This window comes from Netta rufina (assembly GCF_964035555.1).
Source record: "Netta rufina genome assembly, chromosome: 27".
Classification (NCBI taxonomy): domain Eukaryota; kingdom Metazoa; phylum Chordata; class Aves; order Anseriformes; family Anatidae; genus Netta; species Netta rufina.
The window spans coordinates 48451-116192 of NC_140151.1; the positions used below are offsets into that span (position 1 = coordinate 48451).

At 52.0% G+C, this 67742-nt stretch overlaps 5 protein-coding genes and 1 pseudogene across 17 annotated transcripts in view; all 6 read left to right on the top strand.

Annotated features, from left to right (window-relative positions):
- The first annotated feature begins 711 nt into the window (after nt 1–711).
- On the top strand, nt 712–8855 carry LOC311219251 (major vault protein-like; annotated as a pseudogene). Its single transcript has 8 exons — nt 712–870; nt 1844–2094; nt 3129–3174; nt 5791–5942; nt 6501–6639; nt 7103–7314; nt 8024–8140; nt 8435–8855. The product of its transcript is annotated as a major vault protein-like (transcript).
- Nucleotides 8856–28145: 19290 nt separating this feature from the next.
- Nucleotides 28146–32519, top strand: DUSP11 (dual specificity phosphatase 11). 2 transcript variants are annotated; one of them, XM_084302297.1, is made up of 10 exons: nt 28146–28206; nt 28300–28375; nt 28796–28810; nt 28898–29029; nt 29635–29758; nt 30325–30385; nt 30704–30750; nt 30865–30940; nt 31250–31378; nt 32251–32519. In XM_084302297.1, exons 1-10 carry the CDS (start codon nt 28172–28174, stop codon nt 32507–32509), a joined length of 954 nt encoding a protein of 317 aa, XP_084158423.1. In that variant the 5' UTR covers nt 28146–28171; the 3' UTR covers nt 32510–32519. The 2 variants fall into 2 exon arrangements, with proteins under 2 accessions (XP_084158423.1, XP_084158424.1); XM_084302298.1 differs by lacking the exon at nt 28796–28810.
- Nucleotides 32520–32795: 276 nt separating this feature from the next.
- Nucleotides 32796–50898, top strand: STAMBP (STAM binding protein). 5 transcript variants are annotated; one of them, XM_084302295.1, is made up of 10 exons: nt 32796–32917; nt 34732–34972; nt 43436–43511; nt 44185–44280; nt 45007–45379; nt 46012–46136; nt 47094–47231; nt 48381–48493; nt 48899–48998; nt 49461–50898. In XM_084302295.1, exons 2-10 carry the CDS (start codon nt 34758–34760, stop codon nt 49515–49517), a joined length of 1293 nt encoding a protein of 430 aa, XP_084158421.1. In that variant the 5' UTR covers nt 32796–32917; nt 34732–34757; the 3' UTR covers nt 49518–50898. The 5 variants fall into 5 exon arrangements, with proteins under 5 accessions (XP_084158421.1, XP_084158420.1, XP_084158417.1 ...); XM_084302294.1 differs by lacking the exon at nt 32796–32917 and adding an exon at nt 33256–33299; XM_084302291.1 differs by lacking the exon at nt 32796–32917 and adding an exon at nt 33267–33793.
- Nucleotides 50899–51460: 562 nt separating this feature from the next.
- ACTG2 (actin gamma 2, smooth muscle) lies at nt 51461–57255 on the top strand. The gene is made up of 9 exons (XM_084302296.1): nt 51461–54310; nt 55048–55219; nt 55307–55435; nt 55521–55631; nt 55937–56021; nt 56105–56266; nt 56349–56540; nt 56748–56929; nt 57031–57255. Exons 2-9 carry the CDS (start codon nt 55094–55096, stop codon nt 57172–57174), a joined length of 1131 nt encoding a protein of 376 aa, XP_084158422.1. The 5' UTR covers nt 51461–54310; nt 55048–55093; the 3' UTR covers nt 57175–57255.
- A 528-nt stretch (nt 57256–57783) lies between these two features.
- Nucleotides 57784–60251, top strand: DGUOK (deoxyguanosine kinase). Of its 5 annotated transcripts, none has more exons than XR_014619161.1 (7): nt 57784–57863; nt 57974–58083; nt 58197–58530; nt 58696–58843; nt 58936–59051; nt 59218–59317; nt 59491–60251. XR_014619161.1 is itself a non-coding variant. In XM_084302379.1 (7 exons), the coding sequence occupies exons 1-7, from the start codon at nt 57815–57817 to the stop codon at nt 59551–59553; spliced, it is 753 nt and encodes a 250-aa protein (XP_084158505.1). In that variant the 5' UTR covers nt 57784–57814; the 3' UTR covers nt 59554–60251. The 5 variants fall into 5 exon arrangements, 4 of the variants coding, with proteins under 4 accessions (XP_084158505.1, XP_084158506.1, XP_084158508.1 ...); XM_084302379.1 differs by having other exon boundaries at nt 58197–58363; XM_084302380.1 differs by having other exon boundaries at nt 58197–58345.
- A 4497-nt stretch (nt 60252–64748) lies between these two features.
- The window catches only part of TET3 (tet methylcytosine dioxygenase 3), a 22896-nt gene continuing 19902 nt past the window's right edge, over nt 64749–67742 (top strand). Inside the window, exons 1-3 of one of the 3 annotated variants that reach the window (XM_084302397.1) lie at nt 64749–64795; nt 65764–65827; nt 67077–67307. In XM_084302397.1, coding sequence (XP_084158523.1) covers nt 67152–67307 — 156 coding nt within the window. In that variant the 5' untranslated portion in view covers nt 64749–64795; nt 65764–65827; nt 67077–67151. Of the gene's footprint in view, nt 64796–65763; nt 65828–67076; nt 67308–67742 lie in introns of those variants that run through there. The other 2 variants (XM_084302398.1, XM_084302399.1) reach the window with 2 other exon arrangements.

Here is a 67742-nt window from a genome sequence, read left to right on the forward strand (position 1 = left end):
TTCTTCTTCTTCTTCTTCTTCTTCTTCTTCCTCTTCTTCTTTGAGTGAGAAACAGCCCTGCAGACACCGAGGTCATTGCAGCAGAAGGGCAGGATGTGCTGCAGGCTCACATCAGCAGTTCCAATGCGGCCTGTGCAGGGAGAGGCCCCTGGTGGAGCAGGCTGTCCCCCTGCAGCCCATGGTGTATCCCAGCGGCGCAGAGCTCCATGATGCAGCCAGGGAAGGAGCCCACAGTGGATCTGACCTGAAGCACGCTGTGGCCTGTGGAGAACCCCTGCCGGAGCAGACTCCAGGCCAGACTTGCATCCCGTGGAGAGGAGCCTCTACAGGAACAGGGGACCTGGGGGGAGCTACCTGGGGATGAGCCATTGGTGGCTGGATGCCATGGGGGGACGGTCGAGTACCTGGGGGTAGATGGGTATGTGGGGGATGTCTGGGGGGTTATGGGGGCCTCAGGGGACACTTGAGGGGACATCTGTCTTTATCATTGGGTCTCCAAGCCAGGTGGGTAGCAGAGGACAATGGGAGGGGGTGCTGTCCCCAAGCTGGCAGGCCGTGGGGGTGCTCCCTGTCTCCATGCCTTCAGATTGGCTGGTAGCAGAGGGCCATGAGGTGTGCGTCTGTCCCCATGTCCCCAGCCAGGGGTTGGGTAGGGGTCCGTGCATCCCTGCGTCCCCAGGCTGGTTGCTGATGGTATCCCCACATCCCCAGGAGGGGACAGAGGTGACACGGCACGCAGGTGACCGCTGGCTGGCCCGGGGCCCCCTCGAGTATGTGCCGCCCACCGAGGTGGCTGTGCTGGAACGTTGCCAGGCTGTGGCCCTAGCTGACAACGAGGGCATTTATGTGTGCGACATCCGCACAGGCAAGGTGCCTGCCCTGCTGCTATAGCTCCCCTGGAGCTCATAGCTCCCTGTAGCTGAGTTTCCTGTGGCCTCCTATAGCCCTTAATGTCTCCTATAGCTGCTTTATAGCCTCTTTTAGCTCTCTGTGGCTCCCCATAATCCCATTACTGCTCCCTGTAGCTCCCTGTAGACTTCTAGGGCTCCCCTACAGCACTCTGTAGTTCTCCATAGATCCCTGCAGCTCCTTATAGTCCCCAATAATCCTCTGTAGAACCACATAAATGTTTCCCACTCATCCACAGCCCTCTATAGCACCCTGCAGCCCCCACAGATGCCTGTAGGTTCTCCCCATTGCCCTCAATCGCTTCCTATAATTCACATAGCTCCCCATAGTTCCCCAAAACAGCCAGGACTCCCTATAGCCCAAGTAATCTCACGAGCTCACTATATCCCTCCACTCCCACGCCCAGTGCCCCCAGTTCTCCTGCCAGTGTTCCACATTCCTCCAGTGCCCCCATATCCCAATCCAGTATCCCCAGACCCTCTCCCAGTGCTCCCAAAATCCATCTTAGTGCCTCCAGCTCCCTTCCCAGTGCTTCCTATAACCTACCCCAGTATCCCACACACTGCTTTCCAGTGCTCCCAGTATCCCATGTGGCCCCAGACATGCTCCCAGAGCTCCCTGGGCCCCCTCTCAGAACCCCCCATCACCTCCCACAGTCCATCTCAGGGCTCCCAGTATCCCATATATCTGCTTCCAGTGTGTTCAAACCCCTGTTCTGTTCCCCCAGACCTTCCCAATGTCCCCAGACACACCATCCTAGTGCTCCCAGTGTCCCTTATACCCATTCCAGTGCCCCCAAACTCCCAATGCTCCCAGTGCCCCTCCTAATGCCTTCATACACCCTCCAAGTGCTTCCAGTGCCCTCCAAATCCCTTCCCAGTGCCCCCAGCGGCCATCCCAGCCCAGCAGCACCATGAGGTGGGTGTGAATGCAGGTGCAGGTGGTGACGGGCCAGACCTACATGTTGACAGAGTCCGAGGAGCTGTGGGAGAAGGAGCTGCCCCCTGGGGTGGAGGCACTGCTGGCCGAAGCCTGTGGAGACCGCACTGGCCTGGATGCTGGGGTCCCCTCCTCCTCGAGCCTGGATGCTGAGGTCCAGCACCATGACCGCACCCACGCCGTCACCTACCAGGTGCCCCACAACGCTGCTGTGCAGGTCTATGACTACCAGGAGCGGCGGGCACGGTGAGCACCTGTGGTTGTCGGCATGGTGGGGCAGGGATGTGGTGGATATGGTGGGGGGGACGCAGGATTTTGGCACAGAGGTGACACAGAGGGTGGTGCTGGGTTTAGATGACATTACTGGGACCTGCACATCTTTGGTGTGTCCTGGGCATGTGGCTGATGTCCTTGGTACAACTGTGATAGGTGGCCCCACTGACCGATGCAGGGCCCAGTGGTGGTGGTGCCAAGCCCCAAGGAGCAGGTGATGGTGTGGGGACTTGTGTGTCCTTGGCATGTCCTTCTGTTGTGGGTTTAACCCTGGTAGGCTGCTTGGCACTTGGCACCACGCAACTGCTTGCTCACTCCCCCCAGTGGGACTGGGGAGAGAATTGGAAGGGTAAAGGTGAGAAAAGTCTCAGGTTGAGATAACGTTTGGTTGGTAAAGTAGAAGCTCTGTGTGCAAGCAAGAGAAATCTAACGAGTTCATTCACTGCTTGCCATCAGCAGGTGATGTTCAGCCATTCCCAGGGCTCATCATGTGTAATGGTTGCTTGGGAAGACAGGTGCCAGCATCCCAGATGTCTCTCTTCTTCCTTCTTTTTCCCAGCTTTTATAAAATACAAACTTTTATGACGTCATACGGTTTGGAATAGCCTTTTGGCCAATTGGGGTCAGCTGTCCTGGCTGTGTCCCCTCCCAGCTTCTTGCCCACCCTGAGCCTCCTTGCTTGCAGGGCAGCCAGGGGAGCAGAGAAGGCCTTGGTGCTGTGCAGTTCGGCAGTAGCTGAAACCTTGGTGTGTTATAAACACTATTTTGGTCCCAAATCCAAACCACAGCACCATACGAACTGCTTTGAAGAAAATTAACTCCATCCCCACCAGACCCAATGTACATGTGCATGTGACCCTTTGCTTGTCCTTGACAGGGTGTGAAGTCGTGCTGCGTTTCGAGTTGGCCATGCAGGGCCCTGGGGACCAGGTGACAGTGTAGGGACTTGTAACACATCCTTGGCAGTCTCTGTCACGCAACTCCTAACTTGGTGTGTGTAGGTACAGGGTAGTAATAGGCTCCAAACTGGTGGTACTGGGGCCTAGGGAGCAAGTGATAACACTGGGACACTTGGCATAGCATGTCCTTCATGTGTCTAGACCACTCACCCCTGTCTCTGTCATGTCGCTGGGTGGTTCTAGGCCCTGAGATGGTGGTCTGGGCCCTGAGGACTGGGTGACAGCGTGGGGACCCATGTATCCTAGCATGTGTCTGCAGCATGTCCTTGGGTATGATCCATATCCTTGGCATATCTGTAGCATGTGACCCTGCAGGCTTTTGCTGGGCTGAGTTGGTGGTGCTGGGCCCTGGGGAGCAGGGGCAGGGACCTCTATGTCATGGCATGTCCTTGGCATGTGAGCTAGACAGAGCCTGTTCCTAGCAGATAGGTATGTGCAAACTCAAAGACAAAGGCTGGAAGCTGGAGATTTCTGATGCCAAGAGGAGTTGTCCTGCTCCCTATCTTGCAGCTGCACAATACGTTTGCTGCCCTCAAAGCTGAGGAGTCAGGAGCTGGATGTGTTTTCAAATGAAACAGACTGACCCTGAGCCATGCAGGAGCACTGGGAGGAACTGGTGAGTGATACTGGTGGGCATGCTTCAGGGGATGGAGGCACCCATTGGTCAACCTGCTCTCTTTTGCTGCCTGCTAGGCGCCTGGATCCAGAGTGCTGTGGAAGGACTGCCAAAGCTAGTCCAACCCTCTGGACATCATTATGGGGAGACAAAACATACACTTTCTGGGAAATGAGCACATTTGGGGAACCTCTTCTGAAGGGTCTGTTTCCTAGTGCATGCAGCATGGGGTATCAACAAAAGGAGTTAGAGAACTGTGTTCAGTTGCAGGATATGTGGACATGAACGTCCAAGGCAGCCATGGTTGCAGTAACCATGAGATGGTGGAGTTCAGGCTCCTGAGGGGAAGAAGCAGGGCAAAAAGCAAGATCACAAGTCTGGACTTTAGGAGGGCAGACTGTGGCTTCTCCAAAGACCTGCTTAGAAGAGTCCTATGGGATTCTGAAAGCTTACCTCCTCCAAGCTCAGGAGCAGTCCAAGCCAAGAGCAGGAAGTAGGTCAATAATGTCAGGAGATCTTCGTGGATAAACAAGCCTGGCCAAACACACACAAAAAGGAAACATACAGAAAATGGAAGCAGGGACAGGTAACCTAAGAGGAAAATGGAGACACCATTCAAGCATGTAGGGTTGCAGATTGGAAAGCCAATGCTCAATCTGGCAATGGATGTCAAAGGTAACAGAAAGGGCTTCTACAAGTACAGAAAGGGCAAAAGGAAGACTAAAGAAAATATGGGCCTAGTGCTGCATGAAGCAGGGGACCTAGTGACACAGGATGTAGAAAAGGCTGTGGGAATGAATGCCGCCTTCGCCTCGGTCTATATCAGACACACCAGTCTTCAGGTATCCTAGGCTCTGGAGACCAGGGAGAAAGCCTGGAGTAAGGCATGCCCTTGGTGGCAGAGGATCAGATTTGAGGATACTTAGGCAAATTGGGTGTATATATAGTTCCATAGGCCCTGATGGGGTGCAACTACAAGTGCTGAAGTAGCTGGCTGATGTCATTGCAACACCTTGCTTGGTGATCTTTGAACGGTCATGACAACTGGGAGAGATGACTGAAGAATGGAGGAAAGCAAGTGCTACACTTTTCTTCAAGGGCAAAAAGGAGGAGCCAGGGAACTACAGGCCCATCAGCTTCACCTCGATCCCTTGGAAAGTGATGAAGCTGCCTGGGCTTCAGGAAGGCCTTTGACACATTCCCCCATAAGATCCTCACAGGCAAGCTGCTTCAGCCTGGACTGGATGAGCACAGAACAAGATGAACTGAAGAGTGGCTCAGCAGCTGAGCCCAGAGGGTGGTGACCACTGGCATGGAGTCTGTTTGGAGGCCGGTAACTGGTGGTGTACCCCAGGGATCAGTACTCACTCCAGTCATATTTGACACCTCCAGTAAAGATCTGGACAGTGGGGGGGCAGAGTGGATCTTCAGCCAGTCTGTGATTTATACAAAGCTGGGGGGAGAGGCTGAGATGCCAGAGGGTCCCGCTGCTGTAACACAGGAGGGCATGGACCTGGATAGGCTGGAGAACTGGACAGGCAGAAACCTCATGGAGTTCAACACAGACAAGTACAAAGTCCTGAACCTGGGGAGGGACAGCCCCACACACTATTTATGCTGGGGCTGCCCAGCTGCAAAGCAACTTTGCAGAAAATGTTCTGCAAAATGTGGTCCTGGTGGACACAAAGTCCAACAAAAGCCAGAAATGTGCCCTTGCCGCAGTGACAGCTAGTGGTTGCATTAGGCAAAGTGTTGCCAGCAGGTTGAGGTAATGCACCTCTCTGCTCAGCATTGGTGAAGCCACACCTGGAGCACTGCATCCAGTTCTGGGCTCCTTATTACAATAGAGACCTGCCCATCCTGCAGAGAGAGTCCAATGAAGGGCCACAGAAATGATGAAGGGCCTGGAGCATGTCTCCTGGAGGAAAGGCTGGGGGAGCTGGACTTTTGAGCTTTGAGAAGAGAAGGCTTGGGTCTTACTGATGTATAATGTAGATAAATACCTGAGTGCAGGGGTGATCAAAGAAAAGGGAGCCAGGCTATTTTCAGTGGTCCCCAGTGCCACTGAAAATAGTCAGCTGCTCTATGGAGCAGCTGACGGTCCTGTCCCTCTCAGCAGGCCGCCCCAAGTGGCCCCATGCCCGCCGCAGCCTCTGCCTACGCCTTGGCCCCGACTTCTGTGCCGACATCGTGACCATCGAGACTGCTGACCATGCCCGCCTCCAGCTCCAGCTGGCCTACAACTGGTGGGTGAGGCTTATGTTGGTGGGCCATGGGGGTGGGTGTTGAGGGTGGGGGCCTGGAACCATCTCAGGTAAATGGTGTGGGATGGGATTGAGCGTGAGCCTTGGGGACATGGCTAGGGTCTGGGGGCGGGGTTAGATTTGGGATAGTCTTGGACGCTGGGGATAGGGCCTTGAGCCCTGTGGGGTCAGCACTTGGGCTGTGGGGCCATGGTTAGGCCGTGGGTGACATCAGGGTTATCGGGCAGTGATGCTGCTTGGGCAGGACTGGGCTAGGAGGACAAGGAGGAGGTGGGGCGGGATCTGGTGGAGGCACTGACAACAATATGGGGACAGACCAGATCCTGGGTCATCACTGGGGACAGAGCCTTTAGTTAGGGAGCACATGCTAGAGCCAGGAGGTGCAGCTTGGCAGCTGGGTGGAGCCTGATGCTTTGACCTTTGGTTGGTGGTTCTGGGACAGAGGTGGGTTATGGCAGTAGGAGTGGGATCAGGCCAGGATCAAGGACCAGGGTGGGAGCACTCTGGGGTGGGAGAGACCTGAGGACACTTTCCTTGCAGGCACCTCGAGGTACCAGAAGAACCGAAAGATCTGGTGTGCCTCTTCAGTGTCCCTGACTTTGTGGGTGATGCCTGCAAGGCCCTGGCCTCCTGTGTGTGTGGCACTGTTGCTGCCGTCACCTTTGATGACTTCCACAAGGTCTTGTTGGTCATACATATTTTCCCTTGGTCAAGCCCAAGTACCCCCACTTTCACCTGCATCACCAGTGCCTCCACCCCCTCCTCCTGCCATGGTACTCTGGGTCATTGGTGCACCATCCTGTGTCACCTATGCCCCCACATGTCTTCCTATGTTGCATGTGTGACCATGGTCCACTCAGATTCAACATCCCCCCCCACCACTACGTGTGCCCCTTCTGTGTCACTCAGCATAACCTTGTGGCTCCTGCATATTACTCTGGGTCTGCGTTGTCCCCCTGAGCCTCTGATGTGCCCAAGAGTCACTGGGGACATCAGGAATTTCCCAATGCCCCAAGAACTCAAACAGGCTGTTCTGCTCGGCTCTGCTTGGCACTAATGAAGCCCTGTATGTTCCCCAGTGTCCCCACTGCCCCAATGGCCTCAACATCCCCAAGTGATGCTGATGCCCCCAGTGTCCCCAGAACTCAAATCGTCTCATCTGCTCAGCTGTGTTTGGCTTCGATGAGAGCGGGCGTTTGCAGGAGCAGCTCCGCTTTGCCCCCAGTGGGCTGGTGGTGACAAGCATCGACATCCAGAGTGTGGAGCCTGTGGACCAGCGCATCCGTGATGCCCTGCAGCACAGTGTCCAGCTGGCTATCGAGATTGCCACCAACTCCCAGGAGGCTGCTGCTAGGTCCCCATGTTTCCCCATGTCACCTCATGTCCCACCAAGTCTTCCCCATGTCCCCTGTCTTTCTCCAGTGCACCTCCCAGTTTGCTGTTAGGATCACCACTAACTCCCAGGTCTCCCTTGATTCTCCAAAAGTCTCTCCATGTTCCCAAATATGTACTTTCGGCTCTCCATATGCCCTGTGTTGCCATAAATTGCCAGTTGCCATAAGTTGCCCATAAGTTGCCCTAAGTTGCCAGAAATTCTGTGATTCTGTGATATCCCCATCTCCCCCACATCCCTCATGTCCTCAAATATCCTCCATCTCCCTCGTGTCCCAAAACTTCCTTCCATGTCTTTCCACATCCCCTACATGCCACATACCCTCAGCATGCCCTGTTTCCCCATGTTCCCAACATCCCCCATATCCTCATTACCTCCCCACACCCCCAGTTTCCCCCATATCTCCAGCATAGCCTGCGTCCCACCTTGTCCCCAGTGTCCCAGGCATCACAGAATCACAGAATTGTCTAGCTTGGAAGAGACCTCAAGATCATTGAGTCCAACCTCTGACCTAACACTAACCAGTCCTCCACTAAACCATATCGCTAAGCTCTACATCGAAACATGTTTTAAAGACCTCCAGGGATGGTGACTCCACCGCTCCCCTGGGCAGCCTATTCCAATGCCTAACAAAGGGATGCATCTCGCATCCCTTGGTCTCTGTCAACAGGCACAAGGCAGAGCACCTAGCGCAGGAGGCCTGAGGACGCCTGGAATGACAGTGTCTCCTTGACCAGGCTGAGGCTGAGCGGGCACGCAGAGAACTGCTGGAGCTCGAGGCTCTCAGGTCAGCCATCTCCTCGTTATGCGCTGCCCTGGGGGCTCTGAGGGCTTCTGCTTGCCCACAGGCACTGGGGTCTTCCACCTTCCCAGCATGCAGTGGTCTTCCTCAGTGGGTTTAGGTGTACCGGGGTCCTCCATCCCCCCACAGTGTGCTGGGGCTCTGCAGCTTTCCCAGGGTGAACCATGGTCCTCAATATTCCTGAGGGCACTTGGGGAAGAGGTGCGGGGCTCGGGGCGGAAGGCGTGGTGGGAGGGGGTGAGGCCCGTGGTGGGCGCGGTGTGTGATGCAGCCCCACAGTGCAGTGGTGGAGAGCGCGGGGGTGGCACGTGCAGAGGCTCAGGCCTGGGTGGAGGCTACCCGCATCGAGGGCGAAACGGCCATCCTCCAAGCCAAGCTCAAGGCTAAGGCTATCGCCATAGGGTGGGGTCTCCATGGGGCAGGTCTGAGTGGGGAAGCGGCTCAAGGAGGACAGGGCTTCCAGGAGGCAGTGCCTGCTTGGACTCGCTGGAGGGGTTATGGTCTGCCAGGGTTGTGGTGTGCTGGGAGAGATGACCAGCACTGTGCCCATCTCCAGATGAAGCTGCTGCAAGGCCTGGGACTCCAGTCGACCCTCATCACCAATGGTGCTGCACCCCTCAACCTCTTTACCACTGCCCGGGGGCTGCTGGGCCTGGCAGCTCCTCCAGAAAACTCCAATTCCCCAGCCTTTGCCCTCTGAGGACCCAGGCATCTGGACTTTCCCCTGAGAGCTGGGTGTCCTGAGCAGCTGGAACCTCCTGTCCCTCTTCATGTGTTTCCTTTTGTCAGAATAAAGCAAACAGATTGCAGCTGTAAAGTCAAAGTGATGGTGGGGGTTGGGGGCAGTGACATCAGAGTGTGTTTTGCAGGGGATGACCACCTGTCATGCTTCTGTGTTCCTTTGTGGCTGGGCAGATGAGCTTTTATCACATAATCTGACATTCTCCCACTTAAAGAACCAGAAAGAATTGTATCATCTTCTCTTCTTGCACAACAATTCTCAGCCATTTGTTTCATCTCCTGGGAAGGATGCACTCATGGAGCAGACTTAGTACTGCTGCTAAGTACCTTTAAAGGGTCTTATAGGTCTATAAGACAGGTCTATATTGCCCTAGCATTCTGTGTTTTACAGTCTCACTTCTCTGGAAGGGAGTTGCAGGATCAGAGTTGCTGCAGTTGTCAGTGTAACCGTGTGTAGTCTTGGCTGGACCTGCAAGGATTACCCTTCTGTTGCCTTGCTTCAGTATCTCTGGTGTCTGGTCACACTAATCGGTAAGGGCATGTGAGAACATGGAAGGTTTATTCCAGCAGGTTTATCTTGATCAAGGACTTCTAAGTTAGTAGACAATGACCAGAAACAAACCTGGACAGTTGTAATAAATAAGAGAAGAGACAGGATGTGGGACTATTGATTCAAGCAATGGTTTCTGAGTGAGGATTTCTGGATCAGGCTGATAAGAAAAGAAAGGGGAACAATATGCAAAATGATAAGGCACAGACCTGACAAAACAAACATGGAGACAATGACAAGAAAAAAAAAAATCACTCCCAGTCACACTAGTTGATGAGCTATCAAAATACTTCTAGGTGGATCAACATGGACTTTGCAACAGATAAGACAGTAAACCAGGCAGACCTTGGACTGTGAGGGATACAGGAAACTGCAGAGCACTGCAAACCCATGTAGGAAGTGCAAGTTGAAAAGGAAGCAGGAGGAACAAATAGGGGGGGCAGGCAGAAAAATTGTAAAATGGTGGCTCACAGGCAAAATGGGATGTACACTTGTCTGGTTTGCATCTGATCACCGCAGTCTGTCCTATCTACTTCTTTCTCTCATTATTTTGCTTTTAACTCAGGGGTGTTTGCGTGTGTGTTTGTTTGAATGGACTGGGTGCCAGTCAGACTGGAGGAGTGGGCACCTGGCCTGTGGTGCCACCTACTGGGTCCAGTGGGGTCCTGGCATCAGCTACTGGAGTGAGTGGGGGGGTCTTCTCCTCCAAGCCATGTGGAGTGAGCATTGTGTCCTCCCAAAGAGCTGCTGGAGCCAACTGGTCTGAGGTGAGTGCAGGCTCTGCACCAGCAGCTGGATCAGGGCCACGGGTCACAGCCTGGTGCTGGCTGCTGGGTGGTCTGAGTGTCTGCATCTTCACCAAGCTGGCCTGCATGGGGTGTACATGTGCATTCACCTGCAAACTTTAAGCTGGACAAGCCAGTGAGTAATGGGGGCCTTGGGTCCGGGCTGAGGCGTCAGGCCAGGGAATCAGGTGGGTCCATGCTGCTATGTCCAGGGACACTTGTGACTGTGGCATGCATGAGGGATGAGTGATGTGCATTTGCAGTGAGCTTCAAGCTGGGTCAGCTAGTCAATGGGCGACCCTTGAAGTGGGTAAGGGGCCTGGAGTCTGGGGAGGGGTTCCGGGTGGACAGAGGAGCCATGCCAGGTACTTGAGGGAACATAGAATGCCTTGGGTTGGAAGGAACCTTAAAGATCATCTAGTTCCAATCCATCTGCCATGGGCAGGGATGCCACCCATTAGATCAGGTTGTCCAAGGCCTTGTTCAACCTGGTCTTGAACACCTCCAGGGATGGGGCATCCACTTCTCTGCGCAACCTGTCCCAGTACCTCACCACTCTCTGAATGAAGAATTTCCTCCTAACATCTAATCTAAATGTCCTCTCTTTTACTTTAAAACCATCCCCCAGTGTACTATCATTATCTGCTCATGTACAAAGTTGCTCTCCATTAGTTCGTAAGTCCCCTTTCAGTATTGAAAGGCTGCAATGAAGTCTCCCTAGAGCCTTCTCTTCAGGCTGAACAACCCCTACTCTCTCAGCCTGTCTTCATAGGAGAAGAAGCCCCTTGAACGTCTTCGTGGCCCTCTTCTGGACCTACTCTAACAGACCAACATCCTTCTTGTGCTGGTGTTGCCAGATATGGATGCAGTATTTCAAGTGTGTACTTTTCCAACCTTAATGATTCTATGTGGCCTCCCAAGGGTGGAACAGAGGGGGACAATCCCCCTCCACCTGCTGCCCATTCTTCTGTTGATGCAGCCCAGGATGCAGTTGGCCTTCTGGGCTGCAAGCACAAACTGCTGGCTCATGTCGGACTTTCCATTCACCAGAACCCTCAAGTCTTTCTCTGCAGGGCTGCTCTCAATGAGTTCTTCTCCCAGTCTGTCCTCATGTCTGGGACTGCTCTGACTTAAGTGTAGCACTTTGCACTTAGATTTGTTGAACCTCATTATGTTTATGAGGGGCCACTTCCCAAACTTTTTCCCAGGTCCCTTTGGATGGTTTCCCTTACTTCTGTTGTATGAGCTGTGAGGTGCAGAAATCAAACTTTACAACTCAAGGAGAGTTATAAAGCAGGCATGTTTATTGCAGCGCTGGGTGCAAGGGGGATTGCTCCTCCTAGCTTGCACACCAAGGGTTACTGCTAGGGTACTTATATTAATGGGATACATACAAGTACATATTAATCTCACTTCACCCCCTCTGGGACACTGTCACTGGGATATGTGCTCAGATTTGCTACTGGCTGAATCTGTGAAGGGGAAAGCAGCAGCAGCATCCCCCAGTCTGGGCAGACTCCAGGACCCCGGGCACTGGGCAGGGCCCCAGCAGCCTGGCGTGGGCTGCGGTGGCTGCAGGAGGCACACTCTGCACCTCGTTTAACACCCTGCAGGCTCTGCAGTGCCTGTGACACAAAAACTCCAGGCTGGCTTCTAAGTGAAAATTTCAGAATTGAAATGTGTCCTAAAAATGGAGTCCCTGTGTGGTGGGAAAACAAAATAAAACAAAAACAACAACAAAGCACCAATATTTAAGATATAAGAGGTCTGACGAAGAAGTTTACCTAGCAAAAAGAACATTGCTTTCAACCAAAACCTAGCAGCTTGATTATTCCTGTTTTCTGAGCTAATAATACTGGGTGTGACACTCCTACATGTCTAACCAGGGTGTCAATTGTGGCAGTTAACAAGATGCTTAAAGAGTCCACCCCTTCCAGAATGGGTTCTTCCTTCTTAAGATCTAAATGATATTCTGGAGTCCATCCTTCCCAGGAAAGCACACTTGACTTTGTTAATGTTATAATGTTTTTTCCTTACCTCTTTCCTGTCTTTGAAACAGTGTGTAAATCGGGTCTCTGCAATCAGGTAGAGAACACGAGGACGGAGAGAGATGCTGCCATTCTTTCCCTCTGATTACAGTTAATAAAGCTTCTTATTAAATTAATAAAGCTCTGAAATCCTACGTGTGTTATTATGAGCTTGGAGTCCTGATATTCTCCAACACTTTATACGTTTAAAAATGACTCTATGCAGGAATGAAAACCAGTGAAGAATCAGTACATTATGCCTAAGGAGGTGTGAAAATCCAAAAAATATATTACTGTTTTGCAGGATGATGGCCAAATAGTGGGCTGGGGAGCACCGCTTTGCTAAAAGGTTCTTTCCAAAATGGAAAGATTGCTTTCTGTTCTGTTGTCAATTTCTTTCTACTGCATGAAATAACTCCTTTCTTGACGCTCTCCACTTCCTTGACTGTTTTCAACTCATCCACTCCCTTATTACATCATCTGTCTTCTATGACCCTGTCTTTACAGGTTCCAGCTCTGCCCTTTCTTCCTGCACTTGAGTTTGACAGACAGTTCTGCCTGTTTGTGCATCCTCTCCTCTTGCTGCTGCTGCCACCACATCAGTTGGGGTATTTGCTTTTTAATGACAGGTGGTAACATTCACATCCTCTCCTGTAGTTCTTGGAGTTGACTTACTGTCTCAGGATCCTATAGTTTCTCAAGACTTAGGACCAAATCCTTACCACAAGATTTCTGGAAAGTATTAAGATTCCCAACTTCAACGTGGTATTCTCTTCATGAAGAAAATGCTTTTTTTTTTTTTTTTTTTTTCCACAGACTTGTATTTTATTGGAGTAAGTACCCTCAGCTACTTAAAACCTAATCATCCGGCTTCTGGATCCCCAGTTTCTTAAAAGGTAATTGAAGTTCCAGCACATGAATGACTCTTTGTTTTGGGATACATGCAATAAAGGCATATCCCACAAAGTTTTGTGCATATTTTTTTTTCATTTCCCCTTCACCTATGAAAGTACTCCTAATTCTCCTTAGTGTCAAAAGGCAACTTGAGCAAAATTAGTAGCTGCTTCTTACAATGCAAATTATACACAATTAGAGCTTTGGCAACTATGAGACTAGTTGCTGCCAAGGGTAAGAGCTCTTTGCAACTGGAGCAAAGTATTCTAAGTAGCAGAAAAGAGTATTTTGGAAATGTGATGGTCTCATATTATGAAGGAAGCAGCAAGAGAGCTGTCTGAGAATACCAGACTGAAGTCTATGACTTGTAGAATAGTGACCATCTCTTGTGTATTTTTTCTGTGAAAACTTGTTTCTTAGCTTTCCAAATTTGAAAATGACTGTGTAATATACAATAAATGTTTGTTCATTGTCTTTTGTATTATAAGGACAAGGAGTCCTGCTTGAAGAAGTGGGGGTAGTAAAGGTCTCCTGCTGAGATAAGAAACTGTAAAATGCCTGAAATTCCTTTACTTAATGTAACGAGAGAGGGCCCTTAAACCGGCAAGGGGGAGGGAGTTTCCTCCCCTTCTCCCCCCCTTGTATCCTAGTTCCATCTTTTGTTTAAAGTCACTGTTGCAAAGCTGCTGTAACCATTCCTGATAAGCTGCTGAACCAGCATTGTAATAAATATTGTATAATAAGTTTGTTAATCAAACTGGTGGGAAAGCTTGTGGGGGCTGTGACAATCCTGTATAGCTGGAAAGTTCCAGCTGCCTATCCTGATAAGAACCTGTAATAAATTTTGGGGAAGCTTGTAGGGGCTGTGACAACCCTGTATAGCTGGAGAGTTTCCAGCTGACCATCCTGATAAGAACATGTATAGCACTTGCTCAGCAAGAGCGCAACCCGCAACACAGTGGAAGACTACGGCCTTCATCCTCACGACCACCAGGAGGTCTGAGACGACCCCCTAGCAACAGTACGAGCATCCGCAGGACATACCAGGATACGCCATGTACACCCTGAACAACTAAGCTATAAAAGGGGGACTCTGGCGGGGGTGAGGTGTGTGCTCAGGACGGCCTGCTCCCATGCCTCCGGAGGCCAGCACCCCGGAGCTCAGGATGGTTGGCCCCTGCGCCACCCGAGGCTGGAACCCCAGGCCACGGGACAGTCGGCCGCTCTGCCACCCATTGCCAGACCCCCGGGCCCTGTGATGGCCAGCTCCCATGCCGCCCAAGGCTGGACACCTGGGCCCCGGGACCGCAGTCCCCGAGCCGCACGAGGTTGGTCCCCAGTCGCCAGTGCAGCTAGCACCCACATCACCCAACACCGGACCCTTGGGGCTCGGGCCGGCCGGCCCCTGCAAGCCTCCCCCCCCCTTCGAGCCCTGTCATGCCCCTTGTAGGTGAGGTGGAACCCCCTCTCCCTTGAGCTCCAGAGGGCTCCCGGGCACCCCAGTTTACCCCCCTTGCGAGCCCCAGTGGGTCAACAGCGTGGCGCTGGACACCCCCTGCAAACCCCAGCGGGGCACCGGGTGTGCCAGTGGATCCCCTGCTGCGAGCAAGGCAACAGGTGACCCACCATGTATTGATGAAAGGGGTGCGCCACCGCACCCAGGGGCCCGCCGGGGGTCACCCCCAGAGTCCGATGCCATACCTGGGGGCCCGCTGGAGGTCATGTCTGGGGTCCACCACCAAGGCCAGGGGCCCGCTGGAGGTTGCCAGCAGGGGTGTGCCGCTAGGCTGGGGGCCCACAGGGGGGTGGCCAGCGGGGGTCCACCACTGCACCCGGGAGCCCACCGAGAGTCACAGGTGCAAGTGAGCTGCCGCACCCAGGGGCCCATAGGAAGTCGCCGGGTAGGGTGTGCTGCCAAGCCTGGGAGTCCACAGAGGGTCACTGGCGGCAGTGCGCCGGTGCACCCAGGGACCTGCCACGGGTCACCGGCGGGGGTGCGCCACCAAGCCTGGGGCTCGCAGGTGGTTGCCAGGTGGGGTACACCACCAAGCCTTGGGGCCTGTGGAGGGTTGCAGGTGGGTTGCACCGCCGCGCCCAGTGGACCGCAGGGTGTCGCTGGTGGGGATCTGCCGCCATGTCCTGGGGCCTGCTGGGGCTCGCAGGGGAGGTGCACCGGTGTGCTCAGGGGCCTGCAGAGCCTCGTGGGGGGGTCTACCGGTGCACCCAGGGGTCCACTGGGACTCGTGGGGGGGTTCTCCAGTGCAGAGGGGGCGCCGCCAGGGCTCACAGTGGGAGAGTCCACCGCCGCACCCGGGGTCCCATGGTGGGTCGCCGGCGTGGGTTGACCGCCACACTGGGGCCCCGCTGGGGCTTGCAGGGTCGGGTCCACCGGCACACCCCGTGCCCTGCCAGAGCCCGCAGGGATGGGTCCACTGGTGAGCCTGTGGATCCAGCAGGGCTCGCAGGGGGGGTTCACCAGCATGCACGGGGGCCTGCTGGGGCTTGCTAGGGGCGGTGTCCACCAGCACGCTCAGGGCCCTGCCAGTGCTCGCAGTGGGGGTTCACCAGTGTGCACAAGGCCCCACTGGGGTTCATGGGGGGGATCCACCGGCACACCCAGTGCCCCACAGGGGCTCGCGGGGGGGTTCACCGGTGCTCACAGGGCCCCACTGGGGCTCAAAGGGGGGTGAGGGGGTAGTCCGCCACTGCACTGGGGGCTCGACAGGGTTTGCAGGGGGGGTCCGGGGGGTCCACCTACACCAAGGTGGGCTTCCCACAGGCTGCAGTTCTTCAAGTACTTTTCCAATATGCATTTGTACCATGGGATGCAGTCCTACAGGAATGGACTGCTCACACATAGGCCCTCCAGAAGCAGCAGCTCCATGCTCCACTGTGGTCTCCTCTTCAGGGGCTGCAGTCCAGCCCAGAGTCTGCTCCTGTGTGGGCTCCCCACATGCTGCAGCCTCCCTGAGGTCAGATCCACCTGCTCTGCCATGGGCTCCTCCATGGGCTGCAGCGTGGAAATCTGCTCCGCCGTGGTATACCATGGGCTGCAGGGGGACAGCCTACTCCACGAGGGGCCTCTCCACGGGCCACGAGGGAATTTCAGCTCTGGCACCTGGAGCACCTCCTGCCCTCCTTCTGCATGGACCTTGGTGGCTGCAGGGCTGTTTCTCACTCCTTGCTCTCCCAGCTGCTGTTGCATAGCATTTTTCCCCCTTTGTCAAATATCCCCTCACAGAGGCACAAACAGCAATGTTTTTTTGCTTGGCTCTGGGCAGCAGCATGTCCCTTTGGAACCGGCTGCAACTGGCTCATATCTAACATGGGGCAGCTTCCAGACTCCTCACAGAGGCCACCCCTGCAGCCACACGCTACCAAAACCTTGCCATGTAAACACAATAAAAGTCACCACGTGGAGACAATGCCCTTGGAAGCTGCAGCTTTCTGGCAGAGCCACTGGACTGAATGGAACCAGGGGCCATTGTGACAATTTGTGATGGGCAGTGCTTTGGCTGCAGTGGGGGTGCTTGGTGGGGGAGGGTGTTGTATGCACCTACAATTCAAAGATACATTTAAAAACCCACAACTAGGCCCTGTTCACATCCCACAACCCTAAGGAAATTTCAACACCAACATGCCTTGAGCCAGAAAAGTGTGTGTTTTTTTGGAGGGTGGGGAGAGGAAGGGGAGGACACAGAGAAGGAGCCTCTTTGGGTGGGAAGGATCCCAAGGAATCCAGGGAACAGGAATGCTCAGGGGGGCTATGGTATGCTGTCACTTCTGCAGATTCCTAATGCTACCTTGTATCTCAGCAACATTTTCCTCTACAAAGGCCAAGAATTCTTTCATTGTCTTCTGGACCTGCAGGGGTTGAGTGGGGAAGGGGGTGAGCGGGAGGTATGGGGGGAGAATATGGGGATTCCTTCTCACATCCAGGCCCAGGTACAGGTCCAGCATATATTGGTGGGACTCACCACCTCCAGCAGAAAAGTGTTAACCTGGAGAGCATCAGCTATCTCCTTCTGCATGGTTTCCATGTCCTCAAGGACCTGCCCTACTTGTGTGGCTGGAGGGAGACAAAAGCTCATCAATAGCAGTAGCCTCCATAGAAGTCCTCTGTCACACCATGATGTGGCGTGTCACTGTCCCCAGCATCCCCTCCAACCCCTCACCTTCCTCGTGCAGGTCCCTGAGGGTCAGCAGATACTGCAACACATCGGGCAGGCTGCTGGCTATGGGGTCCCAGTGCTGCATTAACTCATATGTCTGGTGGATCTGGAACAAGGGGTGGAAAGCAAGGAAGGTGGGTGTAAGCACAGTCTGCAGGAGGGCTCCAAATAACCTCCTCACCCCTGCTGGGTTGCTTTTGCTAGGGTCCACCCTATTTGCTCTTACCTTGCTCTGGCTGTTGGCACATTGCACCATTGCTTCATGCTCGGCAATCTCCTTCACCTTCCCCAGGATTCTCTGGGAAGCAGGGAGCTGTGAGAACCCAAATCCAGCACTGTCCACCCACAATATCATGGTTGACACCAGTGCAGACCTGTGGCTGTCCTATGACCCTGTGCCACCCACCAGTGGAGCCAGTGTACACAGCGCTGGTGGGGGGCCATAGGGCTCACCCCGTCCCTTCCTCCCTCCCTCCCTCCCTCCCTCCCTCCCTCCCTCCCCATGTCTTTCCCTCCATCCCAGCCCACCTTCAGCCGGGCCTCTATTTGGTCCAGAATGACTTCATCCAAAACGTTCATCTTGGCCTGCAGGATCTGCACAGTCTCCTGGGGATGGAAAGCAGGATGGTGGGGGCCAAGCTAGTGCCCTGGGCTGCCAAGTGCCTTGGGAAGGGCATGAGTGAAATGCCCCCCACTCTGCTTCCAACTCACCAAGAGGCTGGAACCCATCGGCTCAACCAGGAGCAGATTCTGGTGCGGAGGAAAGTGGGGCATCAGTGGGGAGGAATGGGGGGGGGGGGGGGGGGGGAACGGGACGAGAGTGGCAGTGCAGCCTGTCTCTTTACCTGGCTGATGGGCTTGCACTGCACTGTGGCTTCCAGCTGTGCCAGCCGCTTCTCCACCTCCGCTATCTTTAGAAACGAGGGGTGAGAAAACAAGACAGCATTTTTTGGGCACAGTGCTCTCTATCTCCCCACATTCACCTTGGCATTCAGGGCAAATTGGTCTTGCCCTGGCCTCCAGTACACCTCAAACTTGACCGTGTCTCCAATGGATGTCAGGGCCTTGGCAGGGCTCTTCACTGGTGCTTCTTTCCTGCATTTTGCCAAGTCTTCAGCTGCTGCTCCAGGCAACTGGGTAAGGGGAAAAGGGGGGCACAGTTCCTTGGCACCGCCCCATGGGGATGCTGGCATCCTCCCTCTACTGCCCCCCACTTGCCAAGCTGTAGCCACAGTACCTTAGGATCACACTCACGTGGCCAGCAACAGGCGCACAGGGATGGGCACAGAATCCAGACCCCATAAGGGCTGTGTGTGGGAAGCCAGTCCCCCAGAGAAGCCAAGGGGATGGAGGTGGGGAGGGGGCTGGACAGATCTGCCCACTTCTTCTGCCCTTGCAGTGCTACGTAGGCCAAGGATCCTGGGGCCGGTGACTAGTTCTTGCAGATCCCAAGAATGGGGAGAAGGATGCCCACTCAGCATGGGCATGGTGGTGTGCCCTACTCTCGCTCCTTACTTCCCTGCAGCAATGGCAGGCTGACAAATCAGTGGTGGGCATGTTTCCCTGGGGCATGGAGCCATGAAGGGACGCAGCACTGAGGAGACACATGCAGGGACAGGAGCCACTTCCCCATCCTGGTGATGCTCCCGCTGAGCCAGACGCCTGTGGGATGGGGGCACCACCACCCCCGCTCGACCCTGCCCTGTGGCACAGCCCTGGGAAAGCCTTACCGCCTCCAACTCAGCCTGGTTACCCTTGGGCATGTCACTGGTTTCATAAACCTCTGGTTCGTTCCAGGCCTGGGGCAGAAACAGGCTTAGCTATTCGATGTCTATTTCTCATCAAATACCCACAAACTGCCCCAAATACCTTCACATGGTGCCTCTGCCCACACACACCCTGGCAATTCCTTGGACCTTGTCCTGGTTTCAGTTAGAACAGAATTAATTTTCTTCCTAGTAGCTGGTGGAATGCTGTGTTTTGGCTTAGGATGAGAAGAGTGCTGATAACACCCCGATGTTTTAATTGTTGCAGAGCAGTGCTTATACCAAGCCAAGGACATCTCAGCCTTTTGCTCTGTCCTGCCAACAGGCAGGCTGGGGGTGCAGTAAGAGCTGGGAGGGGACAGACCCAGGACAGGTGACCCGAACTAGCCAAAGGGGTATTCCATACCATCTGACGTCATGCTAAACAATATATAGGGGTGGCTAGCCGGGGGGAGGGGGCCGGACTGCTCGGGGTTAAGCTGGGCATCGGTCAGCGGGTGGTGAGCAATTGCATTGTGCATCACTTGTTTGTACATATTATTAGTAGTAGTACTATTATCACCATTGTATTATTATTATTAATATTAATATTAATATTAATATTAATATTAATATTAATATTAATATTTTATTATTGTTATTATTATTTTCCTGTCTTATTAAACTGTCTTTATCTCAACTCACGGGCTTCACTTTCCATTTCTCTCCCCCGTCCCAGAGAGGGAGGGGGGAGGGTGAGCGAACGGCTGCATGGTGTTTAGCTGCCAGCCGGGTTAAACCACGACAGTCTTTTTGGCGCCCAACGTGGGGCTCGAAAGGTTGAGATAACGGCAGATCTGACCAGAGTGTGTTAAACTAAAATTGGTATAAGTATTAGACCTGCTTAATAGTCACTTGTCATAATGCTGATTGCTTTAATCTCAACTGTGCTGCGCCTGTTTTCCAAATTGAGTATTATAGCACGTTATTTTCCGTATGTGCTCTCTGTCATGTTGTTTATCCTCTCCGGGCCCTGGTTTCAGACCGTTATGGTACTGTGTGTTGTATCAGTGGCTTATGAGATGATGAAATATCTGGCCATGACTCTAACCTGGTATTTGTACTCAGTAACATCTTCGATTCTATACTTTGGAAACTGTATTTTGGAAACTATTAGCAACTATATCTGTTGCCTTTTTTCATTAGGGAGTCAATCTGTGGAGGGGAAAGGGGAAGATAATTTTTCTTACTTGATCACTCTCCCTTTCTCCTTCACCACCCCTGTATCCTCCTTGATCACTCTCCCTTCCTCCTTCACCACCCTCTTATCCTCCGAGTTTATTACAATAACTCTCCAAGATATTGAATATCCTTGGGATACTCAGACCAGCATAGTCCTGTTGTTCTGCCTCCTGAATGCGCTTCAGGTTCTGCTTAAAGTTAAACAACTACTTAGGAAGCTCATCCGGAGATCTGCCCGGAGGCAGTATAGTTGTGGGTGGCAGGGAGTATGGGAGGATATGGGCAGGCATCTAGACCAGTTGGCACCCCCAGTGTTTTTGAAATTCACCCCTGAACAAGTGCAAAATCCTCAAAACTCACGGCTCACGGGCTTCACTTTCCATTTCTCTCCCCCGTCCCAGAGAGGGAGGGGGGAGGGTGAGCGAACGGCTGCGTGGTGTTTAGCTGCCAGCCGGGTTAAACCACGACAGACCTCCACACCCCAACTCCCCAGGGACTCCTCAGCTCTTATGGACACCCCTGATGTCCCCAAGCCCCTACTTCTTGCCCCCATGCTCCTAAGACCCCCCCATGCCCGGGTGCCTGTCAGGCACCCCCACACCCACAGCCACCCCAACCCCCCTGCAAGTCCCAGTGCTCTGTGGTGTACAGTCAGGGGGAAAATGGGGGGGTGGGGGGATATGATGGGTGCAGATCAGGGTGGGGAACATGGGGCTGCACATGGGGGGATACATGTGAGTAAAAATGGGGGGGAAGGGGCACACAGGGGGGCATGGGGGTCTCTCTTCTTGGGGAACCTGTTGGCTGTGCTCCCAGATTGCTGCCCTCGCTCGTCCCTGCCCTGTGGCACAGCCCCGGCAAAGCCTTACCGCCTCCAACTCGGCCTGGTGACCCTCAGATGTGCTGCTGGTCTCATAAATCTCTGGTTCATTCCACGCCTGGGGCACAGTTTCAGCTGCCTATCTACTTTTGTCATCAAACACCTCCAAACAATTTGGGATGGTGCCTCTGCCCTCACACAGTCTGGCAGTTCCCTGCCCCCCCCCCCCCCCCCCCCCCGACCCCATCTCCTCAGGGACTCCTCATCTTTTCTGGACACCTCCAATGTCCCCAAGCCCCCACCTCCTGCCCCCATGCCCCCAACACCCCCCCATGCCCTGGTGCCTGACAGGCACCCCAACACCCACAGCTGCCCCAACCCCCCTGCAAGTCCCAGTGTTCCAACTCAGGCAGCCCCAACTACTCCCCTCTCCCCAAACACCCCACTTACTGCCCAGGCAGCTGATCCCCCCAGCTCCCCCCTCTGACCCTGGCATCCCCAATCTCCCCACAGGCCCCACGTTCTCTCCCCTGACCCCCTCCGGACACCCCGAGGCCCAGCCCCACACGCACAATGCCGGGCAGGTCAGCAAACTTGGGTGCAGCCATGGCTGGGTGGTCTCTGAGGGGCCCGGTTCTGGGGCAGTGCAGGGGGTGCCAACGGGGCCGGCAGCCGCTCACAGCTGGGGCTGGCACAAGGCTGAATTGAGCCAGGGCAGGGGTGGCTGGGTGGAGCCGCTCTGGAAGGTTCTGCGCTTCACGGCATGCTGGGAGGGGTGGGGGAGGTGAGGGGACACACAGGGCTGCTTCTGGGCAGGATGGGGGCCTCAGGCAGCGGTGTGTTGTACTGTATTGAAGAAGTCTCCAGGGTGGAGTGTAGCTGCTCTACATAAAAGTTCCATAGGCCTCCAACCTTATGTGGTGTTAATCACACTGGGGGAACCTACCCCTTCCCCAAGTCTTCCAGTTCACCAATAACTTGGGGAATATTGACCATGGGACTGACCCAAACTTGTGAGGCTATATGGAAAATGCAGAATTGTACCGATCTAACGTGGCACACCAAGGAAGGGAAGTGTGTCTACACAGTGGCCTCTTAAAAAAAAAAAAAAAAGAAAAAGAAAAAAATGAAACCATAGATAATTGCAGTATCACTAAGCAACCACTAAAGTTTAAGGTTGGTGGTGAAACAGCTGTGACAATTTATCATCCTTCTGGGGAAACACCATACCATGGGGAATGCATATTCCTAGGGTGTGGGAAGCACCATAGCATGGTGACTGGTATTACATGCAGACTACTGTCTGGTATATTAATTGTGATGAGACCATTGGATTACTGGACAATCCCATACAGATCAATATCCAATATGCAAACTTTAATATTTCTCATTCAGATAACCCAAAATATTGAAGTTGGAATTGCACTAAAGTGCAGCATTTGAGAGGCTGAAATTCAGATACCAGGCCTGGTAGCTCAAGTCTTCCAAATAGGTTGTATTTGTTGTAGCTATACCACCTCAATTAATGACACTTGGTCTCATTTGACTAACAATGATACTTGGTTTGATCTAATTTGTTCAGAACTCACTATACCCTTTATGGGACACGCTCTGTGTGTTAATAGTGATGGAACATGGACTACAGACTTACCTGTGGGAGGTCAGGAATGCCAACAGATGTTGGGGCTCTTAACCCTTTATCCCCTCTGGAGATAACAACCCCTTCATCCTTGGGGTTGAAGCAAAAGGGAATCAAAAGATCCTTGGCAATACCCCAAGACAGGGACTGTAGTTGGATGGGCCCTAGAATCAATTTTCATGCCTCAGGTCACATCATTCCAGAATCAAAGGATATTGTATAACTTCACCAGACAGACTGAAGCACTGGCTAGTGCAGCTCCTGTTGGGTTGGAAGAATTCAATGTGCAACTACAGGCCACGTCAAACATGGCACTACAGAATAAACTGGTGTTAGATTTGTTATTGTTGCATGAGAATGGAACATGTGGTACTTTAATTTGGCTAACAATAGTTGCTGTATCCATATACCAAATTGTCATGGTTTAACCCGGCCGGCAGCTAAACACCACGCAGCCATTCGCTCACCCTCCCCCTCCCTCTCTGGGACGGGGGAGAGAAATGGAAAGTGAAGCCCGTGAGTTGAGATAAAGACAGTTTAATAAGACAGGAAAATAATAATAGTAATAATAATAATAATACAATGATGATAATAGTACTACTAATAATAATATGTACAAACAAGTGATGCACAATGCAATTGCTCACCACCCACTGACCGATGCCCAGCCTAACCCCGAGCAGTCCGGCCCCCTCCCCCCGGCTAGCCACCCCTATATATTGTTTAGCATGACGTCAGATGGTATGGAATACCCCTTTGGCTAGTTCGGGTCACCTGTCCTGGGTCTGTCCCCTCCCAGCTCTTACTGCACCCCCAGCCTGCCTGTTGGCAGGACAGAGCAAAAGGCTGAGATGTCCTTGGCTTGGTATAAGCACTGCTCTGCAACAATTAAAACATCGGGGTGTTATCAGCACTCTTCTCATCCTAAGCCAAAACACAGCATTCCACCAGCTACTAGGAAGAAAATTAATTCTGTTCTAACTGAAACCAAGACACAAATGTAACACAAGACCCTAATGAACAACTATACGGTATGGGGCATGTGGCAAAAACTTTTGCGTGGATCAGAATTCCCACTGTCAGGGTGTCTTGCTTCTTTATTGCAATCTTCATTGACAATAATCATTGTACCTATTATGTTTTGTTTACTATTATCTTGTATCAAATATATGCTAATGGGGTGTTGAATCATCAAGTGCACATGGTGGCTGGATAAATCAATTTAGAGGTGCGTCCAGGTGGAGACAAAACAAACAAACAAACAAGCAACAACAACAACAAAAAACTAACATAAGGGGATACCCCTAGGATTGACTTTATCATAGAATCATAGAATGGTTTGGGTTGGAAGCGACCTTAAAGATCATCTAATTCCAATCCCGCTGCCATGGGCCTGGACACCTACCACTACACCAGGTTCCTCAAAGCCTCATCCAACCTGGCCTTAAACACTTCCGGGGATGGGGCATGCACTACTTCTCTGGGCAATCCAATGCATTGCCTGATAGAGTGCCTCTCCGTCTGTCCTGTAGGCCCCCCTTAGGTATTGGAAAGCAACTATAAGGTCTCCCCAGAGCCTTCTCTTCTCCAGGCTGAACTAGCCCAACTCCCTCAGCTTGTCATTGTAGGAGAGGTGCTCCAGCCCCTTGATCATCTTTCTGACCCTCATTCTATTACTTCCAGGTCCTTCTTGTGCTGTGGACCCCTGAGCTGAAGTCAGGGCTCCAGGTAGGGTCTAATGAGAGCAGAGTAGAAGGGGAGAATCACCACCCTCGACCTGCTGGCCACACTGCTTTTGATGCAGCCCAGGGTATGGTTGGCTTTCTGGGCTGCAAGTGCATATTGCTGGCTCATGTCAAGCCTCTCATCAACCAATGCCCCCAGGTCCTTCTCATCAGGGCTGCTCTCAATCCATTCTCTGTTCAGCCTGTATTTGTGCTTGGGATTGCCCTGGCTCAGTGCAGAACCTTGCATTTGGCCTTGTTGAACCTCATGAGATTTGCACAGGCCCATTTCTCAGGCCTGTCCAGGTCCCTCCGGATAGCAACCCTTCCCTCTATCATGTTTACTGCACCACACAGCTTGTTGCCACTGGCAACCTTGCTGAAGGTGCACTTGATCCCACTGTTCATGTTACTGACAAAGATCTTAAACAACACCGGTCCCAGTACTGACCCCTGAGGAACACCGCTTGTTACTGGTCTCTACCTGGACATTTAGCTGTCGACCACAACTCTTTGAGTGTGACTATCCAGCCAATTCCTTATGCAATGAGTCATCCATCCGTCAAATTCATGTCTCTCCAATTTAGAGACAAGGATATAATGGGGGCCAGTGTCAAATGCTTTGCGCAAGTCCAGGTAGATGATGTCAGTTGTTCTTCTATCCACCAATGCTGTAACCCAATGTTACCAATGCTGTAAAATGCCACCAGATTTGTGAGGCATGATATTCCCTTGGTGAGGCCATGTTGTCTGTCACAAATCACCTCCTTATTTTCCATGTGCAATGTACTGCTGTGCATTGATTGGAGAGGAGCAACAGCAGCCACCCTTACAAAAGGCAGCCTTAGGGAGTGCTAGTGAGCAGGAATGTAGCAACCAATGCACAGAGCATGGACAATAAATGGGAAGAATTAGAGATCTGTGCGCAGTTGCAAGGCTTTGATCTCACTGCAATTACAGAAACATGGTGGGATAGCTCACATGACTGGAATGTTATTGTGGATGTCTATGTGCTTTTTAACAAAGACAAGCCAGTAGGGCAAGGTTGCAGAGTTGCTCTTTATGTGAGAGACCAACTGGAATGTATGGGGCTCTGCCTCAGGGTGGATGACAGTGAGCGGGTTGAGAGCTTATGGGTAAGACTTAAAGGGCTGGCTAACATGGATGATGCTGCTATGGGTATTTACTGCACATCACCTGATCAGGAAAAGGAAAATGCCGAGACGTACAAACAGCTGGAAGTAGTCTCACAATCACAGGCCCTGGTTCTCATGTGGAACTTCAACCACCCTGGTATGTGCGGGAAAGGCAACACAGTTAGGCACAAACAGTTCAGGAGGTTCTTGCAGAGCACTGATGACAACTTTTTGACACGGGTAGTGTATGAGCCAATGAAGAGAGGTATGTTGCTAGACCTTGTACAAACAAAGGACTGATTGGAGACACAAAGGCTGGCAGAAGCCTTGGCTGCAGTGGCCATGTGATGATGGAGTTCAGATCCTGCGTGGAGGAAGCAGGCCAATAAGTAGGATTGCAAACTTAGCCTTCAGGAGAGCAAAACTTGGCCTCTTTGGGGACCTGCTGGAAGGAATCCTATGGTTTAGGGCCCTAGAAGGAAAGTGTCTCAGTATTCAAGCATCACTTCCTCCAAGCTCAAGACTGGTGCGTCTCAATGGGTAAGAAGTCAAGCTAAGTGGGCAGGAGACCTGCATGGATGAGCAAGGAGCTCCTGACAAAACTCAAATAGAAGAAATTGTACAGAATGTGGAAAAAAATGGACAAGTTGCTTGGAAGGAATATAGGAACATTGTCAGAAAATGCAGGGATGTGACAAGGAAGGCTAAGGCCCATTCGGAATTAAATCTGATGGGGGATGTCAAGGACAACAAGTAGGGCTTCTTCAAATACATCGGTAGCATGATAAAAACTAGGGAAAATGTGTGCCCATTGCTGAATGGGGGTAGGTATACTTGCAATGAAGGACACGGAGAAGAGTTACTGAGTGCCCTCTTTACTTCAGTCTTCACTGCTAAGGCTAGCCTTCAGGAATCCAAGATTCTAAAAACAAGAGAGAATGTCTGGAGAAAAGGAGACTTCTGCTTGGTTGAGGAGGATTTGGTTAGCGAAAAAATGTAGAGCAAGGGGGGCAGGAGACCTGGGTGGATGGGCAAGGAGCTCTTGGGAAAAAAACTTAAATTGAAGAAAGCCCACATTATGTGGAAGAAGGGACAGACCACTTGGTGGAGTATAAGAACATTGTCAGAGAATGCAGGGATGCATTGAAGAAGGCCAAAGCCTGGTTAGAATCAAATTTAGCAAGAAATATCAAGGATAACAAGAAGGGCTTCTTCAAACATATAAGCAGCAAAAGGAAGACTAAGGAAAATGTGAGTGCACTGCTAAATGAGGCAGGTGCCTTGGTGATGATGGAAACAGAGAAGGTGGAGCTACTGAATGCCTTCTTTGCTTCAGTTTTCACTGCTAAGGCTACCCCCCACACACTACTGAGCCCAGAAACAAGAGAGAAAACCTGGAGAGAGAAAGACGTTCCCCTGGTTGATAAAGATTGGGTTAGAGCTTATTTAGCAAGCTAGACACCAACAAATCTATGGGCCCAATGGGATGCACCCAAGGGTGCTGAGGGAACTGGTGAGCATTATTGCTAAGCCCCTCTCTCTCTATCATCTTTGAAAGGTCCTGGAGAACAGGAGAGGTGCCTGAGGACTGGAAGAAAACCAACATTACTCCAGTCTTCAAGAAGGGCAAGAAGGAAGACCCAGCAAACTACAGGCCAGTCAGCCTCACCTCCATTCCTGGAAAGGTGATGGAGCAGTTCATCCTTGACGCCATCTCTAAGCACATGGAGGAAAAGAAGATGATCAGAAGCAGTCAACATGGATTCATCAGGGGAAGCCATGTTTAACCAACCTGATAACTTTCTACAATGAGATGACTGGATTGAAGGATGAGGGGAGAGCAGTGGAAGTTGTCTAGCTTGACTTCAGCAAGGCTTTCAACACTGTATCCCATAACATCCTCCAGGGCAAGCTCTGGAAGTGTGGTATCCGTGAGTGGACAGTGGGGTGGATCAAGAACGGGCTAGATAGCAGAGCTCAGAGGGTTGTACTCAACAGTGCCAAGTCTAGATGGGGGCCAGTGGCTAGTGGTGCCCCCAAGGGGTCAGTACTGGGTCCAGTGCTATTCGACTTACTCATCAATGACTGAGATGAAGGGACAGAGTGCACCCTCAGCCAGTTTGCCGACGATACAAAGCTTGGCAGAGTGGCTGACACACCAGAGACATGTGCGGCCATTCAGAGAGACCTGGACAGGCTGGAGAGGTGGACAGAGAGGAACCTCGCGAGGTTCAACAAGGCCAAGTGCAGGGTCCTGCACCTGGGGAGGAATAAATCCACCTCGGTGGGCGCCCAGGATGTGCCGAGGGAGAAGGGCGGGAGGCGTCCCGCTGCTCTGGGGGTGCCGGCGGCGGTGCTGGCAGCCAGTGACGTCGCTACCGCGGGCGGTGACGTCATGCCGGTACCCCGGCGGGTGCCACCCCGTGCCGCCAGGGAGCGCTGTAGCCGCGGCCGGACAGCGACCTCCCGGTGCCGCGTGGCGTCAGGGCGGCGGAAGCGGAAGCGGTGGTTCCGCCGCCGTTGGGCCGCGCGGCCGTCGCCATGCCGGGCCGAGGGGCTGCTCGCGTACCGGAGCGGTGGGTGCCGCCCCTGGGGCGCCCCGGCCCTTCAAGCAGGGGCTCGGCGGCAGCGGGGCCTCGGTGTTCACGTCCCTCCGCTTTCGTTTTCAGGTGGACCGACTACGTCCCGCTGGGCCGGAGGCTGCCGGGTACCCGCTTCATCGCCTTCAAGGTCCCCCTGAGGCAGGTGAGCGCGGGCAGGGGATCGAGGGCGGCCCCAGGTGGTTGCCGGTGTGGGCGGTGCTGCCGCGGACCCCCGCGCGGTGCCCGAGCGCTGGTGCCACCCGCTTCCAAGGGCTGCCGCTCGCTCAGGGGTGGCCCCGCGGGGGTGGCAGCGTGTGGTGCTGCCTGCGCACCTCTGCTGGAACCAGTCCCGTTTTAAAGCCTTCGCCAAGCTCGAGCTTGTTTCTCAGCACGTTTGCCACCCTGTAATGCTTTATTGTGGTCTTTGGTCGTTCCTGTAATACGTTAGCAGAACAGTCCCAAAGCAGTAATAGTCCAGAGATTGTTATGGTTTGGCACAGTGCAACACAAAGATCTGTGCTTGACTTTGGCCATTTGTGTCTTTTTCCTTTTTTCTTTTTTTTTCTTTTTTTTTCCCCAACAGGATGATCCTCAAGAGGTTAAGCAGTGCATACTTCCTCCCTCCATTCACCAGGCATAGTGCACCTGCATTTAATGTCTGTCACTGAATGTTATTTTCCCTCAGAGTTTTGATCACAACCTTCATCCAGCAGAGAGATTTTCACCTCGTGACCTCATTAAGAAAATTAAAGAGCAAAGGGAAGAGCTGGGCTTGATCATTGACCTGACATACACAACTCGCTACTACAGGCCAGAGGTCAGTCTTGGTCGCATTGTTGGTAAAGTAAAGTTCTCTTAAAGCCCTAATATTGCTAATAAATGGGAAGAAGTTTCTTGCAAGATGACTTTAAAGAGCATGTGGCACTCAAATCCTCTGGAAAAGGGATGAAGTTGAGCATTGCAGGGATATTGGGATGCAGTTTACATCCTTGATCAAGTGCAAGACTGTGGTCTTCAACTTTTCTGTTTTTACAGCCGTCACAGGCTTGGAGGTACCATAAAGATGTTTTTTTTACATGCTCTCCTGAATAAAAGACTGATTACAAATATTTTTTGGCTTGTGACGTCACATGTGTGATATCAAATTAGTTGGAAAAGTTGTTCCAGCTTCTGTGTGTGCTTTGTGCTTCCAAGGAAGGAAGGAAGGAGCAAAGGTACAGGGAACAAAAATGCAAATAGGTTGCTCTGGAGTATTTATAAAGTTTTAAAGAAATGAAAGAGAACTTTTCATACTAAAAACTGTTGCCGCTCTTTTGGGCTTAGTTGGAAGACTTGTCTTCTTATATCTTCTGATACAGGGTTCTCTAATTAGTGATAATCTTCACACTTTTTTATGAAATTATTGTCCTTTGTTTCTTGTAGGAACTACCAGCCACACTCTGCTACTCAAAGATCTTGACAATGGGACATGAAATACCAAACAATGAGACCATTTTTCAATTCAAGAGTGTTGTAAAAAACTTCTTGAGAGACAATAAAGACAACGGTAAGTGTGGATTTTCCTTTACGTTACAAGTGCTGTTGATGGGAAGGGCACAGAAGACTTGGGGTTGGCAATGTTCTTCATTAACCTTTGTGCACAACATGAATTTCCCTTCCTCATCTTGGCATGTGAATGTCAAGGCAGTAGTGAGACCAGTTTATTGTAGTAAAGGAGTTCATGCTGGCTCGATGATAATTAGCAGCCAGTCAAGTGTTAACTGAAATTGAGACTGTGTTTAGTCTGCCCATAAATACTGATCATGTTTTGGTAAGAGGAAGCTGTTAGTGCTCAGGGAATGCAGGACAGCCTTTCATAGAGCTTTTAAATATACCTTCTATGCAGTGAGCTGTGTGACCATGCAGATGAGGCCACAGAATTAAATGAGTTGATGAACTAAAATCAGGGGTGATAATTAGACACAAAGGTGGTGATTTTGTTACACAATCAGTTCAGTTTATCTGTGCTGGTGTCCCTATTGAAGAACAAATGTAAAATGGGCTTCTTTTGCTCTGATTTGGTTTTGGAAAAAGAACACTTCAAAAATATAAACTGATTACCATGTGTTACAGATAAACTTATTGGAGTGCATTGTACACATGGCTTGAACAGAACTGGCTACCTGGTTTGTAGGTGAGTTGTCCTTGGTCAAACTGAATTAGGTGGTGGTATTGCTAGCTTCATGTTGCTCAAGAAGGAAATGTTTTACTGCTGCAACAAGAGTCAAGTGATCTGCGTAATCCCCAACTGGCAAGAATATGAATTTAGAGAAGGTTTTGTTGTTAGAGGTTTGCTAAAATCAGGGATGAGAAACTACAAATACTGCTACTAGATTCTGGCTTGTAAACAAGCTCTAAAATCTTCCCACCACTTTATTTTTGAATTTTGTCTAATCTGTCGATATCTCTGTAGTTAACTGTGTTATTAGAGCTTTCTCATTAATCTGTTCAGGTACCTGATTGATGTTGAAGGCATGGAGCCAAATGCTGCAATAGAGCGTACGTACATGTATGTTTGTCTTGTCAAGATGCAAAATGTTATTATGGGATTTTTGATGGCTTCAGGCTTTTTCCAGTGAAATGTTCTTATAACTCAGACTTCTCTCTCTTCAGTGTTCAACAGAGCTCGAGGTCATCCTATTGAGAGAATGAACTATATTGAAGATCTTCAGAAAAGATCTAGAAAAAAGTAAGCCTTGTGTGTGCATGAGCGCACACATGAAGTGAGAACTGCTGTCAGGATGTAGATAGATTTTAAACTTGTCTAGCTCCTGCTGATGGAGGACAAATGGGGCCAGTGAATAAGGAGGAAAGTGGGCAGTTGGGACACCGGGATCTAAAGATCTCCTATGTGGCCTTTTCACAGGCTTGCTGCCCTCCTAGGGAGGAAGAATGTGAAGGGGAGTTGATTTACATGTAAAAGAGCTGTTATGATCACTTGACAAATGGTATGTAGGCCCAGTTATGACATCGAGATTTATTTAGAGATCTATTTAAGGAATTGCGGAGCAAAGAATTTGGGCTTGGACCTCCTCAAAGGAAAAGCAGACTCTACATCAAACACAAGAAAGCAGATGGTTGAACATCACCCGCACCATTCAGAACAATTCCCATTAGCAATGCCGAGGTAGGTTTTTTTGCTTCTTCTCTCTATACATACAGTATAGCCGAGCAGAGAGAACAAAAAAGGCTGTTTACTCATTTTTAAGAAACTTAAACTTGTAGTTTTACAAGTCTAGATGCAACTCTGCTATATACATGTACATGAGAGCATCTGTTGCCCTGCCATTTGTGGGAGCAAGTGAAGATGGGAATCTCCCTCAAGCTTGTTAATGTTGAAGTGTTCTTGTGCCTGCAGCAGCATGTGCAAAGCTCTTTGCCTCTGCATTATGTGCTTGTACCTATGGATTTGTAATAACATCACTGACAGTGGTGGTGGTGGTTCCTGTTAAGGCTGCAATATTCTCAAACTAAGATACTTCAGGGGCAAGAGCACTTTCCTTTGAGTCACGTGCTGAGCGAGGCAGTTCTTCACCTCAAGTGAAACAGAGGCTCTTTTTCTGTCACCCTATCTGGAAGAACAATGGGGGAACAATAAATGCAGTTAAAGAGCTTCCTCTTTGCTTGGAGCATAGGCTAGGCTGGGCTTCACTGGGTGTTGTGGGAGCTGCAAAAGCATCTCGGGAGCAGATGTAGCCGGTGCCTGTTGCTGGTGGGACAGTGGTTTATTCAGCCCTTATTTTATGGCATATACAAGATGCTTTCTTTCGAAAACTTCCCTTCCTGTGGCACAGCTGTAAGAAAGCAGCTTGTAGGAGATAAGCTGACAGCTGGCTGTTCTTCCTGGCCATCACATCTTTCAGGCTGAGGCAAAAGGGACTGGGTAAACCCAGAGGGCTGAAGGCACTTTGAACTTTTCAGTCTTTTCAGTCTCTGTGTACACAGGGCAACTAAAGGGGATTGAATTCTCCTCGTACTGACTTCCAAATCTTCTTTCAGAAACTCTGGCTCTACCAAGAAGAACCGCAAGCAAGGTCACAAGGCACCCACACAACACCAAGAACTTGTGCACAAACACAGGGTGCCTGAGCAAAGGTGGCCTTGCAGTTTGGGACCAAGAAACTGCCCAGTTTCATTGCCTCACAACATGCAGCACAAAAGACTGTGCTTCCCAGCTCTGAGTTCCCAGCACCAACCACAGGAAATGCATATGGCCAGGAAACGCAGGCGGTGGCGTAGGAAACCTGTGACAGTGTAGGAACATACACCAAAAGCCAGAGTTGTTTTTTCACCCATGAGGAGCTCCGAGGCTGGTTGAATGAGTGAGTTTGCTGTGTCATCCACCAGCTGCTGAGCTGGATGTTGGGAACTGCAAGTGAAGGTGTTCATAAGATCAGTACAGCTCTCCTTTTTTTTCCTTCCTTTTATTTTTATTTTATTTTTTTTTACCCTTTCTCTGGGTGCTTTTTACAACTGACATAGAATTTTTGAAATCCTGTGTCAAATACCGGAGTCCTCAGTTTATCAAGAGATGCAGAGAATAAATGGAATTGGATTGATCCTAAAGAAAGGTCCTTGGGAACACGTCCTTAACTTTCCATAAGGAGGGCTTTGGTTGACTATTTACTTAACGCACATGAAGAAACAGGATTTTCCCTGTCACTGGGTGATTGTTCTTCTTCTCATCCACTTTTGAGAAATTCCTGCAGCGCGTAACGTTTTGAATGTGCGTGCTGGGTCGGTTCGTCCAGCCCGAGGGCAGGGAGGAGCCCAGCGAGCTTTGTACTCGGGGCTCCCGGGAGTGGGCTGCGCAGTCGGGAGGGAGCGGCCCCTTTAAGGCCTGGGCCGCTCCGCTGACGTCATGAAGCTGGACTTCCGCCCGGCTCCCAACCGCCCCCCTTAGCGGCGATAGGGGACGGGAAGCGGCCGCGGGGCCGGGCGGAAGGCGGCTGTGACGTGTGCGGATGTGGTGGCGGCTCGTGATTGGCTGCTTGAGAACGAGCCGGGGGGGGGCAGCGGGGCCAGGCGTCAAGGCGGAAGCGTGGAGGGTAGGCGGCGGCGGCTCCGTCCCGGCGCAGGTCGGGCTCGGGCCGGGACTCGCTGCCGGTGCCCGCGGGGCTGGGGGCGGCCTCTCCCCGTCCCCGCCCCCTCCTTGTCCGCGGGGCTCTGCCCCTCTCCTAGGGGGCGGCGGTTGGGGGGCCGGTAGCGGGACCCGGTCGGGAGGTGCCTTTCCTCTTTCCTCTCCCCTGAGGGTAGCGGAGGGGGGGGGAGCCGCGAGAGGACCCGCGGGGACGGCGGCTGCGGGAGTCGGCGCTGCTGGCAGGGGGCACGGCGGCGATCCGCGTCCCGCCGCCCGGGAGAGGCCGGGCCCTCCCCGGGGCCGCGGCTCCGCTGCGTGCCGTGAGGGAGCGTTTGGGCACAGCAGCCGCCGGCTGGACCAACCCCCACAGTCCTTATTTAGGGGAACAGAGCGCCCCTCCCCTCTAAGGTGAGGCCTGAGAAGCTCCAGCCTGCTGCATCGAAAAAGGCCTTTTCGTCCGAGGTAAACCCAGAAAGGCAATGTGTCTGCTGCTTGGGGTCGCTGGGCAGCGTTTAGCTCTGGCTGGGACCTTTCCCCCATTTAGGAAGAAGCTGTGGGGAAGTCTCACGTTGCTGCGAGGTTTAGCAGGTGCTTTGGATTCAGCAGTGTGGTTTCATAGGGAATTCAACCCTCACAGTGGTCTGAGGGGGCTTTTCCAGGGGAGCTGAGCTCTCAGTGTAGGGGAGAACGCTGAGGAGACTTCTGGGGCTCTCTGCCTCAGGTGCTTTCAACATTTCCTTGGCTTCAAGTTTGTTGGCTTGTGCCGTGGCTTGGAATGTGTTTGTAGGAGCTAGGCTCAACAGATCAGGTTGAGATGGATTCCTGGCATGCCGGCAGTGCCTCCGACAGCACAGGGAACAGAGGGATACTGCCTGTGCCTGGACAAGAGCAACGTGGGCTCGAGCTTGATGAGTAGGGACAGTTCTGCTGGGCAGCAACACCCAGAAGCATGGCCTGCAGCCCTCTCATCACTGCTGTATAAGCGAAGCAGTGGATGCTGCCACATAAAAACCCTGTGCAAAGCTTCTGCTGCTCAAGTCCAAAGGAAATGCTTTTGCCAGTTTGCCCCAAATTAGCACGTGGCACTGGTGGTGTTACATGGAGAGACAATTAGCAAGGAAGAGCCATTTTGAGTAGGATTCAGATTGGTCAAACCCTGGGTTGAACTCAATTGCCGAGGACTGATCTTGAATTTGTGGCTGTCTTTTAGGTTGCAAAGGTAAATATCCAAGTGCTGTGTCTAAAAAGAGCCTAGCTTCCCCCAGATTTCTCTCTCAGAACTACCTGACCTGTGTATTAAGTGCTTTTCTGCTGGAGAATAGGTTTCTTTAAAGGAAACCGGACGAGATACCTGGTCTACTCCAGTGGTTTTGATGCACTTGACTTTCTTCCCATTGCAGAGTAAGTCAGTGCTGCACCAGCTTTGATGTGCCTCGTTATGCCTGACCATGCCAATGTCAGCCTCCCACCGGAGGAGCGTGTCCGAAGCCTGATCCAGATGGGGAGTGCTGTTGAAGTGAACGAGGATGTCCCACCACGACGCTACTACCGCTCTGGCGTGGAAATCCTCCGCATGGCGACGATTTACTCAGAGGAGGGAAATATTGAGCATGCCTTCATTTTGTACAATAAGTACATCACGTAAGAGCAACTCTACTTCATTTTCAAGTAACCTGTGTTGATGCAAGGGCTGTGGGGTTTATGTTGCATGTTTTGAGTGTGTACAAACATGGTAAGGCCTTGTGAAACTTGAAGGCCCAGGTTCTGTTCAGAGTTTAGCTGCTTTTAAATTGCAGAGGCAAAGATACAACCAGCCTGGTTAAAGTGACCAGGAAATGTTGCAAAGGTGTGAGGTAGAAGCACAAAAAACCACTGTTCACTGCTTTGCAGGATGTAGGTAGAAATTCTCTTTAAAATCAGACTTATCTTGTATTTCTCTTTCCCAGAGCAACTCCTCTCCAGTGAGAGAGGTTTTGGCTCCCTGTGGCTAGGTTGATTTCAATAGCCATGATTTCAATAGCCCAGCAGATTAGCAAGGATAAGTGGCCAAAGATTTCAGTATCAGGTTGCTTTATGGAGCAGATACAGGCTGGTTCCACAGTCCTTTGATAAACCAGTTTTGAAGGAGAAGCCTGCTTTATGTCTATGCTACTACAACCTTTTACAGCAGGCAGTAAATTCCTATTTCAGTGCAGAAATCAGTTATGTTGTATTCAAGGTTTAGTTCTACTTCTTGGAAATAATATAATTCCATCCCTGTTATGCATGTACGTAGGCACCCATGCCTTTTTGAGGAATGATGTGAGGAAGAGCACTGAGTTTGAAGAACCTGACACCAGTCAACTGGCTTGAACAGTGCGTGAGATCCATGGGTCCTGAGTACCCTTCTAGAAGGCCCGAGGTTATATGTAAACCCATCCAAGACCCTGTATGGTATCATAGCTGCTTGGTCTCCAGCTCAGGGGCTGTACATGTGGACAAGTGCAGAGACATTCTTGCTGCCACCTCTGCAGCTGGCCAGGAACAAGCCATCTTGGGTCTGAAAGCCATGCTGCTGAGCATACACCGTGCCAACGAGGTGACGTGGTATCGGGTCTGGCTTCTGTCTGAGCAGCTCAGAGTAAGAGAGAAGCAAATGCATGCCTCTAGATACACCTGCCTGTGTTCACAGGGCTGAAAGTTGTGACCCTCAGAAAATATCTCAATGGCACTGAGTATTCTGTTCCTTTAGGCTTTTTGGCCAATATCCTCAAATCCTCCCATCTTCATCCAGTTTCACTCAATGGCCAAAGGACTGAGTCTGCTCTCTGCTTCACTACCTCCTTATCCAGAATGGGCTTGGCATCTCCATGGGCATTTTCCTGCCCTTCATCTCTGCACAGGGTTCCTGCCTCAGCCTCTTTTAACCCAACACATTTTTCTTTGATTAGCGTTGCTTCCCACATTGTACTTCCTAAGCTTTTATGGTCATAGTAGCGAGTGCCCCAGGAGGCTGCACAGGGAGCTGGGAAGTGTAAAACGAACGGGAAGTTTTCCAGACTGGTTACGTAGCGGGGGCTGAAGGAGAAACTCTTCTCTAACTAAACAAATGAACTAAACGTGCCTTCGTTGTTTCATTACAGCAGTAATAAGTGCAAGTGTGTTTTCTCTCCAGTAGCTTTCAAATACTTGAGGCATTTACGTTAGCCTGGCTGCTGAGCTGCAGGAAAGGTGAAAAACTTTCCCTTAGGGGTGTGATTTCTCACACTGTTGAATATGAACTGCCAGCGTGGATTATCCGAAGATAAAAGCTTAATGTTGTCATCTAATTTCTTTAATCAGAAGCGTAATGCTGTATAGCTCTTTTGAAAGCAGGAGGCTTGACATGTGATTTTTGAGGTGTCCTTCCCTAAGGCTGTGAACTGGAAGGCAAGAACAGGACTGTAGTTGGAGCCTCTGATGGGACTTGCTATGCTTTCCTCTTTTTTAGAAACAGGACCAGATTATTTTTTTTTATTTTCCCTGATGCTTCAGGCCAAATCTCTGGTCAATGCTGCGGCTATGGGTTTGGCTGCCTTTCCTCAGAGACCAGCTCCTTAACGTGAGCTTATAGACTAGTACAAGCTGGAACTTTATGAAGGGCAGGATTCTAGCCCCGATAAGCATGTGAGAGGCTCCTGGCTACACCCCTGCACATGGTGAATTTGTCGGGAGCAAGAACACTGTCCTCAGGAGTGAGTCTGTGGCTTGGTGTGGACTGCATTTTTCTCTCAGAGTGCTCAGGTGCTGGAACAGCCTGCCCAGGGAGGTGGTGGGATCACCATCCCTCACCATGTTCAAGAATTGCCTGGACAAGGTGCTATGATATATGATTTAGTCACTTAGTGGGTAGTATTGGTGATAGGAGGATGGTTGGACTAAATGATCCTTTCCAACCTTGTGTTTCTATGATTTTATGCATGGCTTTTGGAAGATGGATTTCTCTTTATTTCCCTACATGATGCTCCTGTGGCTGATCTCAAGGCCTGAATTACACAGTGAGATCTGTGAAGTTGTACCTGATTTGCAGAGGCATCAGTCTGGGGAGAATCTTGACTGGATGTGAGGTAGTCTGGAGATGGATCCACGCTGATTCACACTGAGGCAAGCCAGTTCCCTGATCAGCCCCCAGCCACGTGCTCAATCTTGTCTAGGTCCTTTGGCTGCTCAGCACCTCTGTTTCCCATGCTGAAATGAAGCTTGTTGCCCACCCACTCAATAATGTGCAGGAGGGAGTCATGGATGTTTCTAAGAATAACCAGGCTGGACTTTACGAACATCAGTCTTTCACCTTGGAAGACATAGAATCACAGAATGGTTTGGGTTGGAAGGGACCCTAAAGATCTAATTCCAGCCCTACTGCCATGGGCAGGGACACCTCACAAAAGATCAGGTTGCCCAAAGGCTTTGAACACTTCCAGGAATGGGGGCATCCACAACTTCTCTGAGCAACCTGTTCAATTGCCTCACCGCCCTCTGAGTGAAGAAATTCTTTATTATATCTAGTCTAAATTCACACTCTTTTAGTTTAAAACTATTATTCCTAGTCCTATCACTCTACTCCCTGACAAAGAGTCCCTCTCTGGTGTTCTTGTGGGCTCCTTTTTGATATTGGAAAGTCACTATTAGGTGTCCCCAGAGCCTTCTCTACAGGCTGAACAACCCCAGCTCCCTCAGCCTGTTTCCATATGAGTAGTGCTCCAGCCCCTTGATCATCTTCATGGCCCTCCTCTGGATGCATTCTAATACTTCCAGGTCCTTCTTGTGCTGGGGGCCCCAGAGCTGAACACGGGGCTCCAGGTGGGGTCTCACAAGAGCAGAGCAGAGGGGGGACCTCGTGAAGTTCGCACAGGCCTGCCGCCCAGGCCTGTCCAGTTCCCGCCGGATAGCAATCCCTTCCCTCCAGCATGTCGACCATACCACCACACAGCTCGGTGTCATTAGCAAATTCTCTGAGGGTGCACTTGATCCTGCTGTCCATGTCACTGACAAAGATCTTAAACAGCACCTGTCCCAGTACTGACCCCTGAGGAACACAACTCATTACTGATCGCCTGGACTGTTTGACCTCAGCAATTTGAGTGTGACCATCTGGCCAATTCCTTATGCAATGAGTCATCCATCCATCCGATTCACGTCTCTGCAATTTAGAGACAAGGACATAGTGGGGGCCAGTGTCAAATGCTTTGCACGAGTCCAGGTAGATGATGTCAGTTGCTCTTCCTCTGTCAACCATTGCTGTAAAATGCCACCAGATTTGTCAGGCATGATATTCCCCTGGTGAAGCCTTGTTTTCTGTAGTTCCCTGGGTCTTCCTTTCCCTTGTTAAAACGGGTTATTTCACCTCTTCGAGCCAGTGGGAACATCACTAGACTGCCATGACTTCTGAAATATCATGGACAATGTCTTAGCAATTACATCCACATGTCCTGAGGAAACTGGCAATTGTATTTCATCAGGCCCCATTGATGTCTTCACTTTCAGGTTCTTTGGATGGTCTCAGACCTGATTGTCTCCTACAATAGGTGGCTGTTCATTCTCTCAGTCCCTGCCTTTGCCTTCTGGGGCCCAGGCCATGTGGCTGGAGCTCTTGCCAGTGAAGACTTAGGCAAAAAATTCATTGAGTACCTCCAAAATCCTGGGTGACCAGGTCTTCCATTTCTTACAAGAAAGGGCCCTCAATTTCTGTAGTCCTCCTATCACTAATGTACCTATAGAAGCCTTTCTTGTTGCCTATGACATCCCTGGCCAAGTTTCATTCTAAAGAGGCTTTGACTTTGTATACTTGATTCATGGCTGTCGCATTAAGGGGTATAGCTGATTAACCATTACAGGCCTGGTCAGATTCAGGGTACTGAACTGTCATGGTCACGGATTCACCAGCAATGTAACACGCCCATCCTCTAGTCACGTTCACTGAGATCATGGCTAGGAACAATGCAATTAAGTGCAATTTGTTACGGCAACAACTACACAGGTTCTTTGGATTGCCAGTGATAATTTACTGTCTGCAAAAGCAAGCTAGCATGCATGAAATGCACAGGTGTACAGCCTGTTAGCACGTTAAAAGGCACAAAGACTGTAAAGATTTCTGTGTTTCCACAGAGACATCTCATATGACCAAGTGTCCAAATCTCACCCAAAAGATGTCTCAGTGTGTGTCGGGGGGGGGGGGGAGGGAGGGAGGGAGAGGCGTTGACAGGCCCTCATGATGCTATATTCCTTCATGATGGTATATTTCCTTGTTATGGTATCTCCCCTGACAATGGTATCTTCCCTAACATCCCCTTTTTCTTAAGCCAATTTATATTATTTTTTATCTTTTAGGTGGAGCTTGAGTGACTCTAGTCAAACATACATGTATCTTAGTTATGATTGGTGCAAAGTTTTCTCACTTTCATTTAAAGGTGTAGGCTCCAAGAAATTCGGAGCACATGCTCAGTGAGGGGAGGTTGCACCTTGGAGGCAAGTAGCTTTTGGGATGGAGGTGTGTTTTGGTATTATAATGATATTATAATGAGCAAAAGTTCACTAAGTACAGCATTTTGTCAAAAACATGACAGTTCGTTGGCTCAGGGTAGCAAACATGCAGTCTATTGGTCTCGGTGTGCACAAGAACAATCGAGTCCCCCTCTTGTCACAGAGCCTAGCCATGGTGTCTCTGCTTTGCTCTGTGCTCTTTACTGTTCCTTAGAGCTAGCACACCAGCTTCCCCCAGTGCGATAGCATCTAAGGTTGGAAGCGTAGGGAACGCTCAGTTAATGCAGCTACACCCTACCCTGTGTCATGGTTCCGCTCGAGTGGGCAGCCGAGCTCCACCACAGCTGCTCTCTCACTCCCCCTCCTCAAAGAGGAATGGGGAGAAAATATGTGAAAAGGGCTCAAGGGTTGAGATAAGGACGAGAAAATCACGCAATAATTATTGTAACGGGCAAAACAGACTCAGCATAAGAAGATAGTAAGATTTATTGCTCGTTACTAACAAGCTAGAGAAGTGAGAAACAAAGGAAAGAAACCAAAAGCACCTCCCCCCCCATCCACCCTCTTCCACCTCCTCCCCCCGAGTGGCGCAGGGGAATGGGGTTATGGGGGTTATGGTCAGTCTACAGCACTTCTTCTCTGCCGCTCCTTCTCGGTCACTCTCGTCCCCTGTGCTGTGGGGTCCCACCCACGGGATGCAGTCCTTGATGAACTGATCCGGCGTGGGCTTCCCACAGGCAGCAGCTCTTCCAGAGCTGCTCCAGATATGGGTCCGTACCACGGGGTCCATCCCTCAGGAGAAAACTGCTCCAACCTGGCTCCCCTACGGGCAGCAGCTCCTGCCAGGTCACCTGCTCCTGCATGGTCTCCTCTCCACGGGCTACAGGTCCGGCCCGGAATCTGCTCCGGCAGGGGTCTTCCACAGGCAGCAGCCTCCATCGGTGCAGGGCCACCTGCTCCACCATGGTCTCCTCCACGGGCTGCAGAGTGGAACCCTGCTCCACCGTGGCACTCCATGGGCTGCAGGGGGACATCCTGCTTCACCATGGTCCTCACCACAGGCCGCAGGAGACTTCTGCTCCGGCGCCTGGAGCACCTCTCCCCCTCCTTCTTACACTGACCTTGGCACCTGCAAGGCTGTTTCTCACTCCCTTCACTCTCCTGGCTGCTGTGTGGCGCAGCGTTTTTTCCCTGTCTTAAATATGCTCTCACAGAGGCGCAAAACAACATCGCTTATTGGCTCAGCTCTGGAAAACAATGGGGCCCTTCCCAAACATGGGGCGGCTTCTAGATCTTTCTCACAGAAACCACCCCTATGGCTCCCTGCTACCAAAACCTTGCCACGTAAACCCACTACACCCTGAAAGACTCTTCAACGCTGTACATTTTCTTTAAAATGTTAGTAGTAGTTTAATTTTCCTAGTCACTTTAGGCAATTACTCCACACTGGCTGCTCAGACAATGTCTCTGCGTCTCTCCCAGGCTATCTGCCCTTGCTTCCATGCTTTCTAGGCCTCCTTTTCTCGCTTGAGTTTGGCCAGGAGCCCCTTGTTCCTCCATGCAGGTCTCCTGGTGTTTTTGCCTGAATTTTTCTTTGTTGGGATGCATTGCTCCTGAGCTTAGAGGAGGTGATCCTTGAATATTAATGAGCTTTTTCAGGCCCCTCCAGGGCTTTGTCCCATGGTACTCTACCAAGCAGTAGAATTTCCTGTCATATTTGGACTCCTGGTTTGCCTGTGTGGCTGTGAGCTGCTAGTATTGGCTCCAAGAGTTTGTGTGGGGTGTTAAAGGACTTGGGAGACACTGACTTGGCACGTGTACCATAGTAGTGCTTAAAAATAGCCTGTAATGTGGCTACTCAGTGCCAAGCAGCTGCTGCTCATAGTGGACTTGGGAGCAGTCAGAGGTTTGAACAAGCCCAAAACTTCTGGTGATGTGAGCTGCAGGTTTAAGTCCTGCCAAGCCTCAGCTGGGCTGTGGAGAGGAATCATGAAGCATTTTTGCTCTTCCTCTGCCTCCTTCCTCAGCCTACTGCTGCATGGTCTCGCCTCAAAGTCTTCCTCTGGCTGCCCAAAGCCCTTGCTGTGTCCTGCTATCTGTGTTTCCCCCCATTCGTGACTTGTGGAAAGCCAGCTGCCTTTGCTGTTTCTTTCCATCCTCTTCAATCCAGCATCTGCTCTTAATCCTTTGTAATGAATCCCTTCCATTTTAATCTGCTATCTCTTGGCAGTGATCACAGCCTTGTTTTGTCCCCTTGATGCAGTGACCTACTTTGCAACCACCAGCTAGGAGCAGGAACCTCACCAGTGCCTTTGGATGGAGTGGCAGCTTCTTCTATGTAGTGTGATGTGTTTGCTGAACCTGTGGTGTCTGGCAAGAGCATCCTCACGCCCTCTGTGGCAACCAGGAGCTGGGTTTGCAAAAAGTCCTCACTTTTCCCAGAGGACTGGGGTTTTAAAGTAGCCGGGTTTATTGCACACACACAGACTTCGCAGTGTGAGGAACATTCTCACTCTGTTTCTGCTGAGACTTTCCCACTTACCTGTGCTTGGTTTGTGCATGCTGCTGCCTGAGGCACAGTCTCAGTCTAGTCCTCTCTACCCTTCTTCCTTGTGTACGTGCATGAGGCTGCTTTCTCTTTATTGCTGTAGCTGAAGGAGCTGGGGGACATCCTCCTTCAGATGATGGAGCTTTGTAGCAAAGAGCAAGGAAGCAGGGCAGGTGTTTGCATTGTATCCAAAGCTTTGTGGATGCTTTGTCTCCTAGCCAGGCCCTTGTCTCCTGCTAAGCTTGCTGTGAGCTCACCCTGAGCACACAGTTTAGTGCACCACTGGGGACTTGCTCACAGAGGTACCTTGAGGATGCCTCAAGCCTGGGGAGCCCTACAGAGCTGAGCAGGAGTGAATGGAGCTCCCCGTGTCTATGGGCTTTTCACCTTGCTCTTGTGCTTGCAGTGCTCTTTCTGTGTGTCTTCACCATTGTGTCCTGAGTTGCTCTCTGGAAGTTGGTGGGGGCTGTTATCCTGGCTACTGAGAAACCTGTTCATAGCTGTGCTGGGAGCAAGGTGATGTTGAGTTCAGTCTTGAAGTCTGCTTAGAACCAACCCTGCTGCCCAGAAAGGTCTGAAATACTGCCTTGTCTTCCCAGGACTGTCATGCAGCAGAGCCAAAAGACTCCTGATGATGATGATGTTGAGCTGAGTATGTTGTGAACTTGCTTTTAGCCTATCTGCAGGTTTTCTTTTCAAGGTCTGAGTTAATTTTCCCATCTCTTGCAGAAACTGTTTTCTTTCCCCATGCAGAAGGATGGTGTGAGCAATGAGTCAGCTGAATCCTTGAGTTTGCCTGTTCTCCCCTTAGATGCTCACAGAGGCGTAGGCAGGTGCCCAAGGACCTTCCGGAATTCCTCAGAAGTAATGGGGGGGGGGTTACTGTAGAAAGGCAGATAGCTGTCCTGATTGCAGGAGCAAAGCACCCAGAGAAGTGGCAGAGGACGGATACTGTGCTGGAAGGGAATGAACTGCACCTTCCAAAATCCCAATTACTATATTGTGCTTGCCCCTTTCTGCTGGGATTCAAAAATGCAGTTTCTCTCCTGTGTTTACAGGCTCTTCATTGAGAAGCTGCCAAGGCATCGTGATTACAAAACCACTGTCATACCTGAAAAGAAGGAAACAGTGAAAGTAAGTGGTAATGTTGCCAAGTCTTTAGTGGCTGCTGTTGGAAGTGATTTAGGGTTGTAGATCTTGGGTTTTGGTGGCTCTGGGAATCACACAGTCTGAGAAGCCTTGGCTTGACCAGGCAGCCCTGGCACCTTGGGAGTTATGGTTTGGGCTCTTACTCCATCGTATGTGGTTGTATTCATGCCATTTACTTTCTGTTGAGCACTGTGGCTTCCTTTCTTCCATGTTAAACTCTTTGCTTTTTAAACACTGTGTTTAAAAAAAAAAAAAAAAAAAATTTTAAAAAAAGTGTTTAAACGCTTTTCCCGATGTGTTAGCTGGGTGCAGTAGTCCTAAAGAGACATTCCAGGGGATTCTTGGAGATTGCTCAGAGCCACAGGAAGCTACTGCTCTTCTGCTCAGCATTGGCTAGAAGAACAAAGGGCTGCACTGCCTAAGCACTTGCTCTGTGTTGGCTGATGGTGGTGCTGTCTGTGCCACACTGCTACAATGTGCCCATCTGCATACTCTCAGCCCATGTGCCAATGGTGCTGGAGCTGCTCAGGACCTTCCTGCCTTGTGAAAAAGAACAAGGTTTATTCACTCCAAGAATCTATTAATTCTTGCATCCATTCTGGTCCTGTTCTTCTTGTGCTGGGGCTGTTGCACTTCTGATTGTATTTCCTTCCTTCAGAAACTGAAAGAAGTAGCCTTCCCCAGAGCTGAAGAGCTCAAGAAGGAGCTGTTAAAGAGGTACGCCAAGGACTATGCTAAGTACAACGAGCAGAAGGTGAGTGAGAGTAGACTGGAGGCTTGTCAGAAAACCCTCAGCCACAAAGAGTTTGGAAGAAAGCAGGACTCCAGGGCTCCCTGGGTGCTAGAGAATGTGAATTCTGGGTGGCCTGAGTTTACGGGGTCCATCTTCATCACCTGTGGCACAAGGCTGTCCCAGTCATGTCTCTGCTGTCATTATGTAGGTGAACCTGTCATAGCATCCCTATACATCATTTCATTGCACACTTTGGAAGCAGTCTAAGCTGGGACTGTTATTTGTTTTTTTCTCTTTGTCCCAGTGTGAGGTCTGGGTCTGAGTCATAACTCAGAAACTCAGCTCATAGCAGCGTGAGTGAAGACATGGGGTTCTGTGTGCAAAGCAGAAAACTCTGCAGTCAGTTTTACTGTGATTTCTCTATTCTATCTCCAAAACAGCACTTTCCCAATCTGGAATTACAATTGCACACAAGTGGGTAGGTAAGGCAACAGTTTACTGCTCTGCTCTAGTAGGCTTTGCTGATGGAAGTGCTGATCTGTGTTTTGCAAAGTGAAGATTCTGTGCAGGAAGTACTTTCTGTTGGTTACCTTCTGTAGACTCTTTAGAAGTAGTCTGTGATTTCTGAGGGTCTACAGGTAGCAGGTTCAAAGCTACAGCTCTAAAGGAATGACATAGGCTCCATATTCTACGTTGGTCTAGTGTTCCCCTATCTGGTGATATCCTTTGGCATATTTCTCCTTACAGAGAGAGGAGGAAGAGGAATTTGCACGCAACTTGGCTTTGCAGGAGCAGCTGGAAGAGGAGAGAAATCGTGTAGCCTTGATGAAGCAGCAGCAGGCAGAGCAAGAGCAGTTTCATGTCTTTGAGGAGATGATTCGACGGCAGGAGCTGGAGAAGGAACGTCTGAGGATAGTGCAGGAATATGGAAAGCCAGAGCCAAGTCCAGAGTCTCTGGATGGACCCCTCATCCCTGACATAGAAAAACCCCCAACTGATTTAGCCCCAAAGGTTCCTGTTTCTCCAGTTCACCCTGCAAGTCCATCAGTAGAGATTGTCTCCAAACCTCCTGTTGTGGACAGATCTTTGAAACCTAGTGCTTTGGGGAACGCAGTAAACAGTTAGTACATATCAGTGCACCCTTCTCCCTTTCTGGGGCTGAGCCAAACTCAGCTGAGGAACTGAGCTGCTGTCTGGCTCTTGGCAGTATCTCATCAGAGCTCCATCCCTTCTGGGGATTTGGCGTTCCAAGTTACTGGATGTTCTCCCTGCTGTCCAGCAAAGGTTTGCAGGGCAGGGAAGAACTGTCTCCTGTTGCTAATTGGGCCCCAGTCTCTCTACTGATCAAAAATGTACAGTCTATTTGGCTTTTGGTCTTCCTAGTAGCTTGACCAAATTCTCCTCTTCTTCCAAATATGATTCTGAAATACTGATTCAGACATTTCCAGGTGACTAGTTCTTGACCAGAGAAACATCTTTAAATGACATTTTTTGGGCATTTATGTTTTCATTTTCTTTAATGAAATGCTGCTTTTGGCAGACTTCTAAACATCTTTCTGTATATCTCTTACCATATTTTGAAAGAGATATTAATGGTAACTTTATCTGTGGCTGCCACTTTAATTGTAAACATTAAAGTAGTTTGTTTCCAGGCTGAAGTTTTTCAGTCTAGTCCCTTTAGGTGCTGACCTGAGGGAATATTTCTCTGGTGTCCCTAGCTATCGTTGCTCATTGTGTTCCTAATTCTCACAGTTGCAAGCATGGATGCCCTTCGCCAGGTCATTGTCCCTAGGGAGCTGTGCCAGAAATTCCTCCAGCTGGCTGATGCCAACACAGTCCGAGGTGTGGAGACATGTGGGATCCTCTGCGGTAAGCTGGTAAGGTGGTAATACTAGTTAAGAGCCTTTAAGTGGTGCAGAGGCCTTTTCTTAAAGTGTAATAGCTTTGGAAGTGGGACCCTGATGTTGCTGTGAAAGACTATCTGTGAAAGACGATAGTACATTTTCACTGATGACTAGGATTTCATATGAGTGTTAGGGCTTGTCTGTTTCTCCTTTTCCTCCTTTTTATGTGAGGATTTCCTCAGGCTGTATGTGAGGAGTATATGTCAATGTGAGGTGACAGCTACCACGTCCCCATTGATGTTCTGCTTCCTTTCTCACTTTGATGGCTCTGTTGATTACCTGCCTCAAATACTCATTTGCTGGCAGTGACAGGCAGCTCAGTGAGTTGTCCTTTTGGTACCAGCTGGGCTGGGGTCCCAGTTGTGAGCTAGGACGCTCACCAAGTCAAGGCTGTGCAAACACAGGCTGAAGACAATTCTCCCTCAAAGACTTTGCCTGCACAAGTTAATATTGGCAGCTCCAGCATATGCCCCATCAACTGGGGCTGTTATGCTTAAAGAAATTTGCTTTGAAATTAAATAGCTTGATGTAGCAACTTTCTGTAATCCACCTGCTTGCAGATACTTGGTGACTACTTATGAATCATCAGCTCTTAGTGAGTGAGGAGATTTCCTTTGGTTGGGTGTCCAGGGCTTGTCTGAGTTCTTATGGATATTCTTCATGGCAGAGCCATGGCCAGCTCATACTGAAAATGTATGACTCCTGTGTCAGTAGCCTGCAGTACCATTTCTGTGATCTGGACAAGGATGGTAGATGCACTCATGGGCTTTTTTCTAGAGCTGCTGTTTCCCTGGCTGGACCCCTGAGTGATGAATGCAGAAATGCCTCATTCCCAAAGCTTAGGAAGTTACCTTGCACCAGTGGACTGCAGTAGTGTTTCCTCTTTGGGGGGTGTCTGGAAGGTAACAGCCTCCCTGTGCTGCCTTGCAGATGAGGAATGAGTTCACGATAACCCACGTCATCGTTCCCAAGCAGTATGGAGGCCCTGATTATTGCAACACAGAGAATGAGGAGGAACTTTTCCTGATCCAGGATCAGCATGACCTTGTTACACTTGGCTGGATCCATGTGAGTCTCTCATCTTGACATCCAGACTGGCCTTGTATTCAGCTGGGAAGAAAAGGGGTGCAGGAAGATGAGTTGGTGAAGGAGGATTTACTGGAGGGAGATAGCATGGAGCTGGCAGCATCTTTTTAGTTGGATTTCTCTCTCTAGTGCAGTCTCAGTCACTACTCATACTGCTGGAGAAATCCAGGCCTGTTTTAAGTTTAGATACCTTCCTAAAGCATCAGTCCCTTTGGAAATTAGATGTTGGGCTTGAAGTTCGTGTTTCATGCAGCTAAAATCAGAACATTGCAGCCTCCCACATAGAGCTCCTGCTGTCAGTGCCTGGACTCTCCAATGATGCGTTCCTGTGGGAGCACAGCTTTTTGCAGACAGCTGTGTGCTGCTCTGCTGCGGGATGTGCCAGCTCCAGATTCCTCCACTGGCTCCAGTGCTGCCCTGCTGCCTGTCCCCACAGAGCCTTTGGCAGTCGGATCGATGCCAAGCAAAACGTTTGGTGCTGCTGAGTAATCTCTCGAAAGCAGCAGCTGCCTCAAAGGTTCTAACAAATAAATGCTTGCTGGATGTGCCTGATATGGGTAGGGTGTCTGCTTCCAGTGTTAACTCTTCAGTGATAGTCCTGTAACATCCAGGGACCCTCAAGAATACTTTTGACCTAGTCTTGGCAAGAAAAACCTAACAAGCAAAAGGAGAAAAGGGAAAAAACATTCCTGTAGGAGTTAGGCTATAAAATCTAGATCTCAGCCAGAGCTGGGGAAGTTGGCTGTTGCCTGTGATTGTACAACTTTTGACCATCTTGGTGGAATGGGTTATCTTGAAGTTTCATGGCAGTATTACATGCCTCTGGTACCTTAAATGTAGCTGCACTTCAGAAGCATGTGAAGTGATTGCCCTGCATTTAAAGCAAAGAAAATGTTGTGCATTAAAATATGAATTTGCATAGGACATTGCCAGAAATGTAGAGTATCCGCTGTACTTTTTCCAAATGGAGTGGAGGAACAGATATTTTGGGGCAATCCAAAGCCACTTTCAGTGTGCAAGCAGGTCTGCTGTGCCTCTTCTCCGTTAGGATCTTCACTTGGCAGGCGCAGTCTGTTTGAACTAGTTCTCCAACCCTGCTGTAATTTCCTGTCATTTTGTCATGTGTTTCAGACTCACCCCACACAAACAGCTTTCCTCTCCAGTGTAGACCTGCACACACACTGCTCCTATCAGATGATGTTGCCGGAGTCCATTGCTATTGTGTGTTCTCCAAAATACCAGGAGTAAGTATAGTTATGGGGAAGGACAAGGCTTTTTCTCTGCCTGCGGCTGGACAGGAGGTCTCTTCAGCGAGTTTTGAACAGCTGTTCACCATCACCTTTTTTCTGTTGGATTCCTGGTGTAGGAATAAAATGTTAAGTAATGTGATAAAAGTTTTACCAAAAGAGGCTGAAAGAGTGTATGATGCTATGGCTCTTCTGCGCTGGTTCAGGGAGGATCATATCTGATTGCCCACCCATGAAAGGAGGCCAGTCTGCAGCCACAGACTTGGAGAGGAGCATGCTGCAGCATGTGTTGTATCTTGTGCTTGAGACAAGCAGATTCAAACATGCTCTTTCAAACACAGAAGCAGCTGCTTCTATTTGCAGAGGCTTGAGTTGTACAGAGCATGTGTTTATTTGCTCTAGGACAGGGTTTTTCAAGCTGACAGAGCATGGCCTGGAGGAGATCTCTTCCTGCCGGCAGAAAGGATTCCACCCGCACTCCAAAGACCCTCCTCTCTTCACTGTAAGTCACGCCACAGGGCACCTGGGGCTGTAGTACTGTATGTTAGCATATTGGACACTTCCCTTGTGTTTATATCTGCATCGAGATACTAGGCTATGGCCCAGGACAGGAGAGATTCTGTCAGGGATTTGCTTCTCACTAGAGCTGAGATGCAAAAGATTTCTGATCTGATAGCATGTGTTGGAGGTGTGATTTAAAGCACTTATCCATAGAAACAGATCCAGGCAGTAGAAAAGGTTTGTATTTGAGGGAGAGATTTGTATTTGTATCCTGCAATGATCCCTTCGTTGTACTGGGTGAGGTGCTAGTTTTGGTCTGTCTTGGTTTCTTCCCTGCAAAGAGAGAGCAGTCTTGTGAAAGCCACTGGGTGCAGGTTGCCTCAGGAGGTTGAGGAAACTCGCCTGAGCTGTGGAAATATCTGAATAACACCCTGTTCCTTTTTTCTTCTCCTCTCTCTTGCAGACCTGCAATCACGTGTCAGTAGTCGAGAGAGATGTGGTACTGATGGATCTCCGATAGGCCTCTTGCCTTAACCGTTTACTGTAAAACCATCTTACCTTCCTTCTGTGCCTAGGGAAGTTTTTCTTTCCTCCTGTAGCAGATGATTTCTACTGTGTAATGACCCCCGCTTCCTTCCGGAGTAGTCACAGTGAAATCAGTTCCCTGACCTCAGTGGGAGCATGTGAAATCTTGTTGCCTGGTGTTGGACTGGTGAAGTGGTGTTGAGGTTCAAGGTGTGGGGAAAAGTTAACTGGAAATTCAGACAGAAGCTAACACTGAAGCTAATGCTTAATCTGTGGCTTGACCAGCATCTTGGGGGGTTCCCTGTGAATTGCGGAAACCTTGAGGTGTGAAACCACTTCAAGTGCTTCCCAAAGTGGGACTTGCCCAAATTAACCCATACTTTGCTTTGCTTCTCTTTCTGGGTTGATAAACTGTGGCCTGAGTATGGCTGGTTGGAGTAGATGAATCTTTGCTGTAGTTTAAAATTAAACCTTCCTAACACCTCTCACCCCAGTCAAGAGCCCATCCTTGCTGACCAGTCTTCTGAGCTAGAACATGTCTTGCTTGCTGGTGCTGCATGGTTTCTGCCCAGTGAAGCAAGAAGAGGCCCAACCATTGTGCTTTCCTCTTCCTTTGGGAAACCCTTATTTCAGTGTTTTGGGGGAGAAGGTACCTGGATGCAGCACTGCTTAGTTCTAGCAATGTTGAGGAGTGTCTCCTTACTTTATTCCTTTTCCTGTATGGAGCATTCACTCCAGCTGTTGCATTGGGCTGCCCATTGAGGGCTTGGGTTTGGCTTGTGCTGGCAATCCAATGGAGGAGGTTCTCCCATCTCTTGGCTGTGCTGTTGGTGGACTCCACAACTGATACACACCCTGGGACTCAGCTGCTTGCCCAAGCTTGTGGACAGGTTATGCTCCTTCAGTCCTCGAACACTACCACCCCCAACTGCCTCTTCGGTTCTCAAAGTCTGCCCTTGCCAAAACAACTGTTCCATGGCATCACTGTTACGCAGTACCCCAGCTGGGGACCTTCTCTGAATTACTCATATCAGATGACAAGCAGTAATTTTGCTTCCCTTTGCTGTCTGTGCCAAGCTTCCACACTCACTTATGCTGGTTTTGAAAGGGACAAAAGTAGTATTGAGAGGTGGTAAGTTACCTTGTCTCAGAGGACTGAGCATGATGTACAACCTTTCCACAGTCTTTGGCAGGATGCTCTGATGATCAGCATATGTCCATGTGGGTAAGGGAAGAAAAGGAACAGCTGCCTTTCCACCTGCGATACATACATACATGCTATATACGTTGTGTTCATGTACTTCTAAATACAAAATGGCAAACAAAATTTGTTGGTGTACAGCTTAATACAGAGGGATTGTATTATCTCCTATGGACTTACCTTCTTGCTTGTTTTCTTTGAGCTAACTTGTTGGGCTGGCAAGGTGTAGGGAGTTTCTGAGAGTGGTGAGAGAATCAATTTATTTATGTTTTTTTGTTTATTTGCAACAGCCACCTCCTTGACTCTTGTATGACAAACTGCTGCCGCAATCATTTTTGCAGTTTTAGAAACAGGCTCCTTGTGGCAGCAGGATGGAAGCAGTGGGATTTCATGGCATCCTTAGGAAATGACTGTGAGACCTAGTTTATTTTAACTGTCTCTGAGGTGGGTTATGCTGCCTTGACGTAGAGGCATTCATCTCACAGCTGTACATGGAAGGGAGTAGTCCACTCTCCAGCCTGATGTCTCCTGAAGCAGCAATTCATTCAATTTCATGGTGCATATCACAATAAATTTGTCTTAAGTCCTTATCCCTGAATGTCTTGATTTTGAGCTGACCCCCAGCATCAACCAGAGATAGGGAGAGGAGCTGGTGACAAATCACTGCTTCCATTGTGAGCTATCCCAGTGACCAATAAACCCTGGTGGAGAATTTTCCAAATTCCTTGCAGTGTGGCCCCACACAGAAGTTGCACTTCTCATGTCAGTGGCTAGCTGCTGCCTCACACCCTGCCCTGCCCTCAGAGCTGTTTTTTTTGTTTTTGTGTTTTTTAAATTGCATTTCTGCACTTAGGGTCACTGAGTCATTGTTTCTTTGCTTTGGAATTAATTCTGAAATCCCGTGTCCCACCAAGCCGTCCCATCTGTCCAGCTGTGGCAGGGCTGCTAGCGTTTGAGCAGATGTGAGTGTTATACCTTAAGATCACTCAAAATGAGGTTGAATTTGGTATGAGCTAAGCCTAAATGAAACCGTGATTTGCAGGAATTTTTGTTTTCTGCAACAATGAGGGCTGAATGTTTTGGGGGGCTTACTCGCAGGCAGGGAGCAATGCTTATCTCAGCTTCGGGCACTGGAACAGACTAAAATCCATGTTAGAGCTCCCATTGCTGGCTTCTCTGTCCTCAGAGAGGAGGCTGGAGTAGTTTAAAGCATAAATGTTACCCATATACGGAGGTGCTGAGGGCCGGCAGTGCACAGGGAGGTCCAAAATCTCCCAGCCAAGTTCAGCGGCCGGCTTTTGTACCCACCCACCCCCACCCCCCCCCGCTTCCCACGTTCATCGTAGCCAGGCCAGCCTTATGTGCACCGTGGGATGCTTAGCGTTCCTGTGAGCATCCCAGGGCAGCCGGCGTCTCCCCCTGCAGCTGTGGGACAGCCAAACGCCAGCAGGGCTGGCGGCTGGATTGGCTGTGGTGGCCGAATCTTTCCTTTTTAGGCTGTGCGCCTGCTCCAGCTCAGAGCTTTGCTGCAGCAGTCCTGGCTTTAAACCCCTTGTACTGAGGCTTTGGGATGGTTCAGGTCCTGGTACAGGGAGTATTGCAACGTGGAGACAACCTGCATGTCCCTGGGAAAAGTGAGAGATTGAGACACCTGGGAATTGTACCCAGCTGTCAGGGGCACAGTGGGGGTTTGTGGCCCCATGGTTTGCAGCCCCACACATGGAAATGGCTTGGTGAGTTTGGGCACAGTCCCCCATTTTCCCATGGTGGGACAGTCATGCAACCAGCTCCATGTGGCTGTGGTCCCCCACCTCCACAGGCTGTATGTATGGACACACTGGGACCTGGCAACTGTGCTGCTTTCATCCAGCTTTATTTTTCCTCACCCTGCTGTTTGGTTGTGGGTTGTTTTTCTTTGTGTGTGTGTTTTTTTTCCAAAATGTCATATATGGCAACCTTTTGCCTCAGTGACCTCATGCTTGGCAGTAGGCCAGGGGACCTAGGCTAGGATGTGAAGCTGCAGTGGGCTCCCTACTTGAGCTGGGAACATGCAGTGAGAACACTAACAAGTGCACAGCCAGGGTCCAGGGGAAAAATCCAGCCCAAATGAGCTGAGGTTTCCACCAGTGAAGGGGAATTACCAGGGCAGAGCCACTGATGTGGGACAGTGTTAGACGTGTGTCTGAGGTGGCTGTGCTAGGGAGACACTGTCCCCATTATGGCCCATACAGTGACAGCTCTGAGGCCAGAGGGAGTGTCAGGACTCCTGTGTCCGTTTTGGAAGAGTGACTCTGCAGCTCTTGAGTTTGCTGCACCAACGCCTCAGCGTTCCTGCCCTGAGCATGGATCGGGACCTGATGACACAAAGCAGGATGCAGCACCTGCCTTGACTGCCCTGTGCATCAGTTTCACCATTTCCAACCCCGTAACTCTTGGTGGCAGTTCCAGGGAGTCTCCACTGCCTCCTCCCAGCCCCAGGAGCTGGGGGAGAGGCCCCAGAATGGGACTGTTGCCCTTAAAAAGGCACCAGGGAGTTTAGCAAACACTGGTTGGGCGGGGTGGGGCAGGAGGCAGGGGCTCATTGCCTGCCCCAGAGGCAGCCCCTATGCTGCAAAGAGGCAGCAGGCTCAGGGACAGCACACACACACACAAACACACACCACCCCTAGGGTGGGCTGTGCTCATCCTGCTTCTAAACCCTCCTGGAGTGGGTATGAGGGCTAAGTACACCAAAGGTGTGGGGCTGGGCTTTGAAGAACAGCATCAGGCTCAGTGATGAGGGGATTTGTGGCCAGGACGTGCAGTGCCAGCAGAATTTTTTAACTACTGGGATGTGGGCAATGCTACCAGCAGGCTGGTAGATGATACCCTGAGCATCTTTGGCTTTGCACAGAGCTGAGCCTGCCTCCTTCCAGCTGCTATGGGGTATTGGCACCCCAAAAGCTCAAAGATGGGAGCAAAAAGAGAGGGAAAAGTCTCAGGGAGGAACATCTCCCTAGCATGGGATTCTGAGGGTGCAAGGGACCAAGTCCAGTGCCTCCTTGGAGGCTGCAATACACCAGCCCCATCACCTGGTGTGGTTTTGGTGTCTCAGGCATGCTAAATGCACAGCACAACCCCTTCTCCTCCTCCCCCCCCCCCCCCCCCCAAGGCCACCTCCCTCCCAGGCAGGGTTGGTCCCTACAGGGTCAGAGAGGGCCAAAGGCCATCATATGTTGCCCCATGAACTGGAGGTAATTCCATTTCAGTTTTGCTGGAACGTCACTTATAAGGACTTGTGTCTAGTTTGTTTATCAAAGCATAGCATAAAAGGAACAGACTCACCAATGGGTTATTGCCTCCCAAGCATCCCCACATAGATTTTTTTTTTTATAATAATTAACTGTGCTGGGTCCTACCATCAGCCCAAGGTCAATTTAATGCAATAAAACACCTTATATGGCCATATGGCTAACACACCATCACTTAGCCTATTTAGGGTCTTTGTTTAGAGAGGATCCGCCTCTGAGGTTTCACGGGCTTGCTGGTATTTATACCAACGGCACATCAGGACTCGGTCCCAGAGGAAAGGAGCTCTTGCGTCCGTGGTGAGTATTGCCCAGAACTGATTTCTCTTTGCTTGCAGGAACAGGAAGGAAAAAAACACCCTATGTTTCCCCCAGAGGCTTTGGGGTGCCCTAGGGCTTCTGGAGTAGTCTCAGCTGAGTTTGCACAGCACAGGGAGGTGCAAAACCCAGCACGACCCCTCTGGCCAGGGTCTTCCGCAGAGCTGAAGAAAGCTGGGCTGCAGCCAAAGTGGGTCATGCATTTCCAGTCATGGAAAATTCCCTCTTTTTTATTATACTTTTGGGCTATTTGCCTGCTTTCCTCCAGTCTGCAGAGTGCATCTGAACATTTTTTCCCATTTTTGGGAAAGGCTGCAAGGGGCCCTGCTGCCACTGAGATGGGATTGGGAGCCACTGGACAAGAGGGCATTGCCTGCCTCCCTGCTGCCTGCTCAAAGGGCACTGGCTCAGGACAGCAACACTGGAGCTCCCTGGCAACAAGCCAATGGCACAGAGGCTTTGGAACCAATTTTGGTCATCAGATGGCACAGGAGGAAGAAGCAGCACTGGCAGTGGGGTTGAACATTGCCCCACTCTGAGCATCGTGGCCTGTGGAGGATTTTGCAGAGCCATGCATCTCTACAGCTGAAGCTTCCCCTGCAGCAAAAGGACTCAAACCCTCAAGTCATCAAAAGCCCAACCTAGTAGCACAGCGTAACCCTGTCTCTCCCTCTCCTCACCGCTGCATTTAATGCTTTTTCCCTCCACCCCCACCCCAGCTTTTCCCCCAGGTCCCCCTGAACACCAGCCTCTCCCGGCCCCACCATGTGCGAGGAGGAGACCACTGCTCTGGTCTGTGACAACGGCTCCGGGCTCTGCAAAGCTGGCTTTGCCGGTGATGACGCCCCTCGAGCTGTCTTTCCCTCCATCGTGGGGCGGCCTCGGCACCAGGTGGGTACCTGGGGGGTCTCTCAGCTCTGCTCCTTCCTTTAATTGCTTAAATAAGGCTAATGTGGCTGTCTCTCCTGGTGGTCTTAGGGTGTCATGGTAGGCATGGGGCAGAAAGACAGCTACGTGGGTGACGAGGCACAGAGCAAGAGGGGCATCCTCACGCTCAAGTATCCCATTGAGCACGGCATCATCACTAACTGGGATGACATGGAGAAGGTAAGAACCTCCACAGGACAGGGAGCGGGCAATGACTCCAGGTTCATCCCATGGGAAGACCCAACTTGTTCTTTGCCTGCCATAGATCTGGCACCACTCCTTCTATAATGAACTACGTGTGGCCCCTGAGGAGCACCCCACACTGCTGACCGAGGCACCCCTCAACCCCAAGGCCAACCGTGAGAAGATGACCCAGGTATGGCACTGTGTCCGCCATGGGGCGGCCCCTCCACCCAGCTGCCCCATGAGGGTTTTGGGGGGAGGGAGTTGGTGAACACGGGGGGGGACATGTTCAGGGGGGTGACAGGAGCAGGCAGGGGTTAAAGCTTTTCGGCAGAGATCTCCACAGTTAGCTCACAGGCCGTGCACAGGCTCAAATGTCCACACTGCACTGACCCACGTGATTTTCAGTGCAATGCACAGCCTCATGGCTTTTGGTGTAATGCAATGTGGAACCCATGTCCCCAGCTAACTCACTGCCTTTTGCACCCTTCCTTGCAGATCATGTTCGAGACCTTTAATGTCCCTGCCATGTATGTTGCCATCCAAGCTGTGCTTTCCCTCTATGCATCTGGCCGCACAACTGGTGAGTACCATGTGTGGTATCTGCCAGCTGGGACAATTTGAGATGCTGTTGAGCCCCATCCCTTGCCACTCTCCCCTTCCCAGGCATCGTCCTTGATTCTGGGGATGGAGTCACCCACAACGTGCCCATCTATGAGGGCTATGCTCTGCCCCATGCCATCATGCGTCTCGACTTGGCTGGCCGTGACCTCACTGACTACCTCATGAAGATCCTCACTGAGAGGGGCTACTCTTTCGTCACTACCGGTATGGGGATGGGGAAGGGGATGCTGGGGTTGGGAGCCACCACTGAATCTGCACTGAAACCAACTGCCACCGTCTCTTGCAGCCGAGCGGGAAATTGTGCGCGACATCAAGGAGAAGCTCTGCTATGTGGCCCTGGACTTCGAGAATGAAATGGCCACAGCTGCCTCCTCCTCCTCACTGGAGAAGAGCTATGAGCTCCCTGACGGGCAGGTCATCACCATCGGGAATGAGCGCTTCCGCTGCCCTGAGACCCTCTTCCAGCCCTCCTTCATTGGTAAGCCCACCCAGTATTACCCTACCACAACTGCATGCAGGTGGTGATTTTCCAATGGTGCTCCGCAGCAGTGTTTCAGGGTGTCCCTACAGTGCATGCACCCCAAATGCACCCAAACTGTGGGAGGGGCCCACAGGCAGCTCTTCTGGGGAGCACTGAGAGGGGAAAGGGGAAGGCTGGAGAGCTGACAGCCACCTTCTTCTCCAGGCATGGAGTCTGCTGGCATCCATGAGACCACCTACAACTCCATCATGAAGTGTGACATTGACATCCGCAAGGACCTGTATGCCAACAACGTCCTGTCTGGTGGCACCACCATGTACCCTGGCATCGCTGACCGCATGCAGAAGGAAATCACTGCACTGGCCCCCAGCACCATGAAGATCAAAGTAGGTGGGGGGGAACATTCAACCCCCAACCCTCCCCACTTTGGGGCTGTCTGGGGGCTGTGGTGGACTCCATCCCGCCCTAATGGCCTGTGTCTTGGCAGATCATTGCCCCACCGGAGCGGAAGTACTCGGTGTGGATCGGTGGCTCCATCCTGGCGTCCCTCTCCACCTTTCAGCAGATGTGGATCAGCAAACCCGAGTACGACGAGGCCGGGCCCTCCATTGTCCACAGAAAATGCTTTTAAGCACCCCCTGCCCCATGCCTGGGCTGGGGCGCCCTGCTCCTCCTCTGCCCCTGCTGCTCCTCCCTGCCACCCACTGCGCAATAAAGCCTTTTCTCCAGGCTCTGCCCCTTTTCTGAGAGATTTTGGGGTGTTGTGGGGTGGGAGGGATTGGGATTGGAGGCAGGGGTAACGGGGCAGAAGCAGAGAAGCCCTGACCCCTGTTCCTCTGTTAGTGTCCCCAAGCTCATGTTCATGCCCTCAATCTGTCGTTGGTGCCCTTGACCCTATGGTGTCACCTCCGACTTAACACCGATGCCCTCGGCCCTGTGCTGGTGCCCGCGACCCCCACAGCGATGTCTCAACCCCCACGGTGGCGCCTCCAGCCCCACGTTGACGTTCTCCATCCCCTGCCGACGCTCTCAGCCCGCGGCGGTGGCCCCGTCTCTGAGGAGGTGGCCCCAAACCTGAGGCTGGAGCCCCCCCGGCCCCGTAGCGGGGCCCCCGCCCGGCACCGGTGCCTCCAACCCCGCGGCGCTTCCCCCTCCCCGTGCGCTGACGTCACGCGGCGCTGCGGGAGCGCGCGCGCGCGCCGCCGGTCCTTTCGCGCGTCATCGCCACGTCATCAGCGGGCGGCCGTGACGTGCGAGGCGGGAGCGGCGGCATGGGGCGGTGCGGGGCCGCGCTGCGCCTGGCGCTGGAGGGGAACATCGGTACCGGGGCGGGGGAGGGGGGGGGCGGCACCCGCGGCCGGGCGGCACCCGCGGCCGGGCGGCGGGGGGGTTCCGGCCGCGCGCGTGACCGCGCCTCTCGCTCCCCGCAGCCGTGGGCAAGTCCACGTTCCTGCGGCTGCTGGGCAGGGCGTTCCCCGAGTGGCGCCTGGTGGCCGAGCCGGTGGCCCAGTGGCAGAAGGTGGCAGCGGGCGCCGAGGAGGTGAGGAGCCCCCCGCCGCGGGTCGGGGCGCGGCGAGGCGGGAAGTGGGGGCTGCGGGAGACGGCCCCGCGTGCCGCCGTGGTGCCGCGCCATCGCCCGCTCCCCCTCGCCAGGCTCCCGGCTCCGGCAACCTCCTGCAGCGACTGTACCAGGAGCCGTCCCGCTGGTCCTTCACCTTCCAGACCTTCTCGTGCCTGGGCCGGCTGAAGGCGCAGCTGGAGAGGCCGGCAGGGCCCGCGGCACCCGTGCGGGTGTTCGAGAGGTCCGTGTACAGCGACAGGTGCGGCACCCCACAGCCACCCCTTGTGTCCTGTACAGCGTCCTGTGTGACAGGAGCAGCCCCACCATTGCTTCCACGCATTGGCCATCACAGCCTGGCCGATGTTGAGGCTTTGTATGATGCCACGTACCCATGGGTGCTTCGGGCAATGATGCGCTGCTGCTCAGGTGGCTGGAGGTTGCTGAATAGAGCCTGTTTCTTTGTGCTACAGTGTGGAGATGCGGATGTGTTCACCATGCTCCAGGGCTCACAGGGTCCACACTGGCCAACGTCGTGCCATGTGTACTGACTTCCCTGTGGCTTGCCACCCTGTCCTCTCCGTCCCTCTCTAGGTATGTCTTCGCAAAGAATCTCTTTGAGACCGGCCACCTGGACATGCTGGAGTGGGCCATCTACCAGGAGTGGCACTCCTTCCTCCTGCAAGAGCTGGGTGACCGTGCCACCCTGCATGGCTTTCTCTACCTGCGGGCCACCCCACAGGTGACAGAGCCCTTGGAAGGAGAGGGATATGGGACGTGTTTTCTATTTGTGTTTTTTTTTTTTCAGGTGCTTGAACTGTGTTTGCCTTGCAGAGGTGCCTGGAGCGGCTGCGGCGGAGGGCAAGGGTGGAGGAGAGGGGTGTGCAGCTGCTGTACCTGCAGCAGCTCCACACGCAGCATGAACACTGGCTGCTGGAAAGGAGCACCAAGTGAGTCCTGGTGGGGATGGCACAGGGCCGCCATGACATCCAGCTCCTCCAAACCCGTGAATATTGGGGTGTTTGGGGGACTGGGTTGCTCTATCCTCTTGAGGCAATGCCATTGGGCACCCAGCCCTGGATATCCCTTATTTTTGACCTCCTCTCTCTTGTACAGGGTGCATTTTGCAGACATGAGGCACATGCCCATCCTGGTTCTGGATGTTGATGGGGACTTTGAGCAGGATGCAGCCATGCAGGACATCCTGATGGCGCAGGTGTGTGGAGTGCATGTTGGGGCTCTTTTGTGGCTGGAGTTGGAGTCAGCATCGATCGTGCTGACCTCCAGGCTTCTTCTGTAGAAGAAGCAAAGTTGGTGACAGACCAGGGATGCTCTGTCTGGTTGCCATCACAACATCCTTTCCCTCTTTTCACCTTTTCTTTTTTTCAGGTAGAGTCTTTTGTGAATTCACTGCAAAACAAACCTGTGCCACCACACCCTGACCCCTGCTGAGCCCCACACCCCCAGAACTACCAAACCCTGCTGCAAAGACAAGGGAACAAACCTGGGTACTGCTCCATTTGGGGGCTAGAGGTGTATTTATTCCACCAGTGGCATGGAATGCTTTTAAAAGAGTATTAGGAGGTGCAGTGTGACACACTGGGAGACCCATGCCCTGCTGCGCTGCTGTCTCCAACACATCTGTTGCTGCTCAGCAGGGATCCACAGCTGCTCTGCAGCATGGGTTGAACGTGCTGGTTCCATTACAAAGGAAAAAATCTTTGTGTTTTTACATGTGTTTCAGTTACATCAAAACCCTATTACATTTTTGTTCCCCCCCCCCCAAATTAAAAGGAAAACATTGCAAAGCTCTTCTGTGCTTTGAACCAGGAAGGGGCATGGGGGGGGAACTTGCTCCCTGCACTGGTCTGGAAGTTGAGGCTTGAGTGGGAGTCAACCCCTAGTGCCACCCACTGAGGACACAGTGACTCAGGGAGAGTGTTGGCCCCATCTCTCCCTTTCCCTGCAGCCCCCTTCTAGGGGATGGTGCCAGGATTGCTTTTCTGGGGAAAATGTTTGGAAAGTTGCATGTTGCAGGAGTCTTCAGTCTCTTAAACCCCCTTTTTCCAGGGCCAGGTGAATTTTCCCCCTAAGGGGTTTTTAGGGCCAGGAACAGCTCATGCATCAATAAATAATAATAATTAGTCAAAGGGGCGTTGTTTCTCCTATTTTTATTCTTCCTGAGCAGTTATGGCTGATGAGAGTTAGGGACCCCGAATTGCTAATTGGCAGGGGGGAGAAGGTGCCCAGATGTGTTTCCTGGGGCTGTGCTGGTCTGGGGAGAAAACAGATTTGATGTCTTCTCAGTGGATGATGCCCAGGTGGTGGGGGCCCCTTTATGGGGGCCCCTTGGGTTGTGGGGTCCTCTCCCAACACCAATGGAATGCGAGGCACACTTGAGGGTGGCTGCAGTGGTGTGGCTGACCCTACATAAACAGGGATGGGGTGGGGCCGAGCAAGTGGGAGGGGGCACCTGACCTCACAGTATTTGGGGGGGGGGGAAGGCAGGGTATGGTGGGAGAGGAGGTGCAGTGCCAGGATTGGGGAGCCAGGAGCCAGGTTGCTAACCCCAGGGTTTTCTTGAGCAACCCCATGATAGCAGTGGAGCGGGACCTGCACCCCCTACCAACCCTTCAGTAACACCTGAGTGGACACTGACATGGACCCACACCTGACAACCAGTACAGCTAGTACAACCCTACAGTAGCGATCTGGCACAGCCCAGTGATGGACAACCGTACAATAGCAACAGAGTGGGGATGCCAGTGTGAACCCAGAGTTGACAACCTTACAATAATAACCTGGTGCAACCACACAACTGACAACCCTACAATAGCAACCTGCTACAGCCCCATGACTGATGACCCTACAACAACAAACCAGTGCAGCTCCATGTCTGACAATGGTACAATAACCTAGCACTGACCCACAACCAACAAAACTACAGGAACAACTTAGCACTGACTGACAGCTGACAACCCTACAGTAACACCAGAGTGGGGGAAGCTGACACAGACCTGCTGTGAACAACACTGCAATAACAACCCTCTACAGACCCCCACCAACACCCCACCCCCCCCCATTCCCATGCATCCCCCACAACACCACCAGTGTGCCCCTCCTCTGGGAGGGCCACCCCCTAGACTCCCAAGGCTTCAGGGGGTTGGGTCCCTCCCTTGCCCCCAGCAGAGTCCAGAGTGGGAGCTGCAGAACAAAGGACGTGACTGCAGCAGTGTACATCTTCTTGCTGCAGGGCCCAACTGGGGCACCTCGCATCCCTTCCCTGTCCCGCTCCTCAGCCATGCACCAAACCTCCAACTTTTGGGGCATGCTCTGTGCCACCCCCTCCCTTTTTTTTTTTCCAGGTAGTACTCCATATACCAAGGGGGGCATGGATGGATGGGCATAAAGTTGCTGTTGTGCTGCAGGCTGAAGTTGCAAAGCTGTGGAAGGCTGAAGTATTGCAAGGACTGGAGCCACAAGAAAAAATAAAAAAAAAAAAAAAAAGAATGGGGAGGAGGGATGGAGGAATTGGGAAAAGCTGAGGATTTGCAGGGGTGCTAGCACCCGGCTTTGCAAAAAGTTTGAGGGTGCAGATGCTGGTTGATTGAAATTGTGGCTTGCCGTCTGGAAATCAAAGTTGGGCCCTTGGCAGGGTCACATCACTCCAGAGCTTCCCCTTGTCCCTGAAGAAGCCATAGCAGTGGGGGTGAAGTGAGGTACCTCTTCCCCCCCCCCCCCCCCATGCCTCACTGGCTGTGGAGAGGGGTGGGAGGTGGTGGCAAATCTGACACCAGTGGCTTGGAGTGATGAGAAGATGTGAGGAGCAGGGAAGGAAGTTGTCACTACTTCACTTGGAAGTGAGTGCTGCCCTGTCCTCCCCACCATGTACATTTGGGGTGATCAGGGGCAATTCGTGCTGTCTGTGGGGACTTGTCACTGTGAGAAAGCACAACTGGCAGGGGAGGTCAGGGGAAGAACCTTTCTGGTGTTTTTGTTGTTGTCGTCATTTTTTTAAGGTGTTTGCATACAAGATAATGGTGTTGCCTTAAAGGCAGCTGTGATTGCTTATTCTGCCCCAAAATCTCAGTTGGTCCTTGGGGTGTCATCAAAGCACCACCACATGGCAGGTGACAGTGAGGGTGTGTCAGAAGGCAATGAGAAGTCTCCTGTACTTCATTTTTCTTCAAAATTTGCCTCTTCCGTCAAGTATTGGTGTTAAAAGGACAAAATACTGTGCTACTCCACTGACCCATGTCATTGGGGGACCTTGTGACAAGGGTCAGCCCTGTCCCTAGGCCACTCCAACCTGGCAAGCATCCCAGGCACCAACTACTAAGCCAACAAGTTGTGGCAGTTTCTGTATCTGCATACCAGACCAAGATCACAGCACTCTGCTCCCTCATTTCTAGTTTTACTGGTTGGGGTGGTTGCAGTGGGATGATTTATTATATAGCATATATGGTTCTTAACCACAGAGGTTGGCAAAGAGTGGCCCTTCCTGGTCCCTTGTGTACAGCTTTGCAGGAGTTCCTGGCTTTTTTGGTTATTCAGAGTGGAGTTTTTGCTCCTGGCAAAGCTTTAAGCCAAGAGGTGGGGATGGGGCAATGCTCCGTGCTTGGCTTTCTAGGTCTCAAAAAGTATTCCTCCTTTGCTTTTCAGGGCCTCACTTCTACTGCAGGTGGATGAGTAGCTGCCCAAACTGGCAGGATTTTACTTTAAAACTGCAGGCAACATGACAGCTGAAGTGGCTGAGAGCAGCTGAACTTGAGGACCACCAAGTCCTGCTTAGCCCACTTTCCGTCCCCGCATTGTAAATCAGACCTTTCACCTCCCAGCAGGGAGGCCTTTGCCCTTATGAAAAAGCCATTAAATACATCTGTGAGCCTGGACTTTGGGGCTGCCTTTCTCCATCACTGCAACTTAAAAGGTGGTTTGGGAAGATGCTGCAGGGGCCAGTAGTAGCAGCGGAGGGGCTTCTTCGGGGTCTCCCTGTGCCATGGGGCAAGAAATGCTGGTGGGTCCCTGCATGCCCTGGGCTCATCCTCATGGCCTCAGGGATGTGCTTCTGTTCCCACGTCCTTCCACCTCTCCCGGGGGAGGGGGGGGGGAGGGTGGTTTGGCAGCACCAGGACCAGTTCTGCCTGTTCCTCCAGCCACACTGCCTGATGTTACCAGCTGGTTTTTGAACCTCCCTGTGCTCAGCATCATTGCCCCTCAAACAGTCGAGCTGCTGCACTTGTTCCTTTTCCTTTGGGGCTTCTTTGAGCCCCAAATATTTTTGCAAAGGAAGATGCTGGAGGCCAAAATTTAGCTTCACTCAGCAGTGCTGAGGCAATGATGCCTTTCCCAAATGGTTCTCCCATCTTCTCACTCCATGTCCATAAATAATCAGCATCTCACCAACAGCTAATTACCAACACCAAAAAACACACAGCAAAGCCCTGATTGGGTGATTCCTACCAGCTCTGGGGGAGCAAACCTCAGTGGGAAACCCTGGTGCCAAGGGGAATGGGTGCACCAGCCCACAAACCATTTTTTATGGTGCCAGTGGGACAAGTTGCAACCAAAGCCCCTAAATGAATTTGGCAGCCTTTCTCCATGCCAAAAGCTGCAGAATAGGCATAATCTCATTGAATGTATTACAAAAAAAAAAAAAAAAAGTTTCTGAATTTGTCTTTTGGGCAAGGGGTTTTCCCTGGTTTGTGTTTGCTAGCAGAAAAAGCTGTGAAATTGCCCCAAACTTGGACGAGGAGGGTGGTGTTGCTGAAAACACGTTGGGGTGAGGGCTGGGAGCAGCCAGGGCACAGCACCATGGCTCATCCCATTTTCAGCCGTGCTGTCATCCACAGGACACTAAGACGTCCTTGTTTGACATGGTGCAGTGTTCACCCATGTCACTGTTCCCATCCCGAAAATATTCCAGATTTAGGCTGTTGATGTTATCAGCTGGGCACTGGAGGAAGAGGGTGGGAGGAAGGAGGCACCTGCATTAATTAAATCCACTTGCAATTTTGCAGGGTGACAGCAAAACAAACGGTGGCAGGACCTGTTGCATGGACTGGCAGCTGAGGTGGGTGCAACTTCAGCCGCTTCGGAGGTGGCTGCAGGGACATCAGTCGTGCTGCAACGGTGCTGGGGCAACTGCATCTTACGAGGTGCAAACGGGAGGACCCCAGCCCCACGAACGGGTCTCTCCACGCTCCCATTTCTTTTAGCCAAGGTGCAGGCGAGCCGCCATTTCCACAGGGCCCGGCCCTGTGCAGCCCTAGCAGAGAGGCCAGCCAACACCTCGGGGCCGGGCACGCCGCCCCCGGCTTTGCCCCTTCGGGGTTTGGCACCTGCGGCTCGCTCCCAGCGCGTTGCTTGGTTGCGAGCCGCTTTGTGCTACCGGAACCTCTCCTCCCGCTGAGCTCGCAACCTGCCGGGCCCCGAGAAAGAAGCTCCCGGTGCCGCGGGCATCGAGGGGCTCCGCGGGGAGATCCTCGCCCGGACGCCCCCGAGCGCGGCGCTGCCGGCGAAGGGCGCTGGGGGGGGGGGGGGGGGGGGAGGGCCGCGGCACCGGAGCTCCCTCCCGGCCGGGGCCGCGCGGCGGGCGGAGGCGGGGCCCCCCCCCCCCCCCGCGCCGGGGCGGGCGCGGCGCCGCACACACAAGATGGCCGCCTCGTAGCGGCGGGGGCAGCGGCGGGGCGAGGTAGGGAGCGGCCGGGGCCCGGCCAGGTCGGGGCGGGGGCGGCGCGGCCGCGGCCGGGGGACAGCGCGGGGCGGGGGCGGGCACCCCCGAGTCGGCTGCCTCCCGCGGGGCCCCCACGTGCGTGATCTGCCCCGGCCCCCCCCCCCCCCCCCCCCTCCGCGGAGAAATGACGATTTTCTCCCCCCCTCCCCCCCCCCCCCCTTTATTTTTATTACCCCCCCCCACTCCCTCCCAAGTCCATCCGCAGGCTCGGCCGGGGGTGGCCACAAGGGCGGCGGAGCTGGGGGCTGCCGTGACGTCACGCCGGCGTCACGCCGCCGGGGGCTGCTGTCACCCCGCGCCCTGAGGAGCCGGGGCCCGGCCTCGCGGCCCCCCCCGCCGCGGGGTCGGGACGGAGGTGGGCAGAAAAGCCTGGGTGTCTCCTCCCCGCCCCTGGGGTCGTCCCAGCAGCGCTGGCTCTGGCCCGGGGAAGTGGTCGAGTCACCATCCCTGGAGGTTTTCAAAAGACATCTAGGTGCAGAGCTTGGCGCTATGGTTTAGTGCAGGACCGGTTGGTGTTAGGTCACGGGTTGGGCTCGGGGATCGTGGAGGGCTCTCCTGACCTAGCCGATTCTGTGATTCTGTGGCAGCAGATGCTGGTGGCACTGGGGAGCAGCCCGCAGCGGGGCTGCCCAAGCCTTTGGTCACCGCCGGTGAGTGCTGTCAGCACAGTGTGCTTGGGGAAGCTGGGGCAATCCACGTCCCATGCCAGGGATGTGGCTGGCACCAGTGCCTGTGGGCACCCAGGGGGTGCTGGTGTGGTCGTGTCATGCTGGGGAAGGAAGGGCAGCCTGGGGGCAGAGTCCTCGCAGGTGGTTGTGGTGGCCCCATAAACATCCTCAGTGCTGCCCTTTGGAACCTAATTAACTGTGACATGGCTTTTTTTTTTTTTTTTTTCCTGGATTCTCTACCTGGACCCATTATTGCAGGTAACTAAGGGGAGAGGTGACACAGAGGAGGAGCTGCTGGGTTGGGCTTTCCCTGCCCTGCCAGGTACAGGGGTGGTGGGGCATTGGCTTGGTGCATCTAGGACGTGTGGTTGTGCTGTGGTCTGCACCCTAAAGAGCCTTTCGCAGGGTGTCCCTGGCACACTGGGAGCAATCTTTCCCCATGACTGGGGGTCCTGGTTCCTGGTCCCCTGCCTGCATGAGGTGGGGTTGCTGGTCCCTGTCACTGTAGCATCAGGATCCCCAGTCCCCAGCCTGCATTTGCTGGGCTCTCTGGTCCCTAGACCCATGGCATTGAGGTCCCTGCTCCCTATCCCCACAGCACTGACATTCCAATTCCTTTTTTTACATGTGCCAGAGTTCCCTGGTTCCCATCCCCACTATATCAATGTCCTTGGTCCCCTGTTTGCGTGCACTGGTGTCCCCATCCCTATGGCATTGCTGTCCCTTGTTGCCTGACTCTGCATGCCAGGATCCCTGCTCCCTGTTTCTGTAGCATCAGGGTCCCCGGTCCCCAGCCCTACAGTATAGAATCATTAAGGTTGAAAAAGCCCTCCAAAATTGTCTGGTCCAAACATCCCCCTACCACCAATGTCACCCACTAAACCATGTCGCTAAGTGCCACGTCCAACCTTTCCTTAAACACCCCCAGGGACGGTGACTCCACCACCTTCGTGGGCAGCCCGTCCCAATGCCTGACTGCTCTTTCTGAGCAGAAATGTCTCCTCATTTCCAACCTGAACCTCCCCTGGCAAAACTTGAGGCTATTCCCTCTAGTCCTATCACCAGTTATCTGCAAGAAGAGGCTGACCCCCAGCTCCCCACACCTTCCTTTCAGGTAGTTGTAGAGAGAAATAAGGTCTCCTCTGAGCCTCTGTTCTCCAGACTAAACAACCCCAGTTCCCTCAGGCATCAGGGTCCCTGGTACACTGCCCACATGTACCGTGTACCCACATGTACGTGTACCTCAGTCCCCCTGCCTGTGTGTGTGTGTGCTGAGGTCCCCCCATACCTGCAGCACCGGAATCCCCATTCCCTGCCCATGCATGCTGTGGTCCCTGTCCGTTGCATCCCAGTTCCTTGTTCCATGTGCACTTTCCTAATGGGAGAACAGTGCCAATGTTTCCTGTCATGGTCCATGCACTGTCCCCACTGCAGTTTGGGTGACTGATGGGGGCACTCCAAGTGCCACCCCTTCCATGCCACTCTTGGGGCTCTGTTGCCTCTTTCCTCTCTGCTTTGAGATGGGTGCAAGATGGTGCCAGACCCCACCTCTGCCCGTTTTTTTTTTTCAGAGGATAAAAGAACTTCTGTGCCCCCCCCCTCCCTCCTTCCCTGGGCTAGGATCCACTGGGAGATGACGAAATGAAATGAAATGGGAAGAGGCTGGCCGTGAAACAACTGTGAGCAGCTCTGTCCCTGCTCCACATCTGCCTACCACGCCAGTGCCAGCACCGAGAGCCGTGCTTTCCCAGCCACAGCCCCATCCTTGCATGGATGAGGGATGCACAGCAGTGGGACCACAGGTGCATTTCTGCTGCGATGTCATAGGTGATCCTGTCCTGGCGATGATGCAGTGTGTTTGTTAGTTTCAGCTAAAATGGCAGTTCTTAGGGAAAAAAAAAAAAAAAAAAAAGCTCTTCTGCACATCTACTAGCTGCATCTTTTTGATTAAATAAGGTTTTGCTGTTGAATGGTGGAGTTAGAGACTGGGAGCTCCCAATGCTGCAATTTCCAATGCAGCCAAATGATGCAGGGGAGGGCTGGGGGGGAGTGGGGGGCGGGTGGGGAGACTAACCCACTCCAAGCCCTCCAAACGCTGTAAAAAATTGATTGGAGCAAGTTCTAATTACTGTACTCGTCAGCGTGGAGGCTTGGGGATGCTGTGTAATGTCTGGAGGGCTCAGCTCCAGCTCACCAGGCTGCAGTGCTTGTGACTGCTGGTGGCATGGCCACAGCCA

Coding starts and splice junctions, on each gene's coding strand:
- DUSP11 (XM_084302297.1), top strand. CDS start 28,172: ATGCCGGGCCGAGGGGCTGCTCGCGTACCGGAGCG. Junction 28,207..28,299: donor GCTGCTCGCGTACCGGAGCG/GTGGGTGCCGCC, acceptor TTTCGTTTTCAG/GTGGACCGACTACGTCCCGC. Junction 31,379..32,250: donor TTCCCATTAGCAATGCCGAG/GTAGGTTTTTTT, acceptor ATCTTCTTTCAG/AAACTCTGGCTCTACCAAGA.
- STAMBP (XM_084302295.1), top strand. CDS start 34,758: ATGTGCCTCGTTATGCCTGACCATGCCAATGTCAGCCTCCCACCGGAG. Junction 43,512..44,184: donor AAAAGAAGGAAACAGTGAAA/GTAAGTGGTAAT, acceptor TCCTTCCTTCAG/AAACTGAAAGAAGTAGCCTT. Junction 48,494..48,898: donor TGTTCTCCAAAATACCAGGA/GTAAGTATAGTT, acceptor TATTTGCTCTAG/GACAGGGTTTTTCAAGCTGA.
- DGUOK (XM_084302379.1), top strand. CDS start 57,815: ATGGGGCGGTGCGGGGCCGCGCTGCGCCTGGCGCTGGAGGGGAACATC. Junction 58,084..58,196: donor TGGCAGCGGGCGCCGAGGAG/GTGAGGAGCCCC, acceptor CCCCCTCGCCAG/GCTCCCGGCTCCGGCAACCT. Junction 59,318..59,490: donor AGGACATCCTGATGGCGCAG/GTGTGTGGAGTG, acceptor TCTTTTTTTCAG/GTAGAGTCTTTTGTGAATTC.
- ACTG2 (XM_084302296.1), top strand. CDS start 55,094: ATGTGCGAGGAGGAGACCACTGCTCTGGTCTGTGACAACGGCTCCGGG. Junction 55,220..55,306: donor TGGGGCGGCCTCGGCACCAG/GTGGGTACCTGG, acceptor TGGTGGTCTTAG/GGTGTCATGGTAGGCATGGG. Junction 55,632..55,936: donor ACCGTGAGAAGATGACCCAG/GTATGGCACTGT, acceptor CCTTCCTTGCAG/ATCATGTTCGAGACCTTTAA.